This window comes from Podarcis melisellensis (genome assembly GCF_964234715.1).
Source record: "Podarcis melisellensis genome assembly, chromosome: 13".
Taxonomy (NCBI): Eukaryota; Metazoa; Chordata; class Lepidosauria; order Squamata; family Lacertidae; genus Podarcis; species Podarcis melisellensis.
The window spans coordinates 49,455,151-49,527,239 of NC_138545.1; the positions used below are offsets into that span (position 1 = coordinate 49,455,151).

The following is a 72,089-nucleotide window of genomic DNA, read 5'->3' on the forward strand; positions in this document are numbered from 1 at the left end:
TTAAACCTCCTTGTCTAATACACAACTCGCTTCATAGGCACCAAGTAATAATAATAATAATAATTTATTATTTGTACCCCGCCCATCTGGCTGGGTTTCCCCAGCCACTCTGGGCGGCTTCCATAGAAACCAAAAATACACTAAAATATCACAGATTAAAAACTTCCCTGAACAGGGCTGCCTTAAGATGTCTTCTGAATGTCAGGTAGTTATTTATTGCTTTGACATCTGATGGGAGGGCGTTCCACAGGGCAGGCCCCACTACCGAGAAGGCCCTCTGCCTGGTACCCTGTAGCTTTGCTTCTCGCAATGAGGGAACCGCCAGAAGCCCCTTGGCGCTGGACCTCAGCGTCCGGGCAGAACGATGGGGGTGGAGACGCTCCTTCAAGTATACTGGGCCGAGGCCGTTTAGGGCTTTAAAGGTCAGCACCAACACTTTGAATTGTGCTCGGAAACGTACTGGGAGCCAATGTAGGTCTTTCAAGACCGGTGTTATGTGGTCTCGGCAGCTGCCCCCAGTCACCAGTCTAGCTGCCACATTCTGGATTAGTTGTAGTTTCCGAGTCACCTTCAAAGGTAGCCCCACGTAGAGCGCATTGCAGTAGTCCAAGTGGGAGTCCCTGGGGCCTTGGGTGCCCTGGCTACCACAACATTTTAAGGGAGGGGGCACCCACAAAGTGCGGCACAGCCACGCATGCACGCTGGGGGGGGGATGCATGCACTGAGCCATCACACCCACTGGCATGCGCATGCTACATCACCACACCCTGCTATGTGTGAGAGTGACATCAACATGATGGGGGGTGCGATGACATAATGTGGATGCACCCCGGTGATGGCACATGGCTCTGGGCACCTGTAGTTCCAGGGGCAAGCCCATGCTGCTGACTCGTTTTGCAAATTGCATGCCTCTACATAAGTTTCCGAATACAACACATTTCAAATATATGACATTTTATGCACATTAAACTTATAATTTTAGCACCCCACTTCCCAAACGGAAGTATCTGTTTTGACTGGATTTGGCAGCCCAGATAACTGGCTGTCAATTGCTGAGATGTAACAACAACAACAACAATATTTATACCCTGCCCTCCCCAGCCAAGACCAGGCTCAGGGCAACTAACACCAAATATAAAAACGATTGAAATACAGCTTAAAACAAGATTAAAATACAGCATTAAAACATTAAAATGCATTAAAATGCAGCCTCATTTCAGTGGAAACTCAATCAAAAACTTTTTTGGGGGATAAAAACATCAAGCCTTCACCAAGGCCAACTATCCAGACTGGTCCTATGTGGGCCAGAAAAAAGCCAGGGAACTCCCCAAATAGGAGTTCCAGCACAGAAGGAGAAAGGAAAAAAGAAAGAGGGGGAGGGAATCAAATTGATTCCAAGCCAAAGGCCAGGTGCAACAACTCTGTCTTACAGGCCCTGCGGAAAGAAATCAGATCCTCCAGGGCCCTGGTCTCATGAGACAGAGTGTTCCACCAGGCCGGAGCCAGAGTTGAAAAGGCCCTGGCTCTGGTTGAGGCTAATCTAACTTCCTTAGGGCCCGGGACCTCTAGGGTGTTGCTATGTATGGACCTTAACATCCGCCGTGGGTCATACCAGGAGAGGCGGTCCCATAGGTACGAGGGTCCTTTGCCGTGGAGGGGTTTAAAGGTCAAAACCAGCATCTTGAACCTGACCCTGTACTCCACCGGGTGCCAGCGCAGCTGGAAAAGCACTGGGTGAATATGCTCCCATGGCGGAGACCCCGTGAGGAGCCTCGCTGCAGCATTCTGTACCCGCTGGAGTTTCTGGGACAGCTTCAAGGGCAGCTCCGCGTAGAGCGAATTACAGTAGTCAAGCCTGGAGGTGACCATCACATGGATCACTGTGGCCAGGTCAGGGCGGGAAAGGTAAGGGACCAACTGCTTGATATGATGAAGGTGGAAAAACGTTGCCTTGGCTGTTGCTGTAACTTGCGCCTCCATGGAAAGGGAGGCGCCAAGGATTACACCCAAACTCTTAACGGAAGGCACTGGCACTAATTGGGCCCCCGCAAGAGAAGGGAGTTGGTTATAAGCCTTATCCACATGGCCTGAGCATGCTCACTGAGTTTACCACTTGGATGCATATGAATTGGGTTTGTTTTGTTTTTTTTCTGTTTGCTCCCAGGCCTAATTCAGTGTACAAGGATGCACTGGAAACTCCAGCTCTCATGCACCTCAGAAGCAAACATGCAAACAAAAGTCTGAAATCTACCTGCTGCTCTGAGCAGCACAACGGAGTGAAATTTGCAATGTTTGGAGGAGTGATTGAATTGAAGTAATTGGAAAAAATCTATAGTTACAAATTGGAAATAGAACCCATAGGTGTTTTAATATCATGGGGAAAATACCAGTTATACAAATTATAAATGCAAAATCTTGGAAGAAATAGCATACGTCAGCAATTTTTTTTAAAATGGCAGTTTGGCGTAGGATTTTTGATGATAGATAGATAGATAGATGATAGATAGATGATAGATAGATAGATAGATGATAGATAGATAGATAGATAGATAGATAGATAGATAGATAGATAGATAGATAGATAGATGATAGATAGATGATAGATAGATAGATAGATGATAGATAGATAGATAGATAGATAGATAGATAGATAGATAGATAGATAGATAGATAGATGATAGATGATAGATAGATAGATAGATAGATAGATAGATAGATAGATAGATGATAGATAGATAGATATAAATAGATCTATATAGATATATAAACCTAGCATCACTGGGTTATAAATAAGATTAGAAGTGTTAGTTTTAGAGCAAAAGGAAAAGTTTCTCCCTCCTTGTTTCTAGTTCAGAAATTGCTGTAGGATATTTGGTAGTCTGTTCTGGTGTTCAGTAAAATAGATGACTCATCTTGGAGGGGGCAAGCCATGCAGCTGGTTTTCCAACTGCAGCAATCATTTTTAATTATTCCTACATTTAAAGCTAAATATGACAGCTGTATTTCCATGCAGTAAGACTCAGTTGCCAGATTACAGTAGTTTTGCAATCAGGAAATGGCTCATTTGAAGGTACTTCTTTCTTACAAAAAGCCGGTTGATTTAGTAATAATACAGGACCCACCTCTGCAGCACATGAATCAAATTAGTGATGAGCAGATTTCCCCAGTTCCAATCTGCTATTGTTCCATGAATTGGCTATGCTCAACACTTTGCCCAGATTGCCTTCTGGGTTTAACTTTGGAGAGTTTCTAAAATTAACTCCAGAACTGGAGCATGTCGTTTCTTGCATCCTTGTGTTCCTTTTATTCACGAACATCTTTCCCTCTTCTAGATAACCATCATGATCAAACCTTTTATTGGCATCACATACAAACATCCATAGCAAATCAATACAGAATTACCGCCTTCCCAGTGACACAAAATATTTGTCAAATGAAAGAGGCAAAGCAGTCTAACCTTACATCTCTAGGTTTCCAGGGAGATCAGACATCTGCAATGTGTTTTGACGACAAAAAAACAGATAAAGATATTTAGCCACTAACTTGATGAGCTCCTGATTATTTCCCAATACAGGGGTACCTTGGGTTAAGAACTTAATTCGTTCTGGAGGTCTGTTCTTAACCTGAAACTGTTCTTAACCTGAAGCACCACTTTAGCTAATGGGGCCACCCGCTGCCGCTGCACCGCTGCTGCACGATTTCTGTTCTCATCCTGAAGCAAAGTTCTTCACCCGAGGTAATATTTCTGGGTTAGCAGAGTCTGTAACCTGAAGCGTATGTAACCTGAAGCGTATGTAACCCAAGGTACCACTGTAATAGAAAATGTATGACCTCTAACTATGGTTTCCATTTGGGGATGCAGAGTTGATCGAGGAACTGCTAGCGGAGATCAACATATAGTTTGCATTTAAGAACCATATGTGTAAGAGTTTCCAACTGATGGTCTTCACATGGGCAAATTCTTTCTCCTTCCACCATTCCCAAGAAACTTCCCCATAGGAGGTTTGAAGGATTTGAATTAAACCTGGCCGGTGAAATTCAGGATAATTGTGGTTAATTTCATGTGCCCAAGAAAGTTGAAAGTTAAGAGGGGAACATGTTTTCTCTGCTGCTGCTGTGAGTTCCTGGCGTTCAATGTCCCACAACCTAGATTTTATTATAGCCTTGGCAGATTGTGGGGACATCGATCGCAAAAAATCCAATGACAGTTCTAGATAACCAGTGTGTATGCAGCCACTTGTGTGTGTGGAAGAATAAATTTTGGTATGATTGTGCCCAATATGGCTTCAAGACTCCTTTTCATACTGTGTTTCATGAATACTTGTTCGTGTTGGTAACCCTCATGAACAAAATTAGGAATGAGTGCAAGTGCTGCTTCCACGTCACATCTGGCTTGGAGATTTTCTTTTCCAGTCCACTGTATCCTGGCTGATCTGTTGTGAATTTCCTTTCTTCTTCTCTGTTAATTTGTTTCTTTGTGTTAGGAAGACCGGTTGATAAGAACCTAGAATGGTTGGGAGTTACTGCCACCACTGGTTGGTTTTTCCATACAAATAACTGGGCACCAGGGACGCAGGTGGCGCTGTGGGTTAAAGCCTCAGCGCCTAGGACTTGCCGATCAAAAGGTTGGCAGTTCGAATCCCTGCGGCGGGGTGCGCTCCCGCTGCTCGGTCCCAGCGCCTGCCAACCTAGCAGTTCGAAAGCACCTCCGGGTGCAAGTAGATAAATAGGGACCGCTTACCAGTGGGAAGGTAAACGGCGTTTCCGTGTGCGGCTCTGGCTCGCCAGATGCAGCTTTGTCACACTGGCCACGTGACCCGGAAGTGTCTTCGGACAGCGCTGGCCCCCGGCCTCTTAAGTGAGATGGGCGCACAACCCCAGAGTCTGTCAAGACTGGCCCGTACGGGCAGGGGTACCTTTACCTTTACCTAACTGGGCACCGCTGAATAATCCAAAGTGACAAGGAACAGCTAAGGCAATTGGGAAAGGGTCGTTTGAGGACTCTTCATTGGCTCAGAACTGCACCTACACGAATGGCTGTATCATGCCTGACATTCCTCCCTTTTTTGTAGCTTAATGATATTTTCTCGTGGGCATTCATGAGCTACTATCAGTAAGCTTAAGGGGAACAGATCTATTGACGTTGAAATGTAGCTGAAGGTTTTTTAAGATCATGGCTACCCTTAGGCTTCTTGATCAATGGCACCTTGATTTAGTTTTGTGTACAGCAGTAAGTGGTTGATGTATTCCGGTTCCACTGATTTGATTTAGCAGCAAAACAGCTACCAACCCGGATTGTCAAGGTTTATCGTCAGCATTCAAATAAATTAATGCAAATTTGTTTTGATAGCAACAGCTACCTCCATGATAGCGTCTCTGACGGCATGTTAATTTGCTGCCATAGGTGTAAACTGAATTATTTCAGAGCTTTGCAAGGGATTTTACATAATCTTTTCTGAAACAACATGCTTGCTATCTGATGCTGGCTAGGTTGCAGTTATTAAGAGGCATCAGTGAACTCCTGCTAAAAGAAAGGCAGTTGTTTATAATCCAGGATTCAGAAACTGCATTGGTCAAAGGTTTTCTGACCCCCTCCAGCCCCTTTTCTCTTTTTTTTCGTGGGGTGGGGCTAGGATTGGGACAACAACATATGAAATCCAAAATGTACAGGTTACTTCTTGCAGTGGCCCAGAAGATCTGGATGAGCATTAGGTTGGTGGAGATGTTGGGTAAATTTAAAAGGGGTTCATAGACTGGAGGTCTAGTAAATCAAAAGAAAAGGATGGAGGCCGCAGTAACAGCGGCAAGAATTTTGGTGGCTCAAAAATGGAAACAGGAAGAAATCCCGACGAAAGAAGAATGGAGAATGAAGTTGATGGAATACGCAGAACTAGACAAGCTTACGGGGAAAATTCGGAACCGGCGAGACCAGAGATTTACCGAGGACTGGAATAAATTTACAGAGTATATTAAGAATATATGTGAAGCTCAATTAACATTTGTAGGTTTTCAAGAAGCTCTGTGATAATAATGGAAAGAAATATTGTTTTATAATAATTGTTAAGATTAATTTGGTTTAAAAAAACCAAAACAATACAGATGCAAGAAATGTGAACAATTGTGAAAACATGAAAATTTCCAGAAAGGCTGAAGGAAGTCTGAAAGTGGAAAGGTTAGAATTGGATGTATAAATTGTATAAATTGGATGTATAATTCAAATGGAATGTTTTTCTTTTATTGTAAAATTTGAAAATTTTATAAATATAAAAAAGAAAAGGATGGAGGCTCCATGTGGAAAGATAGGCCTTTGTTGAAATACAAATGTGCATAGGGACATAATAAGATAGTTGCATAAAGTGATTTAAAAAACACGACGACAACAGGGTGAAGCTCAATCCAGATAAAACTGAGGTTCTGTTAGTTGGTGGCTCCCTAGTCTGGATAGATGGGAGGTTGCCTGCTCTTCATGGGGTTACACTCCCTCTGAAGGAGCAGGAACATAGCTTGGGGTACTCCTGGATCCTTTGCTGTTCCTTGAGGCTCAGGTGGCCTCAGTGGTGCAGACTGCCTTCCATCAGCTTCAGCTGGTGGCCCAGCTTTGCCACTCTCTGGAAAGGGATAGCCAAATTCCTGTTGTCTATGCTGTGGCAACCTCTAGGTTAAATTACTGCAATGCTTTATACATTGGGCTGCCTCTGAATACAGTTCTGTAAAGCCTTAAACAGTTCAGGACCACAATGCCTCAAGGTCCGCTTCTCCTCATATGAAACTGACCCAGTAAAGGTAAAGGACCCCTGGACAGTTAAGTCCAGTCAAAGGCGACTATGGGGTTGCGGCACTCATCTCACTTTCAGGCCAAGGATGCTGGAGTTTGACCACAGACAGCTTTCCGGATCATGTGGCCAGCAGGACTAAACCGCTTCTGGTGCAACAGAACACCATGATGGAAACCAGAGCACACGGAAACGCCGTTTACCTTCCCACCACAGCGGTACTTATTTATCTACTTGCACAGCCGTGCTTTTGAACTGCTAGGTTGGCAGACGTTGGGACAGAGCAACAGGAGCTCACCCCTTTGTGGGGATTTGAACCACTGACCTTCTGATCAGCAAGCCCAAGAGGCTCAGTGGTTTAGACCACAAAGCCACACGCGTCCCCCCAGGACCCTGCAATTAGCATCTGAGGCCTCTCTCCAACCAAAGCACCCGCAACATACAGATATGGCATTTCCTATATCCACACAGAACCCCCCTGGCATTGAAGCGGTTTCCTCCCCATTTGGTCCGCTCCAGGCCATCACTGTGTCTTATCATCCTTTATCTTCTTCAGAGGAGCAGGTGTCAATCACTGACCAAAGTTAGGTGCTTAAATGGGTTTGTCTGGAAACACGTATATTGAAACATGGCCAGGGCAAAGGCAAAAATGGAGCATCTTATTCTTTCTGTCTCATACCCTCTGTCCATCACAAGTACGATGAGCCTTGGCTTAAATTCATATACTTGTAATGGTGATTGATTTGATCCCTGCTTTGTGTCAAGCTCTGAAACACATGGTGGTTCACCGAACACGTATACTTGGGGTGGCACTATTCCTTTTATGGGAGATTACGTAAACTGGACACTGCCATTCGAAACCCCAACAGCAGAGCTGTCTGGTTCCCATTCCTCTTCTTCTTCTTTCTTATAAAAGGGGAGAGGTGTTGTGCAAACTGGAACTGTTTGGAGCTTTAAATGAGAGCAGTATACGCAATGATGCTGGACCAGATGTGTAGGAATTAGGACACGATCAATAATATTGCTTTCATTGCTTAGTGAGAAGATGCCTTCCTCTGTTGTGCTTGAATAAATTATTAAGCCAGCTAAAATTAATGCAACTGAGAGGAATCATGAGGATCCTGTATGATGATTGCTGAAGAGTCCTATAATCTCTTAAAAACTAATTTCCTCAGTAATTGACATAGAATGTGGAATTAATTCTTCTGACCTGCAAAACCTCTGCGGAATTTATTTCCAGTACAACAGCATTTAGTACAGAGTTTATGTTCTGCTTTCCAGGGGAAGATGAGCACATACGCAATTTGGGAATACTGGTCCTAGACTGGGATGCCACACTTCACAGTCATTTGTATGTAGGATACAGGAGTAATGCTCAGCTCATTGGAAGCAGGTGGTCCTGATTAATTCTACTCCAAAAAAAGCCCCCATCACATCCATACACAGGCAAAGACAGCTTTTCTGCACAGGGCACTACCACAACCTGGAAGTTGCTGGAAAAGGAGGTGGGATGTAATGGGGTGAACACAACCCTTGTTGTCAGTACTAAATGAAGGACGAACTTGAGGTCTGATATTGTAGGACTTGTAGATATATTAAAGGCCTGTTTTCATACTTTTGCTGTCAAGGAGGAGTTTTTATCCAGCCAAGTAATTCAGTTGTTTATCTTGATGGTGAGGGTGATGTTATTACCATGGCACCATCGTAATTCTCAACAATGAATTCTCTGTTTGTTGGTTGCCACTCTCTAGTGATCTTTCAAGCAAGGATCTGTGGTCTTAAGAGTCGTGTTCATTGCCATTTCTGGAAAAAAACTGACTCATAAAATACATTCATAAAATACATTCCACCAGGGGTGATGCAGACCCCTCTGACTTTGTTTCTGCTTTGGGACAATTTCTGATTTATGTGACCAAACAATCTTGCGGTTGGCACATTCCTACGAAAGAGGAGTTTATTTGGCAAAATCACTTCCTCATTTAAACTTAGAATTATGTGATGGTTGTATATGTGAAATAAGCTGAGTCAATTATTTTATTGAAATTTTACTGAATGTTCATTTGACATTAACTTTCCTAATTTAGTAGATACTTGAAAAGGTCTGTATTTGTTAGCTAGTTTATTAACAATATTTAAGAACTGCAGATATTGGAAAGCTGTGTTCAGTGCTGTTGTATCTCTACTTTTATCACTTAATAGGTCTTAAAGGTGCCATCCATAAATAGTTTTTCAGTTCAGTAAAGCCACACATTTTCCATAAATTTCCTGAAAGTTTTCTCCATCTCTTTATTATAACATGGAGCTGTGAGTAGTAATAGTCCTGGGCCAATTTTTTTGTTTATATTTATGTTGGATATCAAATATAGCAGGACAAGAGTTTAGTCTCTCTATCAGATCTAGTATAATCCCATAAACTATTTTTTTTAAGTTTATTGATAGAGTCTCCTGCTCAAGAATTATGGATCTGTCTGGATGAAACCAATTTCTTAGATAGGTTAGCATAGCACCATCATAATATTTATTAACTGAGGGAAATATGTCTGCCTTGGATTAAACTATTGAATAAGGTTCTTAAAACTGCTCTCAGCCTTTTCTACTGCCAAAGAAACAAATAAATATATATATTGCCAACGGTCTAGGAACCTTCAATGGTAAATTTAAGAACAAGATCTTAGTCAGCAGCACCCTTTTCAGGACTGATGTTTTTCTAAACCATGATGTCTGCAGCTGTTACCATTGCTTTAGTTTCCCTTTAAAGGTAAAGGGACCCCTGACCATTAGGTCCAGTCGTGACCGACTCTGGGGTTGCGGCACTCATCTTGCTTTATTGGTCCGAGGGAGCCGGCATACAGCTTCCGAGTCATGTGGCCAGCATGACTAAGCCACTTCTGGCAAACCAGAGCAGCGCACAGAAACGCCATTTACCTTCCTGCTGACCTTCTGATCGGCAAGTCCTAGGCTCTGTGGTTTAACCCACAGCGCCACCCACGTCCCTAGTTTCTCTTTAGCTTTAGCTCTTTAGCTTCTGCTAATAATTTATCATGATCATATTTTGAAATTTTTGCTAGTGAGTCCAGTATTATCCATATACCCAAGTATTTAACTGGGGAGATTTTCCAAGATATATTTACAATTTTTCCAATGGATAATTTATCTATGCTAAAGGCTAATGATTCTGATTTTATATGGTCAATCCTCTAACCTGATACTTTACTAAATTCTTCAGTTATCTCAACTGAAGAATTGAGAACACATCAAACACATCAAATGTGTTCTCTGGGTCTGAGATCAAATGTGTTCTCTGGATCTGAGATCCAATGGCTTCTGCAAGGGGTGCAACAGATAATGCAAGCCGTAATGAACATAAAGGGCAAGCTGTCTTGTTCCTCTTTTCAGATAAAATACCTCTGAGCTGCTTCCATTCACTGAAACAACGACATTGGATTATAGTAATTTAATTTAATCCATGTTATAAATATACATTATTGATGCTCATAGGCATAAATTTCAGATCTGTTGGATAACTGTATTCTACATCATGATTTAAAGGCATCTTGGTGTCATTGCTAATGCGATAATAATTTTTGAGCTCCCTTTTCCTTTAGTGTCGGAAATATTCTCGTACTGTCCTCAAAGCCATGCATTAAAGTTTTAAAATGTATTTGGTTTGAAAGGTACCCCACACAATGAAAACTAAAAGGATCTATACAGTGGTACCTTGGTTTAAGAACAGCTTAGTTTATGAACAACTTGGAATAAGAACGCTGCAAACCCAGAAGTAGGTGTTTTGGTTTGTGAACTTTGCCTTGGAAGCAGAACATGTTCCGCTTCCTGTTGAGTGTGTTCTATTTGTAAATTGAGTCCCCCATTGCTAAAAAGAGGCTTCCTGTTGAATCTGTTGGCTGTTGAGTCCCGAGCACAGAGGTGACATTTGGAGCTTTTGTTTTTGCTAGTTTTTTGCATTTCTGCTTGTGTGGCTTTTTCATTTTATTTATTTTTTATATTGTGACTTGCTCTTCGTTTTATGGGACTGACTTGTGACTGTGGCTCGTTACTGCGTTTTCATGACTGCTGCTAGTTACTTCCTTTTGTGACTGCTCCAGGTAAAGATTTGAGTCACTTTTAAAAATCTCAGTTCTAAGGTTCTGGTATTCTTTCAACATTCCATGTATATGTTGTTTTTTCCTTTATCATTCCTTTATCAATCCTCTGCATTGGATTTCCACCATTCAGTTCTTTCCTTTCTTCTTTCTCTGCCCCCTTTTAGCGGTATAATATATAATACAGTCCAATAATCACTACTATGCTGTTTCAAACCTTTGCTTATATAGTTCTCTGTTTCCCTGTTGCGGTTTGAGAAAGGGGGGGGACAAAGATTGCAGCAGCACTACTTTCTTTAAAGTCTTTGGGTCTCCTCTTTCCTTGTGCCCCCTGGGTTTAATCCCCAGAGTCTAGTAGGTGAGGTTTTAGTCTCACATTTCCCCCTTGATTTTAAATCTGATTAGTAGAAATTAAGGGGTAAAGCTAGCTGGAGACTTTGCGTGGACAGGCGGAGTCCCCAGATCCTGCGCGGTCCCCCCGTCATGTGGAATAACGACTCAAGACAACGTGCTATGGGATTAAATTGGCCACAACTTTATTAAATTTCACATGTGGGTAGACCTTGGCTCAGGCATTGGGCGTTCTCCCTCCCCAGTCCCCAGCCGGGGACCTAAGGAGCATCAGGGTTATTCAGTGTGGGGGGGATGGGCCAGCTCTGGAGAACATATGTTCAAGCAGAGATAGCCGCCCCTGTTACGCTGCCACCGCAGGGGAGAGCAATGACGACCTTTCGGCGTATGGTCAAAGCCTCCCTTCAGAAAACCCCTTTAATGGGGAACCCTGGTATCGCCGCCGCAAAGAGGAAGATGGACAAAAGGATTCTGCCCAAGGCCTGATACCGCCAAAGTTGTGACGTTTTGCTACGGGAAAGGCGAAACCTGCCAATGCAGGGAAATTCCTTTCCGGCCCTTTAAAAGCAACCTTAACGTAGCAGTGCCCGCATACCTGTGAAGAAAAATTAACCTGCAAAACCTGTGAGGAAAAATTAACCTGCAAAATAAGACATTAATTGAGGGTGGGTAGGGTGGGAGAAGCTCTGGAGCCAAGTGAGGATTCCCAGGTAAGATCCTCCCTCTATTGTGTGGGAAGGTAATCCCTCCCCTACCTGGCCTGGTCTCCTTGGCAACGCTTCCCCCAGGTGGGATTAGACAACTGACTGAGGTAGGCGGAGACCTCCAGGTATCCCACCTGAGGGAAGGCAAAGCCAAGCCTATGCTGTTGGAGCCGCTCCAGGTCTAGGGGCTGCATGCATCCACGCAAAGGGCGCCCCCTGTTTTAAGCGGGGAGCGGTCATTAGTGCTGCTCACTGTCTCGGAATTTGAGGCTTCTTGTGGGGGGAAGTTCGTTTCCTCGCGTCTGGGTCTCTCTGCCCTTTTGCCTGTGAAGATGTAGAATACTGAGGGTCCCTTTCCGATGCCACTGGATATTTCGCATAGCCTCTGCATTGCCCCTCCCCCCAAATCCCTCCAACAATCACTCCTGCACGGAGCACCCACGGAGAGCGTCCGTCACAGGGAGCAGTAAAACCAGAAGTGTGCTGCACTCATTCTTGATAAGGTCTGAACAGACCGTGGTGATCAAGGGCATCTTACCCATAGAGACTAGTGGCACGGGGCGCTGGGGTACCAAGTTCTGGAGGGTGCCAGGGAAGAGGTGGAGGCTGGATGTGGTGCCTCCTGGCACCAGCTCGCTGCCCTCGCCCGCTTCAGCCATGGCGTGGCCACCACGGCACCACCTCTGTCTGCCATGGCCACCGTGGCACAAAGTGGCCAGCTGAGCTGGGAGGCATTGTGTTCAGCCTCCTCCAGCCCCGCCGGCAGTGCTGCCCTCCCTAAAAGAACCTCTGGGAAATGGGGGTGGGGCGCCAGAGGGAGCTTTGCCCCATGGTGCCAGATATGCTTATGACGGCCCTGGTGGTGATACATGTTTCAGGTGCATCCAGGTTGTAATACTTGACAACAGAACATAATTGTAGAGTTGTAAGTGACCACAAGGATCATCTAGTGCAGAAATCGAAGACCCAACAAGTGGCTTGAACTCAAGATGCTGAGATTAAGAGTCTCATGCTCTACCGAGTGAGCTATCTCTCCCTCTGTGTGGGGAAGCATCCATTGGTCCAGAATGTTGCATAATGCCACCTATGGGAGCACATTGCTCCAATCTAGCAGTAGTGGCACTGGTTGGTAGTTACTTTTAACTCCTAATTGAGTTGGGTCCAAGCTATCGATGATTTCACTCATACTAGCCTGTCTGCTCCCTGAGAACTGCTGGGAAAGGCCTTCTCTATGTTCTGTCTGTGGCCTTTGCTGTGGTTGCAGCCTAATTTATGGGGTATTTTGCCTTGGAAGGCTTTTTGGCACCCTTTCTTGATCCTTTTTTCACCTCACAATGTACAGTGGTACCTCGGTGTAATGGTTATATGGGGTTGCCCGTGCGTAAGTTGCCGCCACTCCTGGCTAGGTGGCCTGGTTAAACCTTTCCTGGCTGGACAGCCCTTCACTTCGTGGCTGTTCAGTCGCTAGCAGAATCCGTCAGTGGGCGTTTTTTGAACCTCTTCAAGCAAAGAAGCTCTTTGACACCAAGTCGCCGCCTACTTTCCCTGCGCATAAGTCTTCTGCGCAGGGTGGGTTTGGGCAGTGGAGGACCTGTGCTCTCCCCGCTGGTCTCCGGTGAGGAGTCCTGGAGCCCCCTCACCGATTCCCCCATCTGCCCCCCTCTATCCCTGGTGTAGCACTGATTATCTTCCCCAGCTGGAGACCTGCCTCTCTCCTTGCTTGGCCCCTCTCCAGCATCACTGTGGAGCCTCGCCCCCTCCGCTAGTTGCGATGGCAGTTCCCTGACACTCGGGTTAAGAACTTAATTTGTTCTGGAGGTCCGTTCTTAACCTGAACCTGTTCTTCACCTGAAGCACCACTTAGCTAATGGGGGCCTCCTGCTGCTACCATGCCGCCAGAGCACGATTTCTGTTCTCCTCCTGAAGCAAAGTTCTTAATCCGAGGTACTATTTCTGGGTTAGCAGAGTCTGTAAGATGAAGCGTATGTAACCTGAAGTGTCTGTAACCTGAGGTACCACTGTATATATCAGGCATCTGTGGACTCTCCTTCCAGCAGAAGTTGGATGGCCATCTGTCACGGATGCTTTAGTTGAGATTCCTGCATTGCAGGGAGTTGGACAAGATGACCCTTAAGGGCCCTTCCAACTCTACATTTCTAAGATTCTACGATCTGACCTGTTGAGCTGAGGAGTTTTACGTGGAGAAGCCTTATTTCTGTTGCTTCTATCTGGGCTTGTTGTTCTTAGATTATTAGTTGATTTTGTGATTTATTTATGTTTAGCCCTGCTGCGTGATGCAAGCGTTAATTCATCAACGTTAATTCATTAACAAAGAACTTGAAATCAATTTCTAAGTCTTATCCTTGCAAGAACAATTTCTAGTTTTAAGTTCCAAGCAGATATAGTCAAACAGATTTCCTAGACCCCCATTTTCTTTGCAGCAGCTATTAAACTGGAAACCAAAATGTGTTTAACTTCAGGGGATCTCAGTCTCCTCCTAAACTCTCTCTAACCTGGATACTATGATAAATCAATGCCACAACTCCCTGAATTGATAAAACGTGGCTGAATTTACAAAACATGATAAACATACACAAATAAATAAATAATGTCGGAGTATATTGTGGATTAGATGGTTGGATAGTGTTTTCGAGGTTACCAGCATGAGTTTGACCAAACTGCGGGAGGCAGTGGAGGACAGAGGTGCCTGGCGTTCTCTGGTCCATGGGGTCACGAAGAGTCGGACACAACTAAACGACTAAACAACAATGCCTTTTTAATCTGTAACGTATCCTTATCACAGACCTCATGATGAAGAAGGCAAACATTGATAAACCTTAGTTTTGAAAATGTGTGTTTGTTCATGTGTGTGTGTAGAGTGTATGTCTTGCCCAACGTATCTAGTTGAAGGTCATCTCGTCTTTGTTATGCACTCTGTTAGAGTTTTTCCTGCGTGCTCTTTTGATCCTGTTTTTGTTACTTATTTCTTACATTGTTCGCATGAGTGCCAAACACTCTTTCCTTTTGCAATGCATTGTTTTATGAGTGAGGACACCACCTTGTATGGATCATTATGTAAAAGGTGTAAGATCCAGTGATTTGCATTCATTAATTCATCAGCGGCAATTTCTCAACCCCCGCTGGAGACTCAAGGCCTGCTAATGGAGCACTTCTTTTCACCTTTGGCTCACATTGTATCATCTGGATCATCAAATCAATCTCCCATTTATTGCAAAAACCTCATTTGGAATACACTCTCTTACTGCCTGGCCTGACAGAAAGCAGAAATATATATGGGTGACTGGAATTATTCAGGAGAGAATTGCAGCAAAAATCCTTTCCTTAATGAGGCAACATTCATGTGCAACATGTATTGATAAAAGGCCCCTTTATTAATGGAATGCCTCAAATTTTTTTGCGCTGCATGAAACTTTTGAGTTGGATTTCTGGGCTCCTGCTCACATGAAATATTCAGGGAATGTTGGGAATAGCAAGAAATAATTCACGTAATGCTTATAACTTTTCGCTGGGGAGGGTTTATTCACATTTCTACCCATGGAAATTAGTCAGGGAACCAGTTCCTTGGCAAGATATTCTGCAGATGTCATTGCCCCCCTTCTCAAGAGGTTCTATCCAGAGAGGCTAGGCAGGATGTCCTCCTGTTTTTAGACTACATACGATTATAACTCAGAAGCACATTCATCTTTCGTGAGGCATAAAAAATGACCCTAATATATGCTGCTTGGGGTAAGTTAGAACTGATTGCATGGTTGCACACCACTCTAATCTCTGAGTGGTGTGAGATTTCAGGGGTTCCTGACGCTTACCCAGCATTCATGTTTCCTCTTGAAATGAGGCACAATGGAGCCTGCTGGTATCTTTATGGTATATGGTTTGCTTACACATGTATACAACCTGAGACTAAAAAGTTGAAAAAGGTAAAGGACCCCTGGACAGTTAAGTCCAGTCAAAGGCGACTATGGGGTGCAGTGCTCATCTCGCTTCAGCTGGTGTTTGTCCGCAGACAGCTTTCCGGGTCATGTGGCCAGCATGATTAAACTGCTTCTGGCGCAACAGGACACTTTGATGGAAGCCAGGGTGCACAGAAATGCTGCTTACCTTCCTGCCACAGTGGTACCTATTTATCTACTTCCACTTGCATGCTTTTGAACTGCTAGGTTTGCAGGAGCTGGGATAGAGCAACGGGAGCTCACCCCATCGCAGGGATTCGAACCACTGACCTTCTGATCAACAAGCCCAGGAGGCTCAGTGGTTTAGACCACAGCGCCACCTGTGCTCCTAACCTGAGTCTACAATGGAGGGGTTCACAGCATCAATACCCCAAGAGGGCCTTTCTTCACCCATAGGTGTAGCCCTGGATTCAAACAGAAATCAAGCATTGCTGTGTCTCTCTCAGTTCCCAGATTGCTGCTTTTGCCTTCCAGGTCACACGACTTCACTCTCTGCTCTCAGTGATGGCTCTATTGTTCTAACAAAGGAGGGGTCCCACCTCCCCACCCATATGCCATCTCCCACAGAGCCCCTTTCCTTTTTCCCCCTTAATGGACCATCACCCAGGTGATCGCCCCATAAGGAAGAAAGCATGGCTTATATTTTAACACTTTCTAGATCCAGGGGTTACGAGGGTCTCGGCACACAGTCTACTTCCACACCCCAGTTTCTATAACAGGATCTATATCTCCAAATTTTAAGGTCTCAAAGTTTAAGGTCTCTTTGGAAATTTAACCCATGCCACAGTGCATCAAGTCTTAATTCTGGATGCTGATAAGGGCACTTTGGGCTTCCTCTAGCAGCCAGAATCAAGACTTCATCTGTTTTCATTGTCAAAATTGCTTGGGAAATTTTACATGCATTAGGAAGCTGAAAGTCCAAGATGCCTCATTTACTAGAAAAGTCTGAGAATGGGTCTTCTTTCATCTTTATGTGGCTGGAATGTAGCCTACAATATAAAGGTACAAGTCATCAACTGATCTGCCTACTCTTCCCTCTGACCACGCACTTGGTGAGCTGCTTCCAGAAGATTCCTCTCGAGGGAATGAAGCCTCCTCATCCCTAAGGTAAGGAAAATGTGAGATGAAATGATCCCCACAATAGTGTGCTTCCATATCACCTGGGAAGCCAGAAATTAGGCCCACCTTAAGACTCCCTGTTAAAATAAATTAAGGGAGCACATCAGTAACACAGTGTTTGTGTGTGTGTGTGGAGAGAGAGAGAGCGCTCGGCTGTAAAATACTTCAAAGCAGATTACAAAAGATAAAACAGTAAAATCAAGAAATATTTACAGCGCTACTTTAAAACATACAAAAGTTGAATTTCTGTATTTTTCGCTCTATAGGACACACTTTTTCCCCTCCAAAAATTAAGGGGAAATGTGTGTGCGTCCTATGGAGCGAATGCAGGCTCCTTGGCTTCAGTGATAGCAACGCGAAGCCTCCTAAGCGCAGAGGGAGCGCTCCCTCTGCGCTCCGGAGGCTATGCGTTGCTTTTGCTGAAGGCTGGAGAGCGAGAGGCTTCAGGGATAGCCGTCTGAAGCCTCCGGAACACAGCAGGAGGTCCCGCTGCGCTCCGGAGGCTTCAGGTTCCCTTTGCTGAAGCTGGGAGAGCAAGACTCTTTTGGCTTCAGCAGAGAGGGAGAGCTGCACAGCGCCCCTTCAGCCAAGCGGGAGGAGAAATAGAAGGGCTCCATTTCTCCTGCCGCTTCGCTGAAGGGGCACTGAGCAGAGACAGGGAGAATTTTTTTTCTTGTTCTCCCCCTCTAAAACCAGGTGCGCCCTATGGTCGGGTACGTCCTATAGAGCGGAAAATACAGTCCTAAAACAGATTAAAATTGCCTCAACTTTCTAAGCATCTGGGCAGGATTGTCCAAACTGGATTGCTTTTAGCAGGTGCCAAACAGAGTACAATGAAGGCACCAGCTCAATCTCAATAGGCAGGGAGTTTCAAAGTGTACTAGTTGAGGACACTGCATTTCCTTTTCCTGTTTTTCTTTAGATTAGTTTGCTTTTAATTATATTGCATTATGGGGGTAGGGGAACCTTAATAAAATTTCACGGGGCGGGGAGAACAAACCATAAGTGTAAATAATCAAATTCTTAGAACTGCAGAACAGGTATTATGTGGCACCTGTACTCATGCCAATTCTACCAATCAAAGTGGTCGAGTGGGAAAATGTGGAGTAAGTTGGTTTCATAGGAAAACTGCTCCCAATTTGTAAGGGGCTTTATATACTAATAGCAATACTCTGAACCTGGCCTGGCAGCCAGTGAACCGGTGAACACCTCTGAACACATCCCAGTGTTACCTGTTGACAAGGCCTCAAGGTCAAGAGAATCTTGAGATGTGGCAATTGTGACGCCCCTTTCCAATCCTTGACTCTGTTTTGGATCAGGAGGGGGAGGCTCTGTGAGCAGCCAAGAACGCATATAGTTTGCAGTGTCATTCCCTGGCAAGATCTGCCGGATCTGTCCTTTGCTATTAATATGTTTCTGAGAATCCTCTCTTGCTGATCACAAGGCCTGTCCTTGCACATTGACGATAAGGACAAATGCCATCCATAACAGCCATTGTTTATTCCTACTCGCTCATTTCTCAGAGCTCCTTAATCTCTTTTTGCGTCTGAGTTGGCCACATAGGTCAAGATGCAATCTATACCAGCATGCTAATGATGAAATGTATAGTTAAAAGTCCTCCAATATCCATCAATAGTCTAATTAATTGTTTGGGCCAAACCTTCAGTCCGGGTACATGATGCACAACCCCCTATCCCTCTCTACTCCACTCCATCCAGTCTTGACTTTAATACAATGCATCATCACTCTTCCCTCTCTCTCTCTCAGCAACCGCATGAGACAAAGTGAGCTGAAATATTGATGCATCTGACTCATCCCCTTTTAATCTGCTCCTTCAGCTAGGAGGCGTAATGCCTTTGGATCTAGTTTTAAAACTAGTTATGATGCCCATCCCCCTGGAAAAGAAGAATGTAGATTTGCCACATGGAACACAGCCTCGTGCACAAACCAAAGGGTTGAGAGGTAAAACAGTAGGACCAGGAACAACTGGAGCCAGAAAACCAGTCCTAAATCATCGGGATTATGTCTTGATGGTGAGCCACAGCCTTATAGGTCCTTGGTTTGACGGTGACCTTTGCCTAGGGATGTTGGAGAATTCAAATGACAACAGAAATGGGAGCAAGATATTGGCAATGTTTGCTTAAATGTTCTATGTCCAGAACAGAAATAAATCCAGCAAATACAATTGATATTTGTTGCTGCTGTTGCTTTGAGTTCACAAACAATACAGCATTTGCTATGTTTCCTGTTTGCATTGAGTTTCCTTGGCATTGAAATGAATGGGGTGATTTGCGTAGGGGACATACTTTCATCACAATGGACAACAGGATGAACAATGTAGGCTTCGGTGGAAGATGCAATGGAAAGGAATCAGTGTTTCACACAACCAATACCTACCTCTCAATACAGAGCTGCTACTATCACACAACTGGGGTCACCAAAGAACACCCTTAGGAAACGTGAGTGGGATTTTTCAGCACTTGAATTGAAACTCACCTGCAGACAAATGGAAAGAAGGGTTGCCCACCATTGTGCTACCTGCCATTCTAAATGTGCCAATCTTCAGATTATGTCAAGTGATACTTCCAAAGGGTGGAAAGAGTTCAGGCTTCTCAGATCTACTTTTTAAAAACAAACAAACAAAACTAGTACCTTAAGATATACCATCCACAACCAGTTGCAAAGGATATACAGCTAGAATGAAAGAACATGGCGTCTCAGAGCACATTCTATTTTTATTTTAAATGATATTTATTGAGATTTCCATTAAGAACGTGTACAAACAAAACAACAACAATAAAAACAAACATAAACAAAAACAACAAGTATAGTTTCAAACCTTATTTTCTCAACCTACTTTCCCCGACTCCCTCATACCTCCCCGTTCTGTATTCTAATTTCATTATCCAGTCAGTAAATCCATTCCCTTATTTCCCAAAGTTTTTTGACAATTCCATTCCTTTTCTTAATCTACATCTCTGAACACCATATTATTTTCCAACCCATGTCATTCTAGCCTTCATTAATTTTATAGTATTTGTTAAGATAATCTTTAAATTTCTTCCAATCTTCTTCCACTGTCTCTTTCTCCTGGTCTCGGATTCTGCCCGTCATCTCTGCCAGTCCCATATAGTCTGTCATTTTCATCTGCCATTCTTCCAAGGTGGGTAGCTCTGGTGTCTTCCAATACTTTGCAATAAGAATCCTTGCTCTCAGAGCACATTCTAAGCCAAAGAATTTGTTTTTAGTACCAGAAATTAGCTAAACTCATAGTCCTTCCACACAGAAGTCCAATCTTGGTTATTTTCCTTCATTTTAGCAGTGTAAAGTAGTGTGTGTCTTGAGTGTGTGTAATTATTGAAGCCTAACAGTAGATTCTCATGTCATTCCCCCCTTCATATACAAAGGAGTGCAATTAAAATCACCCAATATTTTTTTGGTCCCTGTATATGTATACAGTAGTACCTTGGTTCTCAAATGCCTTGGTTCTCAAATGCTGAAAACCTGGAAGTAAGTGTTCTGGTTTTCGAACATTTTTCGGAAGCCGAACGTCCAATGCAGCTGTCGGCTATTGTTTCTGGGGCGCCTGCACCAATCAGAAACTGCACCTTGGTTTTTGAGCATTTCAGAAGTCAAATGGATTTCCAGATTGGATTAAGTTTGGCGCTTTTGTTTTTGCTATTTATTTTGCGTTTTTGCTTTTGAGGCTTTTTCAGTTAATTTGTTTTTTGACTGTGTGGAACCCAGTTCAGCTACTGATTGATTGATTGATTGATTGATTGTGTGACTGCAGAAATGGTTAAAAGCCCCCCATCCAAACAATGACAATCATCAGTGTAGATAAGAAAAATAAATAAATTTTATTTTTATCATCTACAATACTGTCTTATTTATTTTAGAATACAGTACATTGATTATTGCTTTAATTTTATGGATCAATGGTCTCATTAGATAGTAAAATTCATGTTAAATTGCTGTTTTAGGGGTTGTTTCTAAAAGTCTGGAACGGAGTAATCCATTTTGCATTACTTTCTATGGGAAAGCGCGCCTTGGTTTTGGAATGCTTTGGTTTTGGAATGGACTTCCAGAACGGATTAAGTTTGAGAACCAAGGTACTGTGTGTTGTATGTGAGTATGCATTTCCATAGGCCCCTCAAAACTCTTTAGAATTAATAAAGACTGTCTCCATTTTATCATTGCACGAGGCATTCTTTGGCATTTTTAGCAACTAGTTTCATAAATAAGCAAGCACAATATTTGAAACAGAATTTTTCATACACAAACTATCAGGATCACAGATACCCATGAGAGACTGGAAGATTACACTGTGTATTTTTAGAACAATAAAATGGTTGAGTATATCCCCAGGCTATAACTTCAGAACGGTTGATACACATTTTGCCTCATTTCCCATTGCATGGATCCTTCATTAATACACCCTGTCCCAAATAGCTAATAAGCATAATCAGAACTTATTTCTGGGTACAGGCATGTGAAACTGAATCTGGTGGATTGGGCAGTGGACTCAAGAACACAGCAAGCATCTGCAGGTGTAATTCACCATCCAGTTACAGAATGCTCCTGGTTCTGTGCAGTGCCTAGTTGGATTAAGGGCAACACATTTTCCCTATTTGAACATTCCAAAGCGAGCAATTATAATCACATGAGAGAAGGTTGTGTGTTTGCTCACCCCGCCTGTCTAGATCACTGCAACACCTTATACATGGGGCTGCCTCTGAAGACGCGGGTGGTGCTGTGGTCTAAACCACTGAGCCTCTTGGGCTTGCCAATCAGAAGGTTGGCGGTTCGAATCCCTGCGATCGGGTGAGCTCCCATTGCTCTGTCCCAGCTCCTGCCAACCTAGCAGTTCAAAAGGACACCAGTGCAAGTAGATAAATAGGTATTGCTGCAGCGGGAAGGTAAACAGCATTTCTGTGCGCTCTGGTTTCCGTCACGGTGTCCCGTTGCTCCAGAAGCAGTTTAGTCATGCAGGCCACAACTCGGAAAGCTGTCTGTGGACAAATGCTGGTTTCCTCAGCCTGAAGCAAGATGAGAGCTGCAACCCTATAGTCACCTTTGACTGGACTTAACCATTCAGGGGTCTTTTACCTTTTTGCCTCTGAAGAGGGTTTAGAAAGTTCACCTGGTGCAGAATTCAGTAGACAGGTTGCTCCCTGGGGCAAGACAGTTTGAACATATAACAGCAATCCTGGCTCAACTTCACTGGCTTCCAGTTAGTTTCCGGGCCCAATTCAAAGTGCTGGTTTTGACCTAAAAAGCCTCAAAGAGTTTGGATTTGATATTCCGCTTTATCACTACCCTAAGGAGTCTCAAAGCGGCTCACAATCTCCTTTCTCCTCCCCCCCCCCACAACAAACACTCTGTGAGGTGCGGCTGAGAGACTTCAGAGAAGTGTGACTAGCCCAAGGTCACCCAGCAGCTGCATGTGGAGAAGCGGGGACGCGAACCCTGCTCACCAGATTACAAGTCCACTGCTCTTAACCACTACACCACACTGGCTCTCAGACAACTCAGGACCGCAATACTTCAAGGACCACCTCTCCCCATAGGAACTGACCTGGTTCCTGCCATCATCATCTTGAGCCCTTCTTTTTCTGCCTCCTCCACAACAAGTCTCACCTTGCGCCTCCATTATGCATCTTTTGGTGCCGAGCAAAAAATGTCCCTCTTCTCCCAGGCCTTTGGCTGATCTATGCCCTTTTCAACTGGAGGGGAGGCATTCTTTTGTTTTGTTTGTTATCATGTTCTGTATTTTTGTGTTTTTATATTGCAAACCACTCTCTGATCCTCAGGTGAAGAGCAGTGTAGAAACTGAATAAGTAATAAATAATCATAGAATACTGCACCCCATCTTTCTTTCTTTCTTTCTTTCTTTCTTTCTTTCTTTCTTTCTTTCTTTCTTTCTTCTTCTTCCTCTTCTTCTTCTTCTTCTTCTTCTTCTTCTTCTTCTTCCTCCTCCTCCTCCTCCTCCTTTCTCACTTGCTGGATCACCACCTTGTTGTGGTGAATGGGCTTGCACATTCCTATGACCCTTGTAAGCGAAGCCATCAGGAATCAGGAATTGTACTCCCAGCAGGGTCACCCAAGGTGGTAAGGTCAAAGGGAAGGTGCTGGACAAAGAATGATCCAAGAAGTCCTAGGGGAACCTGCTGCTGAGGCTGCCACTGTGAGCTGGACCCCTGAGCCTGAAATGAGCTTCTGTGAAGGTACCAATGCATGAACCTATATGATTAAGTTGTGAAGAACTTTTGGAATGTAAGACGAAGGAATAAGAAGGCATCATGCGTCATGCCCCATTCTGCATTCCAGAACAACATACTTTCAGTGACTGACTTTTTCCTTTTAGCAAAATGAAAGTTGACGGTTTATAAAATATTAATTTTTTTTCCTGTATAATGCTTTTTAATTAAAACAACATCATAAAGACTAACAAGCTCTGGGAGTTTTCGTGTTCCACACACTTAGATCAATTATTCTAGTTAAAGGCAGGTTTTATGATTTGCTGTTTGCTGTTTATTTTATTTTTATTTTATTGCCAGTGAACAATACTGGGTCAAAATCTGAAATGCAGATTCCACAAACTTTTTTTAAAAAATGTATTGTGTCCTTACTTTTCTGATATAGAAAGGTGGATTTTGGTGGAAAACAAATACCAATAGTTATTATAATACATTTGTTTACATGCGTGAAGATCAGCCTCATCACGTAGGAATGGGCAAATCAGTCAGTTTTGGCTTCTCTCATTTTTCCCAACCTTAGGTCAGTACACCCCATTTCTGCATCAATTTGTGATTCGCTTTATTTAAAAACTCTGCACAGAAACATGTATGCACCTTCCTGTACATTTCTCTTAATATATGGACATGCAACAACAAAGCTCCACTGAGCAGCCTCTGACTGGCAGCCACCACTGCCTCTTTCTAGAGTTCTCCCTGAAAATTGTATGTCTGGAGCATTTTGGGAGCAGAACTGGCAGCTGCCCCACAAATGTTTTTCTTTCAAGTAAAATAAAGAGCTGCCATCGCATCAGGACTGCAGCCAATGGCAACCCTTGCCTATCTCCAGGCTCCACCCACCCAAACATCCCCTCCAGTTGGGGGGAAATTTACAACCCTCCCTTTTGTATTTTGCCCAGTCTTTATCTGAACATCTTCCCATATTTCACAGATGAGAATAAGGCATGCTTATAATGTCATTGTTCTAAGGAAAGCAGCCAGAGTCTTCTCTACACAGCCACTGCCATAGGCCATGGGTAGGCAAACTAAGACCTGGGGGACGGATCTGGCTCAATCGACTTCTAAATCCTGCCCACGGACAGTTCAGGAATGAGCGTGTTTTTACATGAGTAGAATGTGTCCTTATTTAAAATGCATATCTGGGTTATTTGTGGAGCACAGGAATTCATTCATTTATTTTTTCAAAATATAGTCCGTCCATCCCCATAAGGTCTGAGGGACAGTGGACTGGCCCCCTGCTGAAAAAGTCTGCTGACCCCTGGCATAGGCTCTGCTTGCTCTGCTGACTGCTGCATTCATTTCCTCAGCAATGGGTCTGAACCAAAAGGGCACACAGAGCCTAGGGCTTGCTGATCAGAAGGCTGGCGGTTCGAATCCCCATGACGGGGTGAGGTCCCAGCTCCTGCCCACCTAGCAGTTCAAAAGCATGTCCAAGTGCAAGTAGATAAATAGGTACTGCTCCGGCGGGAAGGTAAATAGCGTTTTCATGTGCTGCTCTGGTTTGCCAGAAGTGACTTAATCATGCTGGCCACATGACCCAGAAGCTGTCTGTGGACAAACGCTGGCTCCCTTAGCCTATAGAGTGAGATGAGCGCACAACTCCAGAGTTGTCCGTGACTGGACCTAACGGTCAGGGGTACCTTTACCTTTACCCTACTTTTAGTGATATAATCATCATCATCTCAAAAGAGCTGCAAGTGTACTTGGAATTTGCAATCCCTGATTGGCTAAGATTGTCCATGTGACCTGCAGAAGATGCATTGCCTTCATTCTGAAAGCATTTTTTATTTAAATAGTCTGATTGACTACACATTGTCAACACACCTGTTTGGTGATCTCCCAAATAGCTGATACCGTTTGAGTTGGAGTGCATCAAGAAAAATAAAAATGACTGTCAAAACGGCAAAACAGATGTGGCGAATTTACAAACAGCAGAAGTGTAGCAAAGAAAGAAAGAAAGAAAGAAAGAAAGAAAGAAAGAAAGAAAGAAAGAAAGAAAGAAAGAAAGAAAGAAAGAAAGAAAGTCGGGATCAGGGAGGGGATTTCCCTCCTCTTTTGAAAATCACTTATTTCCCTTAACTGTTTGCAAAGTGAAGGCAGTGCCAGCATTGTGACATTGGCATCGGCTTTTCCCACGGGGAGCATAAGCGTGAAATTGCAACCCCCATAATCCCCAGTGGAAATTGAAAGCATCAGTCAAATGGAATGCCTAAGGGCCCAATTCATTTTCAGGGCTGTTATGTACTAAGCTTGGATCCTAGAACAATAGGCAAGTAGGATGCTAGAATGCAACAACTGATTGGCCTGCAGGAAAAGACCAATCAGGCTCCAGGAGGGAAGCAGAATCAGCCAATCAGATGGGACTCATTGTGCAAATAATGTATATAAAAGCCTGAGGTTTGGGGGGCAATTCAATCCGTGTTTCACAAGCTGCAATAAAGAGCATGAAATCACTACAGGACTCCTAGTATATTTCAAGGGCAAGCACAAGGCTGAAGAACACTGCAGAATGACATCTCAAGCAAGGGCTTGCCCATACTTCTGCTTGCCCCATACCCAGAAAACACAGGTCCCATGGCGCATGCTGAGCCCACCTGGGCTGTGTGCCACGCAACCCTGGACGAGCGCCATGCCCCCGCGCTGATGTGCCACACCGATGCACCAAACCCAGTGGTGATGCACCACACCCCAGCACCACTAGCCACACCTCTGTGGGTGGCGCACTACACCCCTGGGACACGCGCCAGCCATGCTCCCACCTGTTCTCTGCTCTGGGAGTTGCAACACTGTGTCCAAGTGGGAGATAACTAGAGCATGCACCACTCTGTTCTGTGAAGGAAAGAGACATAAAAATGGGGTGTTGTGGAGGGTCAGGGGAAATGAAAAATGTCCCTCTTTTCACCTGAGGAATGTTGGAGGGAGGCGCCTCACCAAAATGCTTTCTGCCACTCCCAGCATAAGGAATGGATTGTAGCATCTGGAATGGATTTACTTCACTCTGAATGGGCATAGAGAGCTTTGTTAGGTTCCCTCTGAGGCTTTGAGTGAGCAAGCTGGCATTAATGGGATTCATAAAGCCAGATGCCACAAGACAAGGGCTTCACGAGCTGAGGAATGTTTATGGACTGCACTGGGCTAAGCCTTTTCTCAAGAACTTGTTCTGTGCGCCAGAGGCTTCAGGATGCTAATGTGGCCCTGGGACTTCCGAGCGAGGCTGCCCCAGCTTCTTCTCCCTTAATTTGAGTCAGGGTGAAAAATTCATCCTGTCCCTAAACTCTTCACCTTTTAACAAACACAGCTCTTGGCTGTCTCTCTATGTAGGTTGTGCATAATTAACACAGGGATTTTTCTTCTAAGCGGCGAAACAGAAATAGTATGTGGTGAAAGATTTATATTCCTATAGAAGTACAAGCTAGCAAGAGAAACCAGCCAGCGCTTAGAATACAAGCACATAAATGATTAAAAACATAGGAGATATAACAACATGATATTTACAGTGCACAAATCCCTTTTAGCCTTTCAAGATCGTGACATAATAAATTATTATTGCTAAAAACTGGCTGGCAGAGGCAAGCTGGCAAGGCTGTTGCATCAGTTTATATTAGCACAGGCCTTTAGGGAGCTTCTTGCATTTCTGAGAAAAAGATGCAAGCTCTGCTCTAAATTGTAAAACTCCAGACCTGACAGGGCAGAGAGCCGCTCCTAAGGGCTTTTCCATACTGGACTTTGAGGCTGTTTGAGTCCAATATTTCTGGGCACCATTCATACGATATTGCCCTTATTCAGAAACCACCAGCCCTTTTTTGTACAGTGAATTCAGATTTTTCCAATCCCAAACTGAAAAAGAAAAGAAGACTCCAAACCAAACCGACTGACTGCTACGTGGGCTTTTGTTTGCATTTTCTTCAGTTATGATGGCACCAGAAAAATCATTGCCATTTGATGGGGAGAGGGATCCAGAGTTTGTGTTTGCTTGCTTGCTTGTAGAGTGGAAAGCAGACCTCCTTTCTGTTTCCCCATTTCCACTGGAGAAGAGATAGACCACCATAAATCTTACCAGAGCAAGAGTTTGGACCTTCCGGAGAAACCTTGAATTTACTGTTTGGAGCCAAGTGGTTTGAGAAACTGTGGAAGCAACTCAGACTAATCTTCAGGTCCTGCCAAAAGTCACTTTTGCGTAAAATATTGTTGTACGCCACTCTAGTCTCCAAGCGCTGTGAGATTCTAGGAGTTCTAGGTACTTACTCAGGGTCCATGTTGCCTTTCTGAAATGATGCTCTGCAGAGACTGTGGTGTCTTTAGGATATAAGGTTTATTTACACATATATAGAAGCTGGGCCTATGATGGAGGGGTTCACAGCAACAACACACCAAAAGGGTCTCCTTCTCTCATAGCTGGAGCCTTGAATTCAAGCAAAGATCTGTCATGGCTTGCTCACTCTCTGCTTTTTCCAGTCTGCCACTTTTCTCTTGAAGTCACCTCACACACCCTTTCAACTCTAAACGCTGGCTTTTGTCCTCACTATTTAAGAGCTGGAGGAGGGGCCCCACCCATTTTCCATCTGCACAGAGCCCCCTTAATTTGCTTTCTTATTGGCCCATCACCTTCTCCCCCCCCCACCCCATAATAGTCCATCACCTGGCCATCACCTCAACACCGGAAACTAGCCTGGCTTATTTAGCTTTGAACAGTTGTTGGAACCAGGGGTTAGAATTGTCTGGCCCCCATTTTAACACACCAAGCCTTGATTAAGTTTTGACACTTACTGGGTCCAGGGATTAAAGAGGTTTGGCACTCACAAACTCATAACAATATAATTACACTCCAGCTTCTAACCAGCTGAAGGGCACTATCCATCGCTAAACAGAAATGCAGGCATGTTCATTTTGATGAAAAAAAGGCATGCTGGAAGATCAGCCTCAAACTGAGTTTGATTGTTTTGGTTTAGTTTAGCTGGATTGTCTTTCTGTGGTTGGCAGGGGTCACAGACAAATGACATTTAATTCTAGAATCAATGAAAACTCAGCACTTTTCCTCTCTACATAGTCCACACACAATCTAGAATAGTATCTAGTAATCTAGTACTGGCTTCCTCAACCTCTGCCCTCCAGATGTTTTGAGACTACAATTCCCATCATCCCTGACCAGTGGTCCTGCTAGCTAGGGATCATGGGAGTTGTAGGCCAAAACATCTGGAGGGCCAAGGCTTTTCTTCCTCCTCCCCGCTCATCCCCGGCTTAGCGAGCTGAAAAACTTTGCTGCTATGTAGCAAGCTGAGTGGGGAGGAGAGAGGGACAGAGAGCCTGCTTGCTTTAAAGGAGCAAAGTGGGAGAAGAGAGGAGCCTTCTCCCCTTAAACCCCTCTTCTTCATTATTAGCAGCATCCTTCTCCACCCACCCCACGCGTGCTCCTTGTCCCTTGAGTGCTTTTCCTTCCCTCCCCACTTAAAACGTGGTTACAAAGCACGGATCCACATGGAACCAACCGGACAGGAGCCGCTTACACTCATGTAAGCGGCTCCTCTCCTCTCCCACTTTGCTCCTTTAAAGAAGCAGGCTCCCTGTCCCTCTTCTCCCACTTTGCTGTTTCATAGCGAGCCACGGAGGAGGGAAGGAAGGGGAACCAGGGATCCTCTGCTCACGACTGCAGCAGATCCCCCCCGGCACCCGTAGGCATTCCCTCCATAACACACACAGACATTTCCCTTACTTTCTAGGAGGAAAAAAGTGAGTGTTATGGTGCAAAAAATACGGTATTTTTAAATGATGCACCAAAGAGTTAAGAACTCACTCCAATAAAAAGCTCATTATTTAAATGCTTTTAGGCATGTCTTTATCTTATTTTAAATGGCATTCAGCTAAGTTTTAGAGTAGACCGATTGAAGCTAATGAGCACAACGAAGCCATGTCCATTAATTTCTGTGGGTCTGCTCAACTTAGCTGAATACTACCCAGTGTTACATTCTGAGGCTTACCACTCTTAACTTCCTTGGGAGGAAGGGCATGAGGCAAACTGACTAAATAAAATATAATGTCTGTAAAGAATTAAGAAAAAAACAAATAAACATATAAGCCTGCCAAGGCTGAGCTTTAAACCTTTGCGCTATTTATAATTCAGCAACTATGTTTCTCCACTAACTATAGCTTCTCGTGAAATGTACAAAGTCAGTCTATGCACAAAAGAAGTGCAGAGTTTCCAGCGTCCTAGTTTCATTTCAGATCCAGGGTTTTACCAGCACTTCAATTTTCACCTCCTTGATCTCCTGTTCTCACCTCAAAAGCATGCCTTCATCAATACTCTCATTTCCCTCTCCTAGCTCTCTGTGGACCAGTTTATCCAATCAAGTGGTAAAGCTAACTTTGGACTATACCAGGCATAGACAAACTCAGCCCTCCAGATGTTGTGGGACTACAACTCCCATGATCCCTAGCTAACAGGACCAGTGGTCAGGGATGATGGGAGCTGTAGTCCCAAAACATCTGGAGGCCCGAGTTTGCCTATGCCTGGCCTATACCATTCAGGCTGTACATGGAGACTGCAGAATCTTTCCTTTCCTTTTAAAAACAAACAAACAAACCATGCCGTGCTGATACTAGTATCTTAGGGAGATAAGTTCTGCCTAACCTTCTTCCTCACCAGATGTTTATCTATTTGCAGGGATTCCCAACCCCATGTGGGAGTATTCAAACATGAGAAAAACCATACCTGTGACCTGAAACGATTCACTCCAAAGGAAGTTTTATAAAATGATTCTGTTCTTGTATAACCTGGGCTTTTGCTTCCATAGAAGACTGCTTCTCTGTCTTCATTATATCTGCTATTCCAAACAGCAAACATTCTTGGGATAGCTCAGTCGGTAGGGCATGAGACTCTTAATCTCAGAGTCATGGGTTTGAACCCCACGTTGGGCAAAAAGACTCCTGCATTGGATGGGGTTGGACTAGATGAGCTTCGTGGTCCCTTCCAACTCTACAATTCTATGATTCTCTGTCAAGGGAGAATCATCTCTGAAAGAGCCATTTCTATACAAATAATACAATCATACCTCAGGTTAAAGTCGCTTCAGGTTGAACATTTTCAGGTTACGCTCCGTGGTGACCCGGAAGTAACAGAACGTGTTACTTCCAGGTTTCACCACTTGTGCATGCGCAGACACTCAAAATGATGTCACACGCATGCACAGAAGCGGTGAATCATGAGCCGCGGACGCAGGTTTCGTTCTGCTCAGGATGCAAACGGGGCTCCGGAACGGATCCTGTTCGCATCCAGAGGTACCACTGTACTTCTCTCCGCAGAAGAGAGAGACGGCACTTGTTAAGTTGTGGGTGAACATATCAGACAACACAGCGATTCTTCAAATAGCTCTTGTTTATTCATAGGCCAGAACAGAACTGAACTGAAGGGTTCAGTCAGCCTGCTTTTGCGTGCTGAGGTCCCACAAAACCCCTACCCCAATAACTCAGACATCACACATAATTTTTGTTTGGTTTTTGGCATAATTTTTTGGCCACAACTTTATTTTATACAAATTGAGAGTGGTTGCTTAGGCATTGGTATGACTACCTGTCCCCCCCCCCCCCGCCTTGGGGGACAGCACTGACTCCTTAGCCAGTCCCGGAGGAATCATGGTCAGAGTCAGATGGAGCTGCGTAACAGACTCTCACTGCTCCGCGCATGTTCCTTGAAGCTTACACGGCCCGCACCCTGCCGTCAGGGTTTGGACGAAGGGGATGGTAAGCTTCAGAATTCCTTTAACGGAATACCCGTCAGCAGCAGCATTGGAGGGGCAGGCACAGCCAATCCATACCCCTCCACCAACCAATTTTTACCAATGCCTAACCGCCATTCGAGCTCTTACGCTCGCCGCCAACCACTCACAGATTAAACCACACCCTCAGCCTGGACACTAGAGCATCCAACCACACATCATTCCCAACTGGCGAGAGATGAACCCCATCATCCCTATAAAATTCAATCGCCTTGAATGAAATCAGAGGGTGCGGGATTACAGCCCCGCCCAGATTCACCACCAGCTTGCTTGCTGCGGAATTAATCCGCTTCCTTACACGTTCGGTGGCAACCGGGCAAGGACTACCTCGCCAAACACGGCGTTGCAATAGCTGTGACCAAATTAGCTTAGTTGACGGCACCAGTGCCGCCAACTCTCCCAAGTCCTGTAATATGGAAGCGCGCAGCACATAGCAGGAAGAGGAAACCATATCGTTCTCCCCGAGCTGCACCACGATCGCTGAAGGAGGGCCGCATTGGAGGACACGCCTTCGCATGAGGGGTAAAAATTCCCTCCACAGCATCCCCCTTCTGGAAATCCAGGACACCTGTACGTGGTGCGGGAACCCCAGGCCGTCACCCAGTCCGGACTGGCGAGCTCTGTCCGCAGCCCAGTGCACAATACTGTGCCCTACTATCCAGATACGGATAGCAGCCCGACCTAGGGTAAAACACAAACATGTAAGTACGAACGCATTACTTCCGCACATATGCTTTGAACGCATCCGAACGCCACCGACCCAAATCCTTTATCCTCTTAACTGACAAGCCCCAGTGTGCGGCAGTCGTAGCCGCTCCAATCCTAAAGGAGTGAGGGGCAAACTCAGAAGCCGGGAGGCCGCAAGCCACCACAGCTTTCCGCAACACTCCAGTAAACTGGTGTCTCACCAGCGGGCGGCCATTTTCGTGCTTGAACAAGGGCCCTTCGCCGCCAGGACGCAAGGCTAAATACTTCTTAAGGTCCTTCACTGGGCAGGGGCCACTTTGACCAGTTGCAGGGAGTGTAATAACAGCGCCCCTGCCTAATTGGTCCGTCTTTGAATTCCTGACGTTAACCTGCAAGTCCCGTGAAGACACCCTAACATCCTGCATCAGCAAGCCCCTAGAACCTCCGTCCCGTTTGGGCTCGAGAACCACTTCTCCGATTCTCAGGGCCCCAAAGAACGTTAATGAAAAGGCTGCTGAGAATAGCCGAGCCTCAAATTTCGACCAACAGATGCTCCGCAGCTTAGACCGCATCTGCGTCAGCAGTTCCAATGTAATGGGTCGTCTGGAGATGGGCCTGGAAGGAATGAGTCGCCCCCAACCCTCCAGGGCCCTACGCACTACGAACTTCCTGCACGGATCCTTGTTAAAATATGCCTTACTAAAAAAGGAAATTGCTGCAGAGTGCAGGCGTAGTGTCCTAGCTGCCCGACGCATTTGAAATAGGTGTGCCAAATACTGGAGCACCTGAGAGGTGGAATGGGGGGTGGCAACCTCCCCTACAGGCTGCCCACTAAATAACAAAAAGTCCGCCCAGGCCTTTTTATAGGACCTCAAGGTAGAAGGTGCAACAGATGCAGCTACTCCCTGTAAGACTAAGTTCTGCCAAGGTTCCAGAGATGATCTGGGAAAATTTCCGGACGGTCTCGAGCCACTGGCACCAAGGACCTGAAACGCTCCATCTGAAAACGGGACAGAGCATCAGCAATTTCGTTAGAAATTCCCGGGACAAAACGAGCAGAAAACACAATGTTAAAACGCAGGCAATGCAAAACGAAGGCCCGAAGAAGGGCAGATACCCGAGGGGATCGTGAAGACTGCTTGGCCAGTACATTCACCACCGCTTGGTTATCAGTCCAGAAACAAACACGGTGATCCCTGAAACTCTCGACCCACAAGTGCACTGCCACTACAATGGGAAAAAACTCAAGAAAGGTTAGGTCCCGAGTTATAGCCTGCCCCCGCCAAGCAGGAGGCCAGCGCTCGGCGCACCACCTGCCATCCCAGTACAAGCCAAACCCCAAGGACCCTGCAGCATCAGAATGTACCTGGAAGTCGTTGTGGAGGTTCAAAGTGTCCTGCCACAAGGACACCCCATTGAATTCCACCAAGAATTCCAGCCAAATAGCAAGGTCAGCCCGTACCTGAGAAGGAAGGCGGACCCTGTGATGCGGGGCCCTCAAGCCCGAGGTAAGTCTGGCCAAGCGGGAACAAAATGGACGCCCAGGAGAGACCACTCTACAATCGAAATTCAGATGGCCCAGTAATGACTGAAGCTGCCGCAGGGAAACTTTCTCCAAAGGAATCATATCCTCAATAACCCTTCTCAAGGTGATTATTTTTTCAGGCGGCAAGCTAGAGGTTTGAGCCACGGTATCTAACAAGATACCCAGGTAAGTCAGCTGCGTAGAAGGACCCTCGGTCTTCCCAGCCGCCAACGGGACACCCAAATCTTCCGTTAAGGAAGCGAATGCCTGCAATAAGACTACGCAATCCCCTGTATCGCCAGCCGAGGCGACCAAAAAATCATCGAGATAATGCGTGACACCGCTTAAACCGGTTTTTTCACGCAAAGCCCATTCCAAAAATGAACTAAAGGTCTCAAAGGCCGCACAGGCAACTGAGCAGCCCATGGGCATAGCCTTATCAAAGTAAAAACTTCCTTCAAACTGAAATCCCAGCAACCAAAAATCGTCGGGGTGGATAGGAAGTAGCCGAAATGCTGATTCGATGTCGCATTTTGCCAGCAAGGCGCCCGGTCCAAATTTCCGGATCATCTTGATTGCATGATCAAGAGAAGCATACCTCACCGAACAAAGTTCCGGGGGAATCACATCATTTACTGATGTGCCTCTAGGATGTGAGAGATTATGGATCAGGAGAAATTCCCCCGGGGCTTTTTTGGGAACTATGCCCAATGGTGAAATATGCAAATTGGGAAAATGAGGGACCGCAAAAGGACCGGCCATGCGACTTAAGGCTAATTCTTTACCAATTTTCTTACGCGCCACCTCTGGCATATCCCTAATCGATTTCTGGTTCGCAGGGTTTCTGGCAACCGGGTTAGAGACCACCGGGATTCTAAAACCTAAAGAAAAACCTTCGCGCAAATAGGACGCCGCCTTGGCATCGGGGTACAACTCCAACAAAGAAAGCAGCGGCTGTAGCCTTACCGGGGTGTAAGCTAAAGAGGAGATCATACTACTTTCCTGCTCCCGCGGCAGGGGCTTGTGCAGCGGTTTTTGGGGGCTGCTGAGAGCCCCCTCCCTTCCGAAAGGGGCGGCGGCCTGTCTGGCACGCGGACCCGGAATGGTTCCCTGAACACTTATCACACGCATGTGCGTATTTACAGGATTGTCGCGTACAAGTGCCCTTATTGAAATCCCAGCAAAAGGGTTTATGCCCCAACTTTGCAGGGGCAGCCTTAAACTTCTGGGCATCAGGGACCTTCTTATCTATACGGGGGGCTACATAAGTGGTCCATACATCCAAGTCCTTCCGATCCCAGCGGGCCGTAGGGATCTTAGCCGCCCTGCGCCTAAAATTCTGGTCATAGGCTAGCGCACCAGTTTCTCCAGCCATTGTGAAGGCGGAACGGACTATGGATAGGTACACCCAAAGATGTAAAGATCTCCTGGGATAGGCCGAGGCCACGACTCCAGCAAAAACCTGGAAACTATCTAACCAGCATTCAAAGGTCCTATCGGCCTTAGCCATGAACGTCCGCTTCTTTGGAGCTGGCAGGCCCTTATCCAAAGGCTCCTGACCTTCCAACGGAGGGGCTAGGCTAAAAATATCAACATAACGGCCGTCCAATATCCTTGAACGCAACTTGGCGGACAGGTGCGCCCCCGGAATGATGTCCCTGGCCGAGTTGGTGGAGACCTTTACGTCCGGCACCAGGGCCCCATCGAGGCAGTCTAGCACAGCACCGTACCTGGCCCTATGGGAATTCGCCCTCCGTTCCCAAACCCACTTTGGGAGCCCAGAGGTTTCCCCAAAACCCCAGTATAACTTAAGGGGCGCTTCCTCGTCACTACTAGATGTCTGGGATGACGCACCTGATGAAGAGGACGAGGTGTCTCTACGCCTCTTCTTGGCACGCCTCCTCGAACTTTTCTTACGGCGGCGATGACCACCGGAAGACGTCTTCGGAGGAAGAGGAAGGCTATCCTCGAGCGATGACTCTGAAGCATCGCCCTGCTGTGAAGTGGCTGGAAGTGACTGGAAAGACACAACTTGTGAATGACCAGGGATCGGGCTCCCCACGTTTGCGGGCTGCGCCGGTGAACCCCGCGCAACTGGACCCCGAGCGGGTGCCCTCCTTCTGGCCCCCACCCTGGAAGAAGCCCGGCCCCGCGGCACGGCAACCTGCGACTCGGGCGGCACCGTGGACCGAGCCTGAGGCGCGTCAGGTAAGTAGCCACTGGCTGGCAATGGCTCTACCTCTTCATCACTGGATGATGACGGAGGAAACGAAGCGACCACAGGGGGAGCCGGCATGGCGGAGGAAGTTGACGGGGTCGAGTGGCGATGCATCAAACCATCCAGCTGCGCCTCCATCCTTGCCAGAGCCACCGGGTCGCCAGCCAAACTGGAGACCATGGATTGAAGGCGTTGCACCGACTGGCCGGGTTCGGGGGAACGTAAGGCCTGAGACGGGCCTTTTATAGGCCGCTTTGTGGTGCAGGCCGGACCAGACTTCCTCGTAGCCTTCTTTGGGGCCATCCCTGCTACTGGTATGTTAGAAGAAATTAAATAGTTAAATAAAATCAGGACAAATGACAAATAAAATACCAGTAGGCAAGAAGCAACCACCTGCTTCTCCCCCCAGCCTCTAGGAGTACAAGGCTGTCCGAATAAGGGGGTCAAAGCTGCAACCTTAGACTCCACAGCAATACCTCTCTAGCAATAGCCGACTGGCTGTGTGCAAAGGAGGAATTAAATACCTGTAAGCATACAGCCACCAGGGGTCGCGATATAGGGCTAAATAATGCTCAGGCCTCGGACAATGCAGCCACCAGGCCCTGCTATTGCAAGGCCTGACACTAGAGGTCGCCACGTGGTCTAAAGAACAAAATGGTGCTCCTGCCGAGTGAGACAGCAAATGGAGGGCCCCCAGCCGCCTCGCTTAATCAAGGCTCCTTCTGGGGCCTGCCAGCGGCCCCCACCACCACCAACGGCGGTAGCCGACCCACCGGAGCTCGCCCCAAGGCCAGGTCAGTCGCCCCCACCGTCGAGCAGCCTACCGCGGGGGTGCGATGGTCGTATTGGCACTTACAGGGGGAGGGAAGGCCCAATTCAGGCCGAAAAAACTAGGCCGCGACCGATCGCGGCACCAGCAGGCCCCTGCCGCGCGCACACACCCCCGACAACACCCGGGGGGTCGAGGCCCCGCTCCCCCTCCGGAGGCCGGCGCGGGCCTCCCTGGCGCCACCGGGATCCCGGGCAGGTAGGAGGCCGCGACGCGACCCCGATGCCCGCAGGCCCAAGCGGTGGGGGAAAAAGCCGTGCGCGGCGCTAAACACACACGCACACACACACAAACAACCAAACGGCCGGTCTCCGCGCGCCCTTTGCGCGCACAATTTACGGGGACCGAAGCCCCGTTTCCCGGCCCACGGGACAATCGAGGGGCCTATCTGGCACCCTAAAGGGGCTAGGAAGGGCGAAAATCAATTAGAGGCCCGGCCGGGCCGAATAAAGCCGCCGGGCGATCCCCACGGCTGGCACCCCGAGGGGGTGGCACTCACAAGTAGGCTGGGGGAGGCCAGGAGATCGCACCCCTAGCTCTGGTCCCCTGGCACGGCCTGGAACAGGCCGCAGGCCACCCGGGGCCGAGAGCCCCCCCCTTCCGAAGACTGAAGAGAGTAGCAAAAGGGGAGGAAATAAAATAAGAGAAAACTATACAACAACTAAATAAAGAGAGAAGAAGAAAGGGAGAAAGAACAAAAAAGAAAAAGAAAAAAAGGGGGAAATATACAACCCAAACTTTTGCTGAAATCGCTCCGGTGCAGATCCGATGTCCACAAGATCCGATGTCCACAGCAAAAGAGAAAGAGAAAGCTGTGGACCCTGCTTATATATGGGGACTAAACCCACCCCTAAATTGGCAACATCATTTTTGCCCCAGTAACAACTTCAACCAATCTGCTCCAGCCCATTGCCCTTAATGGGCTGGTCACTATCTGGGTTTTGTTTGGCCCCATCCGCAACACGTGCTCTCTCTTTTATGAGAACACGCTATATAGATCTCCAGTACAACATAACTGTAACAATTTTCTAAAACTAACCAATCACTGAACGTCACTTTCGATCCCTTATGCATAACTATCTACAGTATCCATCCAATCACTGAACGTCACTTTCAACCCTTCATTTGCATAACAGTATCCCCCTGCTGGCCCAGGTTGAGAACTTCAGTACATAACAGCATTAGAGAAGATAGTGAAAGTTCCCAGATATTTTAATGTTCTCATTGAGAAAATGGTTCTCACTAAGTACTCCACAAAATATTATGTGGCAACATGTTGAAATGATCCAGTCTGCAAGTATTCTCTCTCTCTCTCTCTCTCTCTCCCCCCCCCCCGAAGCTGCTTTGCTGCAGATTGATAGTATTTCCAGACACTGCAAGCAACACTGGCAGAGTTACACTCCCTGAGTAATTTATGACTAGCAAACTAAGGGGCAGGGGGGGGGGAATGTTTATAGGTTCCGTGGGGGTGTTTGTGGATAAGCAACCTGTAACCAGATCATTCTGAATCTTGCTTTGCTGTTGGCAGGAGTCGTAGCCATGCTCCCAGCCCACGCTTACTCCAAAACATGTCTGATTGAAACCCATCTGCATGCTAAAAGATTAATGTTTTGCTTCTCCTCAATGCCACATCAGGAGCTGATTAGCATATGGAGGGCTAGAATAAATTAATCTGGTGTGTATAAAGGATAAAAGCATGGCAGACCTTATGAGAAAGCAAAGGCTGCTCCGTTATTACTTAGAGCAGTCAAAACCCAAGAGTTAAATCAGTACATTTTTTAAAGAGGTAAAAGTTGAAGGGACCCCTGACCATTGGGTCCAGTTGCAGACAACTCTGGGGTTGCGGCGCTCATCTCACTTTACTGGCCGAGGGAGCCAGTGTACAGCTTCCGGGTCATGTGGCAAGCACAACTAAGCCACTTCTGGCGAACCAGAGCAGCACACGGAAACACCATTTACCTTCTCGCTGGAGCGGTACCTATTTATCTACTTTGACATACTTTTGAGCTGCTAGGTTGGGAGGAGCAGGGACTGAGCAATGAGAGCTCACACTGTCGCGGGGATTCGAACCACCAATCCTCTGATCGGCAAGCCCTAGGCTCTGTGGTTTAGACCACAGTGCCACCCGCGTCCCTTTTTAAATAGAATCTCACATAAAAAGGACTCCCTACCAACCCATGGAGGTATAGCCATGATGCAAGAGAGAGAACAGCTATTCATCGAGGGCTAGAGTTTCTTCTGTCAAAAGCAGAGGAGCTATGTGCCTCTGCTGAGTCTGGTTTTTTCCATCACAATGTCCATTAGAAATGGATGGAACCACCATGTTTTGCTCCATGGACCTTTGTGTGTGGTTTTTTTTTGGGGGGGGGGCACATGTTTAGAAACCATGAGAGTCTGTTATTTTTATGCAATGCAATGGTTTCCCTTCTAGAGAAATAACCAGACTCAATAAGATATGCAAAAAAAATACTGTAGCTTTGCTAAGAAAAGTGGCAGTTTATATATACGCCTTTCATAATTGCCAAGAGGCACACAGATTTTGCAAAAGTTTTGTGAGAAGTAACTCGTTGTTAACACAAGGTGAAATCTATCTTGAACATTTTGCTCAACAGAAGGCCCAAGATCAAAAGGAAAAAAAAGTCTTGTCAGTTTTATTGCCCCATTTTAAATGTTCTGTAAATGATTTACAGAGAGGGTTTGTAACCTCCCTTCCTTCATCTGCCGTTCCTTTCAGCTCACCATAAAATTTCTTTTTACATTCAGTTTTGTGTGTGCAAGGTTCCTATGGCAACTCCCACGAAATACTTCTTGCTAACCTTCAGGAGAAAGACAACATGTTTTAACTGATAAAATAACCCCATCGTCTATGAAAATCATCTGTTTTGCCATTATGTGTCCGATTTGAAGAAGACCTGGAGCACTGGAAAGTAATCTTTTTTGCCGCAGTCAATGTTGCCTCAGTGAATCCCAAGCATTACACCTAAGAATCTCCTTCTTTCTGACAGCACCCAGCGCAGCAGTGGCTACAGGGAAGCAGAACCCATGCCACTGGGTAGGTAGGGGCAAAGGACCACTGGCAGGACCTGTCATGTGGATATTTTCAACCTGACGGTGACTGAATAGCCATCGACTTTGTTGCAGACACATGGGACTGTTGTTGTTGCCCACGGACTGTCTCGCCAGAGTGGTGCATGCTCTAGTTATCTCCCGCTTAGACTACTGCAATGCGCTCTACGTGGGGCTACCTTTGAAGGTGACACAGAAACTGCAATTAATCCAGAATGCAGCAGCTACACTGGTGACTGGGAGTGGCCACCGAGACCATATAACACCGGTCTTGAAAGACCTACAGAAGTGTAATACTCAAAATGGAGCACGTTCGACTTCTGAAAAAAGTTCTCAAACCAGAACATTTACTTCTGGGTTTGCAGTGTTTGGGTTCCAAGTTGTTTGAGTACCAAGGTGTTTGAGAACCAAGGTATCACTGTACTCCTCTCCCAACACCCCATACACACGCTTGGGATTATGCCAGAGGGAAGTGATTGGCACACTGGAAGAGAGAGTTCTCAGCAGTTGATTCTGACAAATAAGAGCCCGTGTGATGTGCGTGTGCAATACATGCCATGCTGAAGGAGAGACTCAGTGCAAGCCTCTTTTAGTTATGATGCTCCCTGGTAGATGTTCAGCTACCCATCGTTTCTTGGCCTGACCCACCTCACAGGTGGGAATATGGTATATCTGAGATGCCATATTCCCTCATACAAACCTGCCTGGGAACTTCAGAAGAGGGCCTTCCCTCAGCCCCACACCTTCACAAGTCCATTGGGCTGGGAAGCAGGAGAGAGCCTTCTTGGTGGTGGCTGCTCCCAGACAACTTTGGGACTCCCTCCCTAGAGAAGCCAGACTGGCTCCTTCCTTGTTGTCCTTCCATTGGCAGATGAAGCCTTCTGTCCAACAGGCTTCTGGGAACTGACTGCTTTTAATGAAAGGGCTGATTCTGTACTATTTGTTACTTGTAATTATCTGTCACTTTTTAATAGATTGTGTGTTTGTGTGTGTGTGTTTTAATTATATATATGTTTTTAAATTATTGTGCTTTTTCTCTCAATGTTTTTGGCTGTTCTTATTTTTACCTGTAAGCCATCTTGAATCCTTGTCAGGGGAAAAAGGAGGGGTATAAATATAAATATTATAATAATACCAATACTTATGCTACTAATAATATTTCTATCCATCTGCCAAAATTAAGTTGAATTAGATGTAAGCTCCTTGAAACTCCTTTCTGGGAGTTTTGCTTTTGCTTGTATTACAACTTCATGTACATTTGGAAACTATAATATAATACAGTAAAGAAACCCATCCTTTTCTCCCACTCCTCTTTATGATACTCCGTGCAGGAGTTCCCTACTGCTGGCCCTCCTACGAGAGGAAAAATGCTGCAATTATATGCATGACGATTATTAATAGTATTGTTGATAATAACATACACTAGCACGATGGCTGAACCTAGGTGCCTAATGTCAAAAACCTCATCACATCCAAAGCTGTGTATATATACAAAAGTCAAAATCTTTTATTCTTCCTTCTTTGGCTAATATATCCACACTTGAAGAGCTCTGCTGTGAATTTGGATGATATCTGTATAAAGCTAGGCTTCCAATCGATTTCAAGTCACTTTAGAACGTTTAACTATAGCGCTGCAGTATCTGCTATGGTTGGATGATGTCAATTCATAAGACCGGCTGGCAAAGCTCTTGTGGGTGAAGGAATAGCCATCACTAAGTACTGCCAAGAGGATGTGAGATTTGGCATCTCTGAAATGCAATCTAAATTGATCACTGTGCTGATCTTCGTAGCAAAAAGCAAGACTTCTCCAGTGCCATTCTGCATTTGAGCATTAATTATCTCAGAATATGGCCTCTCTCCCCCCCCCCTTTGATCATGCTGAAGTTAAGAAAATACTATTTTTTCTTAAAGCTATTTGAGAACTACTCTTGGGGTAGATATCCCCCCCCCCTTGCCTTACACAGAAGCTATTCTATCAAAAATATGATGGTTTTTACATGGCCCATTGACCATGCTCTCAATAGTTCCTTATTATGTCTAAGATAAATGCGTGGTAGATAAAGTTTATTAAAATTAAATACTTACATTATATAAAGAAGGTTGCTTAATAGAGGAACAGATGGTTAATGGGCTGTGACTAGCCGCAAATGAGTTTGCGACTATTACCGCATGAATCTATCAACAGATAGGAAAATGATTCTGGACAAGGACCAATTGCCCAGAGTCTGTACACAATCTAATTTTAGATTCTCTCCCCCCAGCCCACCCTCTCTCCTCCAGATAACATGAACAATATGATCGAGTCACTTTGCTGGAAACAATTGAACAGAACTGACAAATTCATAAAGCTTCAGACCATGAAATCCCAATTGGTCCAATCACAGATCCATTTATCATGCCAGTAGAGATGTTATTAAAGTACAAGTTATCGTCTTTCCTACTGTGATAACTGCTGCTTGGAAGTGGGCCAGTTCTGCGGCAAAAAAAAAAGGAAAAAAAGAACAGACTTCAATGCATTTCTTTAGAAAATTTTGCACATTTTAAAAAAGATGCCCCTTTTCTAAAACATTTTGTTTTCTGTTTTATTTTCTGTTTACAACGAATGCAGTTGAAAGATTGCAAGAGCAACGATTTAATGACAGGGTGGGTTGTAGTCAAGGACTGTCGAGAAACGGTGATTCAATAATAAAAAAAGCAATCATGAGAACGACCTAGTAATTCAAGGGGAAACAGTCGCCAACTTTGCTTCACCAAATCACGTTGCTGATTTGTCAGCACGTTTACTTAGGAGTAAGCTGCAGTTGGGAGAACATGAGATTCTTTGGGTCTGCTATAAGACATCATTGTTTACTTATTTTTCTTTTTAAACTTTCTAAAGTGTTTTGGTGCTTCTGGTTTAAAAAATAGTTACTTTGAAAGGTACACTGTGATTTTACATACAGTATTTAACAACTCTACATCAATCGCTGTCTTTTCTTTGGAGGGGCATTCAACACTACAGGTTTCAAGTCAAATGGAGAAGAAATGACCCACCCAGTGTATTTCTCTAATATATACTCCACTCCTGCCTGGCAACCCCCAGTCAGCAGTAAAGGAGGCAGCCAATCTGTATGGTGGCAACCATTCTTAATTTCCCAAAATTTAAACACACCTCAGGACAGGACCTTTCTTGGGGTGGTAGGTGCTCTGATTCTCTTCTTCTCAAATAATCTGCCTTACCTCCAGAGTTGTACCTGAAGCAAAACAGCTTCTTCTTTTTAAATTAATATTTTATTAAAAGAATTTCAGTTATAGAAAATGAAGTGATGAAAGAATACTGTACATTAATGCACAAAAATACATTAAGAAAGAAACAGTATAGTACACTAAATATAATCTGTTACATTTGCATACATTATTATATAGCTATGCAAATGATATTATTGTCCTAATACATATATGATTATTAATAACCGATGATATTATTAACGTACTATACAACTGTTTCTCCACCTTTTGGCTAAGATCAATTGTTGAAGCAAAACAGCTTCAAGATGAGAGAGGTACTAGACCTTATTCATTTAGCCCACCAACTTGCCCGTCCCTTCTATAATTGCTCGGAAGAGTCTCTAATGTCAGTATTTACCTCAAAAGTGACAGAATTAATGCCACTGGACAGATTCACCCCAATAACAAAATTTCACCTCATGAAACACTGTAATTCTGTGCTTTTCTCTGTTGCTTCTTTTCAGTGTCATGTAAGCCTCCATTGCACTGTACATTTAACAAAGCATCCTACCACTTAAAACATGTCTTCCCACAAATAACCCTGGAAACTGTGGTTTGTTAAAGGTTGTTAAGGGTTGTTGTTAGGAGCCCTTATTCATCTCACAGAGTTACAATTCCCAGAGCTGCCTGGGAAGAGGGATTGATTGTTTAAGTGCTGTGGGGATTGTAGCTCTGGGAATGGAAGAAGTCTCCTAACAAATCTCAGTGTCTTTTAAAAAACCACGGTTTCCAGGACTCTTGCAGGGAGAGCCATGACAGTTTAAAGTAGTATGATGGTACTTTAAACGAACAGTGCAGATGGGGCTTTAATGGTGGCAAACCACATAACTTTGGTTCATAAACACAGAATCCTAATAGAGCTGGGAGTGACCACAAAGGTATGTGGTCCGACCCCCAGCCAATGCACCAAATTTCAACAATTAAGTGGTTTACAAATTTTAAAAAGAAATGTAGCATCCTTCATAGGTGGCCACTCAGTCTCCGCTTAAAAATCAGTGACAAAGAGAGTTTACCACTTTCCCAGGCAGTTTGTTCCACTGTAGGAAGTTCTTCCTGACGTTCAGTCTAAACTCGATTCTGCTATTTGAACCTATTGATTTGCATCTTACTTCTGGAGCAGCAGAAACAGAAAGGAAACAGCTGTTCAAATACATGAAGATGCCTATCATATATTCTTTCTCCTCCAGGCCAAACATACCTGAATCCATCAACATTTTCCCATGGGATCTGGTCTCCTCTAGGCCCCTCAACATCTTCGTCATCCTCTCTAGACCTGTCTACGTTTGTTGATACCCTCTTAAACTGTGGCATTGAGAACTAGACAGAGTACTCCAGGTCAGCAAAGGAAACAGAGTGGTATTATTATTTCTTGTGATCTGACCTATACTTCTGTTGAGGCAACCTAGAATTGCATTACAAATTGAATTAAGTTAAGAACTTAATTCGTTCTGGAGGTCCGTTCTTAATCTGAGACTGTTCTTAACCTGAGGTACCACTTTAGCTAATGGGGCCTCCCACTGCTGCTGCATGATTTCTGTTCTCATCCTGAAGCAAAGTTCTTAACCCGAGGTACTATTTCTGGGTTAGCAGAGGTCTGTAACCTGAAGCATCTGTAACCTGAAGTGTCTGTAACCGAAGGTACCACTGTAGTCTTTTATGACACTGCATTGCACTGCTGACTCATGTTTAGTCAACTAAAATGGCTAGATCAGTGGTTCTCAAAAAAATTATCCCACAGGCCATTTGAAAATTGCTGTGTGTCTTGGCTGATCACTTAATGATTCCCCACCCCGGTATCTTGTAGCAATGATGGTTTTTAATTGGTTTTTTTTTAATCGCTTATCTTATTTATTATATTGTAGCCCATAGAATGCAGTTTGAAAACTGCGGATCAATTTCCTTTTGCGCAAGTCATGAATGAAGCTGCTGAACAACACCAGGCTCAGGACCGAACCCTGAGGCACCCTGTTTGCCATTTCAGGTTGATCCTTAACATCATCCTGTCAGACGGTCATTTGTGATGTAATTGACAAAATCATGTTGGACACAACAGCAATCCAATGAAACAGCATGAAAGTGACGCTGAAACCAGCCGCATCAGAAAAACAACAGGATAAACACGTTGCCAACATTAGCTGAGAACAGGAAACAGCTTTCAGCACTCATGGAAATAAGCATGAAATGAGGTAAGTTTGGGGTTGGTGGCAATTTCTTCACTGGTCTTGGTCTCCCAATAAGCTACCTGGTGGTTCTCTAAGCAGTTGACTAGCACAAACCATCTAAATGAGTTCCTGAGAACAAGAATCTTGAGACTGCACTTGATCAAAACCTGAAGATGAGTCAGAAGCACTTCTATTTATTCTTCTATTTATACTTCTATTTATTCCACAGTAGTCAGAGCTTATCTAGAGTGCTGCGCACTACGTTTAAGAATGATGCATGGGAATGGGTTCAGAGAACGGCAAAAAGGTGGTCAATCAAGTCCTATGAGTATATGTTTAAGGAACTGGGTATTTTTAGTCTCTATGTGTAGGGGGTACTCTTCAAATACTTGAATTATTGTCATGTTGAAGACTTGTCTGCTGCTTCAGAGAGCAGAGCTATTCCTCCCTCCCTCCCTCCCTTCCTGCCTTCCTATTTTATTTTATTTATAAACAAAATAAACCAAAGATAAAGAGCATAGAGAAATACTGTTACAGCAGGTTGAAAGCAGAAAAAGGTTTGACATTATCATCGAACTTGTACCAAAAGAATTTTTAAACCCACCATTTCCCCCATAAACTTGTTAGGCTGGTTTATATGTGTTCTTTTATAATGTCTGCTTAAACCATAGTTACTATGGACCAAATTCAAAGATAGAAGAATATATGCTTTCTTCCCAATGTTTAGCATTATAATATCAGCAGCAGCTATAAGGTTGAACAGGAATAACATCTTTTAGATGACCAAGTAGAACTATTTTAGGCTCCAAGGGTATATGATATACATATCAGAAATATTAGTCTGAATTGATTTCCAGAATAGTTCTATTTGAGAACAATTCCAAAAGATATGTATGTCATTTGCTTTCTTTAATCCACATCTCTAACATTTACCCAATCCTAGCATATATATTAAATTCATTTTATAAGGCATTAAGTACCATAAATAGAGTTTTAAAATGGTTCTCCTTTAGATCTGTTGCAATTATATTAGAATGGAAGTTATCCTAAATCCAGTTCCATTGTGTCCTGGTCCAAATCTCTCACCCATTTTCTCATATTTGTATCCAGGTTATGGTCCAAGTTTAACCAAAGGTCATAGAATCTTGCAATTTCGCCTTTCTCAAAATGAGAGATGAATAGAATTTCTCATTTGTTCTCTTTCCTGTCTTTCCCATATTTTCGTTTCAGAAAATAGGATACACTAAGAGGGCAGAGCTACTTCTAACACATTTAAGTTCCAGGAGGAAAGCTTGCAGTGGAACGTTCAGAGAAACCCTTTGATGGCAAGAGCAGCTTGACTATGAAACCAAGTGGTGTCTTCCTTGCAGGAGGTCTTCAGGCAAAGGGTGGGCAGATATCTCATGAGATATCTAGCTCTGGATTTCCTACACTAGGAAAGGATTTGGGGTAGATGGTCTAAAAGAATCCTCCAGCTCTATGGTCCAATGACTTCGTGTGGACAGGAATGTGACGTAACTGCCTGAAAAACTTCACTAGCTCCATAAATATTTTTTGCTTAGTTATTTGTTTATTTGTTTATTTACAGTTTTGCATAATGTTTTGTGCAGGCAATTCTGCTGAAGATCCTCAAAGGAATTGTTGCTGGTTTCTCCCCATCCACCGTGCTCCCCACGCAACTAAACACTAATGAATACAGTGGGCATGGATAGGTTAAGTTTCCATTTCTAGCAAACACATTAAAAAAACAAAAAAACATTTTGCAGCCTAATAATCAAATTAACAAAGCAATGAACCAGAGATGTTATGGCTTCATCTTAATTTATGTTCATTAAGAGGTTTTTTTTCTCTCTCCCCCATTCTGATGATTCATTATCTCATAGGAAAACATTAGATCATCTGCTTTTTCCATGGTTGTCAGCAGCTAAACAAAAGGCTGAGAGCACAGTCAACATATAAATCAATTTCCAATATACAATAAATCATACAGGGCAGGCCAATTAAATGATGGATGTTGTTTTTAAATAGGAATGGCGTGTATTGTTTGGGGACGTGTGTGATAGTCACAATTTGGGGGACAGCACAGAAGAGAAGACAGCAGGAATGGGACGGTGGCTGGGAATAACTTCCAGGGTGTCTCTTTTAGGAGCCATCAGGAATTAGTGATGCACGAGTCTCTCCCTTCTCCCTCTTTAAAAGTGGGACATGTCTTGCTTTGTTTCCAAGCCAAACTGAATTTGATGCCCCAAACTCTTTCTCCTATGAGTCCTGTAACCCCCTTCCCCATCTACGCAGACCATAGCTGTCAACTTTTCCCTTTTCTTGCAAGGAGTCCTATTCGGAATAAGGGAATTTCCCTTAAAAAGGGGGGAAAGTTGACAGCTATGACTCAGACCCCTTCAGTTCCCACTGCCTGCATCTGTCTGCCTTGGGAGACAACGGAGGAGTGAACCTTTGGAGGTGAAGTCACACAGTTGGAAGGTTACAAGCTTGGGAAATAACGCGTAGGTGGTATCTGACTCCTACCAAATTAGCAAAAATGTATAAGACAATTACAAATATTTGTTAGAGATGAGCACTCACACTTTAAAATGTGGGTGCCCTTTGTGGGATCGTGTGTGGTGCTACAGTTCTCAGGGAGCTTACTGGCAAACAGGGGTTGGCTTGCCTCTCAGTGTTAATTTTTGGAGGTTCAGGCCCAGCCTCAGTAATCAAGTTTCTTGCTGGGAGGTGGGGCCAGCCCCATTTATAAATAGGGGATGGAGCCGACAGTAGCCAGGCAGTCGGCCCTGGAGATTCACCCTCCTTACCCTCCCTTTGTTTAATGTTTTCTTGTTTGCAGGTTAACTTTTTCTTCCTTTTTAGCGGGTGCTGCTTTGGTCTTTGACTGGTTGCTGTTGAAGGACAGGGAAGAAATTTCCCTGCATTGGCAGGTTTTGTCTTCCCCGTAGCAATTCGTCACAACTTTGGTGGTTATGCCCTTGGGTGGAATCCTTTAGTCTTTTCTTCTTCTTTTTTTATTTTTTTTAATGATATTTTATTAAGATTTTCAGAATAAGACAATAACTAGATAAAACACAGGAAAAAATACAAAAACACAAAAATACAAAAAATACAAAAATACAAACAATTAACATAGTAGAAAGAGAAAAGAAGAAAAAGAAAAAAGAATAACAAAAACTCCCTCTTTTCTCTCTTCTTTAGTTGACTTATTTTCCTGACTTCCTCACGCCTCCCTTTTTTGTGTTCCACTTAAAAATTTGGTTCAGCAAATTCATCCTATTGGTCTATCCTTAATTATTTTTCATCACATATTTAACTTTGAACTTTCCTCTAATATCAATCCACTCTTACAATCTTTTACCTTATTATTAGAACCCCTTCATTTCATTCCAATGTCATCAGCATTCAGAAATTTTATAATGTTTTTGTAGATAGATTTTAAATTTCCTCCAATCTTCTTCCACCGACTCTTCTCCCTGATCTTGAATTCTGCCAGTCATCTCCGCCATTTCCATGTAGTCCATTACTTGCATCTTCCTTTAGTCCTTTCTTTCCTATAATGGGATGGGGGGGTGAAGTGGGGATTCATCCCCCTGCAGTGGCGATTCCAGGGCCCCCCTCTTAAAGGGGTTATATAATGGGTGTCACTGGCCATACACTGAAAGGTTGTCAGAGAACGACCCTTCGTCCGGGAATATGGGCTGGGCTGCCTGCTACACTTACGCCTCGCAGAGCACCCCCATATCCCATTTACCCTGATATGCCCTAGTTCCCCCCGGCTGGGGGCCTGGGACTGTTACGTACAGTAACATACATGCTCAAGGCCTAAGCCAAGGTCTTCCTACATTCAGAAGTTTAATAAAGTTCTGGCCTAAATTTTAATTCCATAATGTTGTCAGAGTCTTTATTCCTTTATTATGATTCCTGGAGGCTGGGACTGTCATGCGTGGTCACACAATGTAAAGAACGAGAAGGTACCTTTTATCATATGTGATGGACGTGTACGGTAACAAAAGCATTCTGGGAAATGATATATAATGAAATGGGGGAAAAAAGTTTAAAATTGCCTTTATAAAGAAACCAGAAGCTTTTTTTATTAGGAATTGTAGGTACAGAGATTCCAAAGGAGCGGAAAAGACTTTTTATGTATGCAATGATGGCCGCACGGATGCTACTAGCCCAGCGATGGAAAGAAGATAAAGTCCTGACCAAAGAAGAATGGCATGTTAAGCTGTTGGACTATGCTGAAATGGCAAAACTGACCAGAAGGCTCAGGAACCAAGAAGACAAAAGTTTTAAGAAAGAATGGGAAAGATTTATAATCCACTGTAAGCAAATGAAAAACATTAGCAGGATTTTAATAACACTTGTAATGTCACAAATACATTGGACAATAGGGAGAGACTTAAAATGTGGATGATGAAATAATATGCAGTTGAAAATGCATATTACATTTGTAAAATCAAATTAAAATTATTTACAAAAAACCAACAGCACAAGTTTGAAGGCTGCCTGTGGGAGAGCACGGTTGTTGTTTTAAAGGTAAAAGCTTATACACTAAAAAATTAAAAAATAAAAAAATTCCCCCATGCTCTCCAATACTCTTCAAGCAGCCATACAGGATTACACCCTTTCAGAGTGATTTCAGGGAGTGCAGAAGGCAGAGGAGGTCCGTGGTGTAGTGCAAATATAATATACAAAGGTAAAGCAAGAACACAAATCACTCAGCCAACCTCTTAAAGTTTTCAAAAGGTAAAAGCAAGAATAGTTAAGCCCCTGTGGATATTTCACAGACTCTCCCCACTGCCCTGCTTTCTGGCAAAAGTGTGGAAAAGAGTTTTGTGAAATGTGGGCAAGGTGTTCGGTGCAGCACAAATCCAATTTGACACTCGCCTGACCAGTCATGGCCTCGAGAACATGAAAGCACAGAAATGCTGCCAGCGGGCACACAGGCATGGGTCTCTACTGCCACTAAGGAGGGAATTGCATACCAAGCTAAATCCCAGCCTAGGAGACTCACAGCCCTGACCTTGCTATGGGGTAAGTTGGCCTTGCTCCAGGACGGCTGCATTTGGTGTTGCTGTGTGAGCCCTTCACATCACAGAACAAGGCTAGCCCGTCCGTGAGGCAAGGTGAGGCAATCACCTTAGGTGGCAGGAATCTCTGGGGCAGCAGATCTGGGCTTCAAGGATCTTGAAGATCTTTATTTCCCCCCTTGTTCCTGATGTAGATCTTCACTCACCCCTTCTTCCCTACCATGATGGGGCCCACCATTTTGTGTGCAAAAATGTATTGGGCTACCCTGCCACAGAGGTAGTGGAAGAGGATAAAAATAGGCTGGTCTTGTTCCCAGGTTGAACCCGCCCCCCTTACTGTGCCATCAGTCTTCAGCCTGGAGCAGATATACCCCTTGTGTGCATCTACTTTCTTTTAGATTTTTAATCAAATCATTTTTATTAATTTTCCAAATTATCACAAATCAAGCCGAATTACTTTACTTGAACACAATTTCTTCAAATCACGTGTTTAAAGGAATTTCAAAACTGTGTTTTTAAAGTGCCACAAAGCAATGGCAGTGCGCTGGGTGGCCTCATGCATAATTCTGAAGGAGGGCTCCTTTTCCCAGATCAATGCTGGGACTGTGCATGCCACAAGAGTCACTGCAAGTGGGGAGGGAGAAAGGAGCTGTAGGAGCAGTTGGCAGAGGAGGTTGTTTGGGGCACAAAATTTCAACAGACAGTGCTGCATCAATACAGCTGCACACCTCTGTCACTGGGCTCCGTTCAAAACAGCTTCTCCATGCAACCCAGAAAGTGACCTTTCTACACAATGGAACGGCTCTTCTTTTCTTATATCTGCAGCTGTGTTCTGGGTGACGCAGACACCATTAGGCAGTTGAATGTGCCTACATACTCCTCCCATTTCTTTCCTTCTCTCTGCTCAGCCCCGGGTGTCTGCAACCCATTCTACACCACTATGTCACATTCTACTTCATATGGGAACCTTATGTCTTCTGTTCTCATCCTGACATGTCTGATTCCTGGGCTGGATCTACGCTGATCTGTTTAACATTGCATGACCAGGCGGTGACCGCCCCAGCCCTCAGGGATCACCAGAAATGAATAATGACTCATGACAACGTGTTATGGAATTAAAATTTGGCCACAACTTTAGTAAACTCTCAAATGTAGGAAGACCTTGGCTTAGGCATTGGGCGTTTATCCCTCCCAGCCAGGGGAACTGGGGCTCATCAGGGTAAATGGGATATGGGGGTGCTCTGCAAGATGTAAGTGTAGCAGGCAGCCCAGCCCATATCCCCACACATAGGGTAGTTCATTGACGACCTTTTGGGGTATGGCCAGTGACACCCAAAATATAACCACTTTTAAGAGGGGACCCTGGAATCAGCAACACATGGGGGGGTGAGTCACCACTACACACACCCCATTTTAGGGAAGAAAAGACTAAAGGATTCTACCCAAGGCCTTAAACCACCAAAGTTGTGATGAATTGCTACGAGTAAGTTCTTCCGGGCTCTTCAACAGCAACTAGTCAAAAGACTAGATTAGCAGCGCCCGCTAATCAGGAAGAAAAAGGTTAACCTGAAAATAAGAAACATTAAACAAAGGGAGGGTTGGTTGGGTGAAGCTCCTGACTTGACTGCCTGGCTGCTGCCGGCTGCTCCCCCTAGTTATGCGACTGGCCCCACCCCCCAGCAGTGTAAGTTGACTAACTGAGGCTGGACGTGAACCTCCAAAGAATAACACTGAGAGGCAGGCCAGCCCATACAACCGGTAAGTTCCCTGGGGTCCAAAGCGCCGCACGCGATCCCGTAAAGTGCACCCACAGTGTAAAGTGTGAATTTTCAGTATTGGAACAATATTAGATATATCGTTCTAAAACGTCACAGGCCATATTTGTAATTTAAAGAATTTTTCTTACCTTGTTGTTGGTTTATTTCCATCCAAACACTGCTGGTTGCTCTGCCACACCCTCTGGTGTCACATTTTAATAACGCATTATGACCACTAAAGGCAGTGAATCATATGTCCACCTATGTTACTCTAACTCTTCCTTAACCCCTTTCTTAATGTTAAGAACATGAGTGTAGATCTGCTCCTGGAATCAAGAACTCAGAGCTTTACACATACTGTAACCCCTTGGGGCTACAAAGTTGAAGCATTTCCCTAAGCAGTAAAGGTTTTCTGAATCCTGGGGTGTCATCTTCCACCTAGGCTCTCAGCGCTAAGAAGAACTATAAAACCTCTGGTTCAGATTGAGATTCTGACAGGGGTGGGTGGGTAGGCAATAATTCTCATTGGCAATTGGCTTACTGGGAGGTGAGCCTTGGCTTGAACCCCTGGTTCTGACCTCCAGCATGACTCCTGGCTTCCAACTGTTGGCTCGTGCTTGATAGCTACTGCATATAATTCAGTACCAAGAGGACTAAAAGTGAGTTCTAGGCCTCAAGACAGGTGTAGGCAAACTCGGGCCCTCCAGATGTTTGGAACTACAATTCCCATCATTCACGACCACTGGCCCTGTTAGCTAGGGATGATGGGAATTGTAGTCCCAAACATCTGGAGGGCCCGAGTTTGCCTATGCCTGTCTCAAGAGGTTGAAGGTGACTGGCATATACAATGCATACAGACCACACAGGCAATATGGGTTGGGGGTTATTTTTTACAGGAAAGTAGAGATGGGACGTGGGTGGCGCTGTGGGTTAAACCACAGAGCCTAGGACCTGCTGATCAGAAGGTCGGCGGTTCAAATCCCTGCGATGGGGTGAGCTCCCATTGCTCGTTCCCTGCTCCTGCCAATCTAGCAGTTCAAAAGCACATCAAAGTCAAGTAGATAAATAGATACTGCTCCGGTGGGAAGGTAAATGGCGTTTTCGTGCCCTGCTCTGGTTCGCCAGAAGCGGCTTAGTCATGCTGGCCACATGACCCAGAAGCTGTATGCCGGCTCCCTCGGCCAATAAAGCGAGATGAGCGTCACAACCCCAGAGTCGGCCATGACTGGACCTAACGGTCAGGGGTCCCTTTACCTTTTAGAGATGGGCAACTTCTCCAGCCAACAACACATATTGGCAACCAGCATATCAGGCTTGCAATGAAACTGAACTACTTTCTAAAAATCAAGAAATAAGTTCATTTGTAAGCCAGTTTGGCTTTGGGAATAAGATAACTTCTCAGAATGTCCCACGTCCTCCACTCATCAGCTTTCCTCTGTCCCATTTCCCAAATGCATTTACTAGCACAGCCAGCAACCCTTTTCTAAGACGAGTATTACAAGTCTAATGACACTCATATTTCCAGGCCTGGACTTGGCAGTGTTTTTACTGGAAAGTGTCCATGCTCATTTTATGTTTGCTGTGAAAGGAGCAAATACGATATTGCGCTGACATAAATTTCCTGTTTGTTTTCTTATAATTTAGCTGTAGCTTTGGGATCTCACCAAGATGTTAATTCTCCAAGGTGCCAGAATTTAATTTTCACATTGAAACTTCACAGTTTAGTTCCCAAAGCACCACCATTACTGAATGTGTGATGTAAACTTAATGGGAGCAATGATGATTTGAAGTTAATTTCTGTTTATCTGAAAGGAAACAGAACAAGAGCTGTTTTGTCAAAAGACGAGTGATGGTGTCATCCACATGGTGTCATTTTTTTTCACCGACTACTACAATTTTGTATTAGCATATTTCCAAAATATAACCTCAGACATGGAGTATTAAAACAAATAGCCAAACCAAAACTTACCTTGTTGGTTAATAATATATTGTAACAGAATTTCCCCAGGGTAACTGCTAACAATAGAGGACAATAATTATTATCACCAAGATTTTGAAAACTCCATCAGAATGCATGAAACTTCATATTGTAAGATAAGGAGAAGGACACAGTTTAGTGCACTGAGAGAAGTTTTAACACACAACTCCTTTTATACATAAACAATGCATTGAAGACAACTAAACCCTCTTCTGCAAATTTGGTGAATGCAAATTCTCAACATATTTGCCAGTTGTCAAAATATTGGTTCACATTAAACTTCTGATGATATTTGTGTGACCTCACTTCCTCTAGCAACCCTGCTGCACCTACAGGGTCTGAGGTCACCACCAGAGCCAGATTTAGGGCAGTGTGAGCAGTCAACATTGAGAAGATCCATAACTGAGAAGATCCATTTGCTCTTTGAGGCCCCCAAGATCCCTCCTGAAATAACTTCACATGGACACTTATTTTAGTTTAAGTTATTGGGCAAATTTTTAGGTCACAGCTTTATTGAAATACAGAAAAGTGAGTGGTATTGGCTTAGGCATTGGCAACAGACTATAACTGACTGGTAGTCTGGCTGGTAGTCTGAAAGGGCAAGCACCAAACGAGGGAGCAACATCGATGAAGACCAACCGAAGCTCACCCTGGGGTTCCTGTGGTCCTGGCATGGCCATAGCTATCAACCTTTTCTTGCGAGAAATCCTATTTGGAATAAGGGAATTTCCCTTTTAAAAAGGGAAATATTGACAGCTATGGACATGGCCCTAGCCCCTCAAGAGGGCTTCAGACAAGATAAAGGACCCCCAGATTCCTTTACCGGAATACCCTGTTCCTGGAGGGGGAGGTGATAGCTGCACGTCCCCTCCCCACATTTCAATAAGCCAGTACCTAACCGCCAAACCTTACAAATTGTGTCACACTGCCGTATTTATTGACCCCGGGATCACGCCACCTCATGCGATTGGCCCAAACAGCCTGGCGTGATCCGGAGGCCAAAGCTAGGGCTTGGGCTACACCCATAACAAATTTAAGCCTGTGGGGACTCCCCACACACAACCAGAACCCTCAATAAGGAGAATCCCATTTGTGGGGGAACCAAATTTTGGCCTTGCACAGGGTTATCTTTTACAAAATATTGTAGCACCCTGCTTGTGGTTAACGCTTAGCTGGAATGAAATATTCAACGCAGCAACAGAGAAATTAAAATAATAATTTATTTGTCAGACAAATAAATGAGAGGCTCAGTGGTATATGGTTACCAAGCTCTGGCCTGCCTCCTGCCATTATGGCCAGCACTTATATTCCCTTAATCCAGCCCCCTTTGCTCCTCCTGGGCTGCCTCTGTTCAATCAGCCTGGTTGGATTTCCTATTGGCTGATTGCTATAACTAATCACAAAAAGATACACCCATTTCCTTCTATCCTTATAAGGGAGACAAAGAGCTATATATTTGACATATAAGTAATAATATATCTTACATGGAATCTTAATTACCAGCTCACCTCTTGCCCTATTGCCTTCTAAAACAAATGTTTAATCTTACATTTTTATGTTCAACAGATGTCAAGGATCTTGAGTTCACATCAACATTGAAAGATTTCCTTCATTTAAGGTTTCTAAACAAATGCCTGACAACTATATATCAGAAGTGTTCGATGGCGTCTCCTGTCTGGCAAGGGGGGCTAGGCTCATTTGCCCCTCTGGTCTCCTATTGCAATATGACTCTATGAATCTAGCATTTCTTAAATCCTTTGCATAATTACATTTAAGCCAATATATTTAAGCTAATATATTTCATACATTATCATAGGTAGCCTTTTAAAAGAATAAAGCTTCTCAAAGTAAAAAGGAAGGAACTCAGTAAAAAACAGCTTTTAAAAGAAGCCTCTTTAGTTTACACTCCTCCTTTCACCCCCCTTTCCAGCCTAAAAATAAAGTAAAAAGAAGCTTCTTCTCCAGCCAAGTCAGTTGTCTTTTTCACTGCTCTTGGCCTTTCAACCTTAGGAAGAAGATATGGCTCATTTTACTGGGAGGCACATTGGTATTATTTTACTATTTACCCATTCTTAATAGTGTTTTTTCAGCCTTGGGGCAGCATATGTAATTCTCCCTTTTTATGACTTTGAGAATTGTTTTTTCTACCATAAATCAATGGGGCCCTCTTGTCTTAGGAGAAAACCTCTTGCCAAGGTTTTTTCTGCCTGGCATGAAACCTTTGAAAATCTAAGCCCATTTAATTTAGGAACCTGATCAAGATATAAGCCAATATAAGTCTTGATTAAAAATGCAGTCTATATTCAGATGCCACATTCCCCCCTTTCAAGCTCAAGGACCTTGCTTACCAAGCGTCCTTGATAGCTTGATCTTCATCATATTCCTGAGGTAAAGCTCTGTATAGGGCCATGATATGAGGTAGAGTTTCATTCGAAATCATCTTGCTAATTGTACTTCTAAAACATGAGATGATACATGGCACCATACATAAAACCATTATTACTACCGTCAAGAAAAACAAGCAAGACAATAATATCCCTTTGAGTCCCGCAACATTAGGTAACCAATTGGTGAGCCATCCCATATCCCATCCTTCCCATGTTTATACTTGGACATGTGCTATATTCTCCATCTTTGTAGCCAACACACGGATTGCCTCACCATTATCAGAAATGTTAAAGCAACAGGCATTCCCTGTCAAGTTCAAGACTCCACATAGGCCTCCCTGCCTGGCAAGTACATAATCCATTCCCATTTTCAGCTGCATAATGGCGGCTCTACTTTCATCCAACTGTTGTGCAATAAGTCTCAAACTCTGGGCCGTTGCATTGGTTACAAGTTCCACTACTGCTTGCAATCGAATTATTCTGTTTAGATTATAAATAGGATCCCGTGCCCCTTGTATGAGCTCACCAGGATTCCAGGAGGCAGGATCATAATAGGCTATAATGCACTCTGGCGGCCAATCATCAGTACCGCTCCAACTTTGGGTACTTCCTCCTGCTATACGAGAAATATCAGCGTTTCTTCGTGTACGCTTGGCCGAACTAGTGGGCATAATCCACATTGGTGGTAATACCCATCCCAGGAAACAAGTCCCACTCCATTTGGAAGGGAGTTTCTTGTATGCCCATTCTCCACATATCCACCACAACCATTGGGTCTGAGGTTTTTGGTACGTGGAGTACAGAAGGCGAAAATATCAAAAGAGGTAGAGAGTTCACAGTGCAGTATGTTAGATTGCCTTTTTCTGTCACAGTTATGTTCCACACCACTTTCCATGCATAAATAAAAGGAGGTGCACAGGGCAAGGTATTCCGAGTTCGATACGTAGTACCGTTTGCCCAGGTTTGACTATTCTTAATATAATCCCAAGTATAGTGACAATGAGAAGAGCCTATCATGGTAGGATCAGCTGCATCTGATGATTTATGCACACAGATTTCCCCTTGCACAGGTATAACTCGTATTGGTTTAGTTGAGTTCCAACCGGGGAAATTCTGTACTTCTGTTTGGTGTGGCATTTCGCTTACCATACCAATGGCACTTAATGGTATTGGTAATAAGGGCATACCTCCCTCTGAATCATCTGGCCCAAGAGAGCAAACAAGGCAATTAGTCCTATTTGCAACATTGGCTATCATCTCAGCTAAGCCTACCCACATATTGTGGTCATGGCGGAATCCATATTTAGCAAATTTGGTCAGATTCATGGACCCTTCCCCTTCCCAAGGGATCAGGATTAATAATAAAATCATGTTGATGTCTAGCATATGCATTCCTTCCACAAAAGATTACCTTATTGTGATAGCAAATAATTATTAGTCCCAATATAATTCCCCCAGTGACAGAAATGGGGAACCACCAAGACCAAAACATATATCCCAAGGATCCCCAATGTGTAATATCACTTATAATTGTTCCACAAGGGGGCAGTCAATCAATTGTATAAGAGAATCTTCCCGTTCACAATTGCTGGTTTAGACGCTCCTCAAGCTTCAGGCGTGCGCAGGTCAGCCAGCTTCCAGGTTGTGGCTGCAGCAGGCCGGTCGTCAAATGTTGCCCGTGACCTAACCCGCTCCCGGTAGGGCTAGATACAGGGGTTTTTGGAGAGAGTCAGTTTTAAAGGATTAGAGGGGTCACCTTTGCATGTCCAACTGCCTTCAGACTTCTTTCAAACGAGAGTGATGAATCCAGGGGGTCACCTCAGCTACCTTCACCGCTGTTAGAATAGAGAGCAGGACGGTGTAAGGTCCACGCCACTTAGGTGCAAGTGGATCACGTTTCCACTCTTTCACCCATATGCTATGCCAGTCTGGAGCTGATGAATCGGCTTGGCAATGCTGCACGGCGTGTGCTTGAGGGCCCACCTGTTAAGATAAAAAAACAAACAAACACGGGAGAGAGACAAAAACACGGGAGAGATTGCACTTGTCCCTGTGTCACATGGTCTCCTATTTGTTTGAGGTCAGTTGGAATATCCTGAACAAAGGAGGGCGGCCTCCCATACAGGAGCTCAAAAGGTGACAACTTAAGTCTTTTTGTGGGTGCGCACCGAACACGAAACAGTGTTATGGGTCAGCAAGCACATGGGGATATTAAAGCAGCCTGTGCTTTTCCTTTGCAGGCTTGGCACAGCCCGGCCTGGTCCCTGGGGTGCAGGGCCGTAAGAGATGGAGGCAGGCTGGGCCCTCTCCCTCCTGGGTGAAGCACCTGCCGGAAGCCTCGTGGCAATCATCCCCCCCCCGGGGGCACACGCAACAGACACTGGGGCCAACGGAGCGTGGTGGGTTAGGGTGGCAAATGCCTCTCTGAGCTCCGCAGAAAAGCTGAACTTGCACCAGAGCCGCCTCTGACCCACATAATGGGCTATTGCCAGCTTGTATTTTAGGGAGCTGGTTTCTTGTTTTCAGCCTTGCAGCAGCAGTACCCGACTGCACACACTTAATGTGATCTCACAACAATCCTAGGAGGTAGGCCATGGTTATTCCCATTGTAGAAGAGAGGAGAAACGGAGTGATATAATGCCAGCAGTAGTATAAATATGTCCCCATACATGCACCATACAAATAAAGAGTGGACACATAGTCCTACAGATACAACCGACCCTTTGAGGGTGACCAAACTGTTGATGCGGCCCCCCGATGAATTTGAGTTTGACACCCCTGCTTTAGACATATTAGTGGGCTTCTGGCATGCCCTGCAGATGCCTTGCACAAGCGTCTGGCGGTAGGTAGTAAGCCTGGCCAGGTGATTTGCATTGTTTGGATCCCAATTAGGATCTTCCAAGGGAAAGTTGTCCTGGAGATGATGGTCAATATTATAAATATTTCCCACTCTGGCCTGCTCACGCAAATATATCTGTGCCTTTTCAATTATGTCTCTCCTTTCCTCAGTGGTGAAAAGAGTATTCAGGAGCTGGCGACAATCTGTCCAAATAAGACTATTACTATTGAGGTCACCAAGTCCATCATAGCCTGAGGTTTTTCTGCGAAAGATGGGGTGTTTTCCAATTCATCAGATCTGTAGTTGTGAATGGAATACATTGCAGGGTCGAAGTTCGAGGTGGCCGTGGTCCAGGTTGCCCATTAACCAGCACAGGCTCCTCAAGTGCATCAAATACTCTTCTAAGAGGGGCTACTACGTGACCTTTTTCTTCACTTTGCTCTAGGGGCCTCAAATCATAGGGGATGGTATTTGTCCCAAGGCGTTCTTTTAGCAGCTTTATACGCCTGGCTGTATTGCTTGCTGACCGATTAAGGTCTCCCTGTAACTTCTGTAATAATTCTCTAGGACTTGGATGTACAGGGGTTTGGGGTAGGCAATCAGTTGTTCCACTAAAAGAGACTGTAGATGGAGTTCTACTGGGACTCACAGGTGGAATAACCACTTCTGCTTGGGCTTCATTATAGGACTCCAATGCCTCCTGAAGATATTTATCATAATCTATCAAGGAATCAAGCTCTGTGACTCCACTCCCATTATTCATTCCAGTTTCTTGCCTTGGGGTTACAACTGGTGGAGTGTTTGGATTAGACTCCCTTCGTTGTGGAGCATAGGGTGGAGGTGGAAGCACCTCTTCCTCTGGTCCCTCAAAAATGGGTTTAAGTTTATTTGGCAAGATTCCTTTCCTAGCTTCGGCTTTTACAGCCAATAATTTGCATCGTTGGACTTTGCATTCCCTTATCCATGGAGGATTTTTTTTTTTTTTTTTAATGTGCTCAGCCAGGAATCTATATATGAAAATTGTTCTGGGCACCCTCCAGTTTCTTTGGTGATGTTAGACCAAAGTTTGCTTACTAAATTTATATCAAAGGTTCCCTGGGATGGCCATCCAGTATTTTGTTTTGGCTACCCTAATTCACATAACGTTCTCAAGCGCTCTGGCGTCATTTTGACTCCATATGCCCCTGAGAAGGCTTTCTTAAAATTATTTAACATACACTCAAGAGGTGTATTTTCCCCCTTTGAACCCCCAACTCCCATTGTATGGCCCTGTGAAGTATCCACTCAGTCACTCACACACACGCCTTACTGGGAAACGAAGTAGTACTCACTCCACACTTAGGTCAGCTACACATTGTACTTTCTCACACATGCAATGCACTAGATACTTCAACCACACTCTACCTCCCAATCTTCCCTTTGCCCTACACCAGATCACCATCTGATGTACCCAGCCACCTAGCGTACTCAGTTCCCCTTTACTGAGACGCAGAAGTTTGATCAGGACTTCTCTTCCTCCCAATTAATTGGAGGGCCAAAACCCCTTAGTGCACTTACCCTTAGCTGGTTGCCTGTTTATTTCTCTGGTCCCCCCCGGTCCGTCGCCGTCAGTGGGCAGGGTATCAGACAGACGAGACTTCTGCGTTCCCCCTGGAAAAATTTACCAGTGCGCGCTGGGAAGCAGTTTAGAGATCCTCTCTCTTGTACCCTGTCCAATAGGGCGAAGGGGCTGCGTTCCAGCAGACCACTTATCCGAGTCGCAGGCACCATAAAATGTAGCACCCTGCTTGTGGTTAACGCTTAGCTGGAATGAAATATTCAACGCAGCAACAGAGAAATTAAAATAATAATTTATTTGTCAGACAAATAAATGAGAGGCTCAGTGGTATATGGTTACCAAGCTCTGGCCTGCCTCCTGCCATTATGGCCAGCACTTATATTCCCTTAATCCAGCCCCCTTTGCTCCTCCTGGGCTGCCTCTGTTCAATCAGCCTGGTTGGATTTCCTATTGGCTGATTGCTATAACTAATCACAAAAAGATACACCCATTTCCTTCTATCCTTATAAGGGAGACAAAGAGCTATATATTTGACATATAAGTAATAATATATCTTACATGGAATCTTAATTACCAGCTCACCTCTTGCCCTATTGCCTTCTAAAACAAATGTTTAATCTTACATTTTTATGTTCAACAGATGTCAAGGATCTTGAGTTCACATCAACATTGAAAGATTTCCTTCATTTAAGGTTTCTAAACAAATGCCTGACAACTATATATCAGAAGTGTTCGATGGCGTCTCCTGTCTGGCAAGGGGGGCTAGGCTCATTTGCCCCTCTGGTCTCCTATTGCAATATGACTCTATGAATCTAGCATTTCTTAAATCCTTTGCATAATTACATTTAAGCCAATATATTTAAGCTAATATATTTCATACATTATCATAGGTAGCCTTTTAAAAGAATAAAGCTTCTCAAAGTAAAAAGGAAGGAACTCAGTAAAAAACAGCTTTTAAAAGAAGCCTCTTTAGTTTACACTCCTCCTTTCACCCCCCTTTCCAGCCTAAAAATAAAGTAAAAAGAAGCTTCTTCTCCAGCCAAGTCAGTTGTCTTTTTCACTGCTCTTGGCCTTTCAACCTTAGGAAGAAGATATGGCTCATTTTACTGGGAGGCACATTGGTATTATTTTACTATTTACCCATTCTTAATAGTGTTTTTTCAGCCTTGGGGCAGCATATGTAATTCTCCCTTTTTATGACTTTGAGAATTGTTTTTTCTACCATAAATCAATGGGGCCCTCTTGTCTTAGGAGAAAACCTCTTGCCAAGGTTTTTTCTGCCTGGCATGAAACCTTTGAAAATCTAAGCCCATTTAATTTAGGAACCTGATCAAGATATAAGCCAATATAAGTCTTGATTAAAAATGCAGTCTATATTCAGATGCCACAATATTACCAAAGTCCACCCTCTGAGGTTACAAGGAAATGTCAGTAGGCCCAGATGTGTGGTGTAGCATCTCCAGACCTCTAGCTCTCACATCTTGACCTACTCAGTCCTACGCATATTACCTCAGAAGCAAGTCCCATCACATTTAATGGGATTTAATCTCAGGTAGATGTGCCCAGCCTTGTGACCTAAGGCTGGGAGGTCCTTGAGAGTAAGCCTTGGCATGGTCACGAATATACTGGGGTGCCAAACGAGAACTGAGGAAATTCATATTTAAAACCCCAGTCATGAGGCTCACTGGACGACCTTGGACCAGTCACAATTTCTTGTATGTAACGTCACCAGGTTCCTATGAGGATAAAAATGGAAAGCTGGGAGTCATGTATTCTTCTTTTTGGGCCTTTGAGGAAAAGCAGGATATAAATAATTACAAGTTTTGTTTGCTATTTTGCTATATATTTTTGTGCTTTTATTTTGTAAACCGCCCTGTGATCTTTGGATGAAGGGTGGTATAACAATTTTAATAATAATAATAATAATAATAATAATAATAATAATAATAATAATAATAATAATAATAATGCTGAGAAAAGGTGCATAGGATTATGCTGTCAATCAGGGAGTGAAGGAAGTCAATAGGCAAATATACATTATTTTTGGTGTTTTATACTAAAACACCAAAAAAGCTACATGCAACCAGAACCCCAACTCAGCGACTTTCTAATTTAAATTCTTCACATAAATTTTGCAGGCCTGAAGCAATTAAATGTATTTAACCAAGAGGACACTTTTGAAACTGAGCTCCCTACCTTGCCTTAAGAAAATGCATAATATTATGTATATGTTTCTATATCTATATTTATCTATAGGCTGGCATACACTTCCGGGTCACGTGGCCAGCGTGACGAAGCTGCATATGGCGAGCCAGCACCAGCGCCACACACGGAAATGCCGTTTACCTTCCCACTATAAAGCGGTCCCTATTTATCTACTTACACTTAGGGGTGCTTTCGAACTGCTAGGTTGGTAGGAGCTGGTACCGAACGATGGGAGCTCACCCCGCCGCGGGGATTCAAACCGCTGACCTTACGATCAGCAAGTCCTAGGCACTGAGGTTTTACCCACAGCACCACCCGCGCCCCATATGTTTTTATATCTATATTTATCTATAGGCTGGCATACACAGTTGTTGTGTTTTAAAATGATTGAGTTTAAAAGATGGCCAGGTCCTTCTCTGTTACTGAATAACCACAAGAACCATGCCTACATGTCAATTGATTAGTTTGTGAGGAGGGCTGAGATGAGGCAAGTTGGATCAATGCCGAAGAGGAAGCTTCAACTTTTCCTTAAGCCGACTCATCTTGAGGCACCTGGAGGTTAATTTAATGGTTCTGAATAAACAGCTGGAGGCTTTAAAGATAGCAACAGAGGAAGAGAGTTACTCAGCAGGAAACATTCACCTTAATTTTTGCTCTCATCTCCAACTAGGGTATTAATAAATAGAAATCCCCTTTCCAACAATAATAATGGGGGTATTAACTATAATGCAGCCAGGATTATACTTTACTGTTGTTCTTCCCCAGCTTCTGGAAACTGCTAGTGATGTCTCCAACATTTGCCCTGCAGAAGGCAGTCTCTTCTTTTCTCCCCCAACAACCGGAACAGTGTTGCATCATAATATAGGGCTTCAGCCTTGGACCATATGTGTGGGACAGGAAGCCAGTGAAGTGCTTTGTTGCAGCTCTCCTACAGCTTGAAATAGCAGAAAAACTTGAGTAAGGCATACAAAAAGATACCCTCCCACACCTGGAATCCTAAATGTAACCTGCATATCACAATTACAGTAGCTAGGAAGCATTCAACTGGTAGTGGGTGGCCATGCAAGTGGGGAGATCTTTTAGATGTTTTCTTTAAAATATTATGCAGTATAGAAATGAAATGGAGAACTGGAGAACTGGGTGCAAGCTAACAAAATCAATTTCAGTAGGGACAAATGTAAAGTTCTGCACTTAGACAGGAAGAACCAGATGCACAAATATAGGATGTCTTAGTAGCAGTACATGCGAAAAGGATCTAGAAGTCTTCTTGGACCACAAGCTTGACATGAGTCAACAGTGTGATGCAGCAGCAAAAAAAGTGAATGCTGTTCTAGGCTGCATCAACAGAAGTACAGTGTCCAGATCAAGGGAAATAATAGTACCACTCTATTATGCCTTAGTCAGACCACATTTGGAATACTGTATCCAGTTCTGGGCACCACAATTTAAGAAGGATGTTGACCAGCTGGAAAGTGTGCAAAGGAGGGCAACCAAGATGATCAACGGTCTAGAAACCAAGCCTTATGATGAGCGCTTGAAGGAGCGGAGTATATTTAGTCTGGAAAAGAGGAGACTGCGAGGAGATATGATAGCCACCTTCAAATATCTTAAGGGCTGTCACACGGAGGAGGGAACATGCTTGTTTTCTCCTGCTCTGGAGAGTAGCATTCAAAACAATGGCTTCAAGTTACAAAAAAAGAGATTTCGACTAAATATTCGGAAAAACTTTCTGACAGTAAGAGCTGTTCAGCGGCAGAACAGACTCCCACCAGAGGTGGTGGACTCTCCTTCCTTGGATGTTTTTAAACAGAAGTTGGATACTATCTGTCATGGATACTTTAGCTGAGATTCCTGCATTGCAGGGGGTTGGTCTAGATGCCCCTTGGGTTCCTTCCAGCTCTAAGATTCTATAATTCTAATAATAGTAATAATGACACTTAGACATTCCATTGTTGCGAACGTAACCTAAGTTTAAAGTGCCACTGGTCAATTAGCTTATATATCCAAGTTTCTAATACTGGGAGGCACCAGAATCCTCTTCCTCCTTCTATTAGTAGTTTCAGGTATTGCAGATATTAATATTGCACAATTTGAAGTGAGTGGGTGCATTAAAAAAATGTTCCTTCTGGAATGAAGCATTGTCCAGCCTCATAAGTTATTATTCAAAATTTTACTTGCAGAACGTTCTTTAAAACACCACAAAAACATCAAAGATACATAAAAAATATCCATACAATATTTTGTGCTGTCCAGCACAGGCTCAGCATCTTAGAAAATATGAAATAATCCAAACAGACCAAGGTCTCTCTCCTTTAGCATCCATTTTGCCTGGAGCTGTTTTCCTAGAGAACTTTGTGTACATCTTAACTCCACAGAGTCTTGAGGCCAAAGAACTCCAGCCACCACCCTTTCAAGATGGTGAATTTGCAACTCAATGCCTTTGTCACCTGATCTAAGGTTACAACACTCATGGGTTTGCTAGCAGGAAACAATAGTTATCAACTAGTTAAAGCTCAGAGAAAGCTCAGTTTGCTTTTAATATATTCCCATGGAAAATCCCCATGTTAAAACCTTTTCACCAGTAGACAATTAGCCAGTTAGTGTCAATTCAACCAATTATACTTAATATCAGGAAAGTTTAGATAGGGAAACAGCAGGCAGAAAAGTTTAACCTTCTCCACCAGGCAACATTTCTCCAGTGAAGAGATGGCTTTCCCACCCTATCTGCATATCCTTAGTTTTTAAAGGCAAGTTCCTAAATATATTGAATTACTACAATTCTCCCATGTCATATCTGTTTGGTACTCACAGCAGAAGTCTAGCTTTTTACATTTAAGAAGTAACAAAAGACAAACAGCTTTGTCAGAAACAGAATAAATCAAGCCACACCTGCCCATTTTTCTTGTTTGCAGTCTGTGTTCATGCCAGACAGATTTCTAAAAAGTCATTGTTTGTTAAGACTGAAATGAATTCAGCTTATCCATTCATTTCCTTAACATCAAGGATCTTTAAAATGACATTTTTTTATTATCTTTGGCTGTATCTTAGATCAATGAAGTGTTTCGGTTCAGCTCAGCCACCCTAAAATGCATAAGCAAAGTTCCTTTGAACCTTTTAGGAGTTCTTTGATATGATTTTCTGAAGGCTGCCTAAAGTTATTTAGGAGGGGTGGATATGTGTGTGTGTGTGTGTGTGTGTGTGTGTGTTTGAAGTGTCTTGGAAGTGGAGCCACAGGAGTGCTCTCTTTAATGAAAGCACATTCTTTCCTAGCATACATTACCTGAGTGCTTATGTCTTGCATTTTGCATGAGTTATGATAATATTTCCCTATGATCAAAAGGAGTCCTATCTTGTTCTCCAGACTTATTTAGTCTAAAATATGTACCATTAAAAGGAGCAATGGGCACGAGTATATTCTGCAGATCCTTTTTATCAGCCATCCGTCACATTTTCCAAAGATTTCCTTTATCTAGAAACACCCTGCTACCTGCATTTTGAAAGTATGCTAATTTGAGGGCAGAAGCATGTCGCTGATTAGCAGCCATTTCCATTTCCTTTTAAGAATCTAGGTTTTCCTTTGATCATCGTTATAGCATACTTCTCTCTCTTGATGAGTTTGTAATATATTTTAAAAATAAAGTAAAATACGTCTGCTTTGCTTGTTGTGAAAGTTCAATGAACTTACCGTATTTTTCGCTCTATAAGATGCACCAGACCATAAGACGCACCTAGTTTTTGGAGGAGGAAAACAAGAAAAAAAATATTCTGAATCTCAGAAGCCAGAACAGCAAGAGGGATCACTGCACAGTGAAAGCAGCAATCCCTCTTGCTGTTCTGGCTTCTGGGATAGTTGTGCAGCCTGCATTCGCTCCATAAGACGCAGACACATTTCCCCTTACTTTTTAGGAGGGAAAAAGTGAGTCTTATAGAGCAAAAAATACGGTATTCAGCTGCAGAAAGGAGGCCTAATTGCATAATAGTAGTATATTGGTTTAAGATCACACTAGCACCACTAAAGTGTATACACTTTTTTTCCAGGTACCCCACCTTCAGAGGGTGAGGTGGATAATGACCATGGGGCCTTTTGAGATGTGGTATCCCTACTCAAAGATGACCTGACTGGGGGAGCTTTACCTGGCATGAATTCAATGTCCTTTCAGTGTCAGATGAAAAGTATCATTCATTTATGCATTGTGTGTTTCTTAATCATATTCTTAAAAAAATGCTTTTCATTTCTGCCAGTCTAATCTAATTAGTGTCTGTAAGGCTTATTGGCTGAAGTAAAAAGGAAAAGGTAAAGGTGTTACGATAATGAAGCAATGCTGCTGCAGAGTCCTAGCTTGAAAAGTAAACATGATGGGAATGTTGAGACTGTCTGTGGGAAACAGAGGGACAGCCATTTCACAGTGCGAAGCACCGGAATTAGCTCAGAGTGTAATATGAGCTGTACAGGAAGTACAGGAAGTGTTTGTCACAACACTGCTGGAATTTGAAGAGAGCAGTCATGTTTTTTGTAACGCTGCAAAGACAGAAATAAAGGCATGGAAATACGTTTCTGTTTATCTCTTTCCCCTGCCTGGGGGAGGCAGGAAAGAGGGTGTGTTCTTCTCACGTTTGAGAAGAATCGCCGATCGAGACCTTGCCTGCGCTTGCTGGGGAATGCAGCCAGGGATGTCAACAGGGAATTGAGCTGGGTGCCTGGGATTGCTGCCAGCTTCTCCTGAGAAGGGCTTGAATTTCCCAACAAAAGGACCCCTGACAGTTAAGTCCAGTCGCAAACGACTCTGGGGTTGCGGCGCTCATCTCGCTTTGTTGGCTAAGGGAGCCGACGTTTGTCCGCAGTTAGTTTTTCCAGGTCATGTGGACATCATGAGTAAGCCGCTTCTGGCGCAATGGAACACTGAAACTAGAGCAGCGCACGGAAACGCCGTTTACCTTCCCGCTGGAGCGGTACCTATTTATCTACTTGCACTTTGGGGCGTGCTTTCAAACTGCTAGGTTGGCAGGAGCAGGGACCGAGCAACGGGAGCTCACCCCGTCATGGGGATTCAAACCGCTGATCTTATGGTCAGCAAGCCCAAGAAGCTTAGTGGTTTAGACCACAATGCCACCTGCGTCCCTGGCCACAACAAGTACTACAGGCCTAATCGCTGCATTATATGGACCTCCTTATAAGGTGGCATTTGCAGGAGGCCCTCACCTGCAAAGTGCAGTGATTGGGTATATAAGGGATGAGGTTCTTTCAAGGTATCCTGGTCCCAAGCTGTATATGGCTTTATATACCAAAATCTGCACCTTGAACTTACTTCACCACTACTTCTGGGACAGAGCTCTGCTCCCGCCCAGCCTTTCTAATGCCGTGCCAAACATGGGAGAAGGCAGAAGCATTCCGGGACATCTCTGCTTTGTGCAAATTCTCTTCCTACCTGAGCTTCAGTGGTTGGAAGAAGGCCAGGGGGAAGGTGTACTAGGGGAAGCAACATCCCTCTGATCTTAAAAACCAATTATCCGTTACAATCAATATCAGAATCCAGCTGCACAGTCCTTATCAGCTGCATCAGAGATGACATTTTCTTAATAGCATGCCAAAAATAGCCTTATGGCAAAACTATATTCCAGCAAGTATATTGTTATCAATGAGATAGAAATGTTAGAAATTCGGAGTTGGGGACATTACCATCAAGCTGATTTCCAGCCGAAAGGTGCTCAAGTTTATGTACAAAAATGGAAAATAAATGTGAATTCTTTAAAATGTCCCCCCACCCACAAAGTGAATTCCATGTACCTTGCAAAACAAAACAAAAAAAAAACCTATTAAAGAAAAACACCACACAATAATGATAAATCCAGTTCAAAACATCCACTTCCCAAAAGTAAGGTAAAGGTAAAGGGACCGTTGACCATTAGGTCCAGTTGTGACCGACTCTGGGGTTGCGGTGCTCATCTCGCTTTACTGGCCGAGGGAGCTGGCGTACAGCTTCCGGGTCATGTGGCCAGCATGACTAAGCCGCTTCTTGTGAACCAGAGCAGCGCACGGAAACGCCGTTTACCTTCCTGCCTGAGCGGTACCAATTTATCTACTTGCACTTTGATGTGTTTTCGAACTGCCAGGTTGGCAGGAGCAGGGACCGAGCAACGGGAGCTCACCCCGTCGTGGGGATTAGAACCGCCGACCTTCTGATCGGCAACCCCTAGGCTCTGTGGTTTAACCCATAGCGCCAATTACAAAAAGAGGAAAATGAAGATAAAATAAGTATCAGTTATGGATATAGTTTCTGTAAAATAGCAAAGCCAAGATAACAGTCAGTTAAAGCCTTCTGGAATAGCTTCTGATGTCTCAAAGAATAAGGTGCCAGGGCCTGATGCAGCTCCCTCAGGAGGGCATTTGCAAAGTGAGTTCTGCTACTGAAAAGGTACTTTTTCCAGGCCCATCTCATTTCACCAAGGTATCTAGAGCAAGACCACAGGTGCTGAGCAGAATATGCAGGGAGGAAGATATGAAGAGAGGTGGCCCTGAAGTTACCTGTAATGGTTATAGGGGTTGCTCGTGCGTAAGTTGCCGCCACTCCTGGCTAGGTTGCCTGGTTAAACTTTCTCTGTCTGGACAGCCCTTCACTTCGTGGCTGTTTCAGTCGCTAGCAGAATCCGTCAGTGGGCGTTTCTTGAACCTCTTCCAGCAAAGAAGTTCTTTGACGCCAAGTCTCCGCCGACTCTCCCTGCGCAGAAGTCTTCTGCGCAGGGTGGGTGTGGGCAGCGGAGGACCCGTGCTCTCCCCGCTGGTCTCCGGGGAAGAGTCCTGGAGCCCCCTCACCGATTCCCCCATCTGCCCCCCCCTTTATCCCTGGTGTTACGCTGATTTCCTTCCCCAGCCGATGAGCTGCCTCTCTCCCTGCTGGGCCCTTCTCCAGCATTGCTTTGGAGCCTCGCCTCCACCTCTAGCTCCGATGGCAGTTCCCTGACATCCCCCAATCCATTTAGGGCTTTAAAGGTCGAAAGCAACACTTTGCATTAAAGCCAGAAAATAACCAGCAACTACTGCAGATCTAACAAGACAAGTGTGATATTGAATGCCTGACCCCAGCCACGAACCTGACAGCAACATTTTACAGTGGTTGAAATTTCTGAATGTTTTTCAAGAGCAGCTTCATGTAGAGCACATTACAGTAGTCTTACCAGGAGATCATTTGGGGTATAAACAATGCTTTTCTTCCCTGGGGGCATTTTCTTTTTCTTCAAACGTTAAAAGCGTGGCACTTATTTCAACAACTTCATGGTGAGTACTGGTACCTTTTTCTCCTAAAAAAGGGAGAGAGAAAGCACCGAGAATTAAATAAAAAGCATAAAGTGAAGCAGGAATACACTCACCAACACTGAGTGTATCAGGTCATATTGGCCTTGACCCATGCCTGCCCTGTATATATAACTGGCTAAAGTTCAGTGTCAAATCGAATCAGACAATGTACCAGGTCAAACTCTAGGTATGTTTTACTGATTTTGGAAGGCTGTCCCAAATTCACACCAGATCTTTAAGATTATCCTGACATTTCTAATGTTTGGGCCCATACACAGCAGGGGCAAAACTAATTAGGCAGCCTTTTAATTTTACAATGCACTCAGGAGCTAGGGTACAAAATTGCACAGACCAAGTTAATTAAAAGCCACAGCATCCTGTTCATTTGTCCTTTAATTAACTTCTCAATAAAGATAAATGACTGGATTGTTTGATATTTGTATTATTTGTTGCATGTTCTTCACTCCTTTGTGTGGTTCTGTTTAACAGACAGGTGTTTTATATGTACAGTGGTACTTCTAGTTACAAACTTAATTCATTCCAGAGGTCCGTTCTTAACCTGAAACTGTTCTTAACTAGAGGCGTGCTTTCGCTAATAAGGCCTCTTGCTGCGACTGCGACGCTGGCACACGATTTCCGTTCTCATCCTGAGGCAAAGTTCTCAACTCAAGGTAACTCTTCCAGGTTAGCGGAGTTTGTAACCTGAAGCGTTTGTAACCTGAGGCATTTGTAACTCGAGGTACCACTGTATGTTTTTAGCTGCTTTTCATCATCTTACAGTGGTACTTCTGGTTAGGAAGGTAATGGGGCCCTTTATATGTCCAGCTGTCCTTTGTCAACAACAAATTGTTGTTTTTTGTGCTGAATATATGCTATATGGTAATTTATGTACCTAATACAGTGGTACCTCTGATTACGAACTTATTTGTTCCGGAGGTCTGTTCTTAAGCTGAAACCGTTCTTATCCTGAGGTGCACTTTTGCTAATGGGGTCTCCCACTGCATGAACGCCTTGGCACCTGATTTCCACTCGCATCTTGGGGCAAAGTTTGCAACCAGAAGCAGCTACTTCTGGGTTGGCAGAGTTCATAACCCGAAGCGTTCGTAACCAGAGGTACCACTGTATGTGTAAGCAGCCTTGAGATATTGATTGATTGATTGATCTTTATTACGGCCATTGGCCCGTCACACCACCATAATGTACTTGAACCTCCAAATTTAAAACCGCCAAAAAAACAGACAAGAACCAAAGCAAAACAAAAACAAAAGATCAACATCATACATTACAACAAATTTGTAGCATAAACATCGCCCTCTGCTCATAAATTAATAGAAGACATCAATGGTGATATCACCTAATTACATCCTAAAACATAGATCATGGTTTAAAGGGATTATCCGAGCCACACAGGAGTCCGTTTCTCTTCTTTAGGGATAGGACGCTGACCAAGAATCTGGCAACCATGAGTGATCTTAGGGGGTCATCATCATTTAATAGATATCTCAGTTTGGCTTCAGTCGTATCATCGGCAATTCCCTTAAGATATTGAGCAAGAAACGGGACTTCCGGGTTGGCGCCATCGCCGAATGGCGGACTCCCTCCGAGCTCCGGAGGGAGCCTGCTCGGCAGGGGCTGGGTCCTACCGCGCCGGCGACGCGGGGACCCTTAAAAACCATGGGCGCTGAAACCCATGGACATGGTGACTCGGCTGGCACCTTTTAAGCCCCCCCCGACCCGCGAAGGAGCCTTTTTAAAGGCTACAGAACGGGTGACGGAGGGGGGGTGGTGCTTTGAGTCCTCCGCTTCCCCTGCCGAGTGAAGCCGCATGCCATTCGACGGAGAGCGCTGACTTCTTCTATTGGAAATTCGGACTTAAAGTACAACCCGTGAGTAATTGGAACTTGGATTAAAAAAGGCGATAAATTTATAAAAAATTCGGAACGAGCGGGGGAGGCGTAAAAAGGAAGTCAGCCCCCCCCCCTGTTGTAGAGGAGCTAAAGTAATGGATTTAATATCTAAGATCGAGCGCAACCCTATTTTGATAAAGTCACTAAATTTCGCGATGGAAAGTTATAAGACTGAGCTGGAGGAGAATAGTGGAATTGGATCAAAAAAAGTACCCCCCCCCCACGGAACCTGGGAGCGTTTTCGTTAGAGCGCCGGGAGAAGACAAGGAGAGGTTTTGACAGCTGTCAAAGAGCTGTCAAAGCAGAAGAACAAAAATGAGAACTTTGTTA

At 44.4% G+C, this 72,089-nt stretch overlaps 1 long non-coding RNA gene across 1 annotated transcript; it reads right to left on the reverse strand.

Annotated features, from left to right (window-relative positions):
• Positions 1-6,310: 6,310 nt before the first annotated feature.
• Positions 6,311-41,507, reverse strand: LOC309354410. Its single transcript, XR_014162271.1, has 3 exons — positions 41,455-41,507; positions 19,557-19,639; positions 6,311-6,604 (listed from the first exon to the last, which is right to left on the reverse strand). It is a non-coding gene; the product is annotated as an uncharacterized lncRNA (long non-coding RNA).
• Positions 41,508-72,089: the final 30,582 nt, after the last annotated feature.